Here is a 68,809-nt window from a genome sequence, read left to right on the forward strand (position 1 = left end):
TCTGGGTCCTGGGATCGAGTCCCATGATGGGCTCCACGCTCAGCACAGAGTTGGCTTGTCCCTCTCCCTCTCTGCCCCTCCTCCTGCATGCACACACTCTCTCTCTCAAATAAATAAAACCTTTTTTTTTAGACTTTATTTATTTATTTATTTGACAGACAGAGATCAAAAGCAGGCAGAGAGGCAGGCAGACAGAGAGAAGGGGGAAGCAGGCTTCCCGCTGAGCAGAGAACCCGATGTGGGGCTCGATCCCAGGACCCTGAGATCATGACCTGATCCGAAGGCAGAGGCTCAACCCACTGAGCCACTCAGGCGCCCCCAAAAATAAATAAAATCTTTAAAAAAATCCTAGAGCTCAGCAGGACAAACCCTCACAGGTGGGCCTAGAGGGGAGTAACCTTGAACCTCACTGTCCTGAACCCCAGCCCAGGGCCCTTCCCAATCGTACCCACAGGACTGGCTGCCTAGCCTGCGGCATCCACGGCAATATGAAAATACGAAAATTACCTTTATTCCAAAGTTGGGGAAACGGTGCCATTAAAGGCACCCACAGTATAAAGCTCTTTCCTTTCTCCAGATTACCTTCTCTGCGCCCTGTGCGTCCCACTGTGTCCTGTTGGACTTCACTCACAGAACACAAGTTCAAAGAGAAAGTGAAGAACGTTAAGACAGAGCCTAGAGAGCATTAAACCCAGCTTCGGTCCCTCCTGGGATGCCGGCCCTCTGATGAGCCCTGCTGGCCTCCCCCGTCCGCTGCAGGACCACGATGAACGCCGGCTCTTCTCCACCATACACAATGCCGGGGTCGGCATCTGTGTCCAGTCTGTTTGGTTGTGTTGTCGTACTTGTTCTTCTGGTGGCTGCTTGCTCCGACGAAGGACTAACAGAATTCTGGGCTCTGTTTGCCAGACCGGCTCAGAACGCAACCCCAGCACGGGAGTCTTTCCACAAGGACAAGTAAATCTGAGTTCTAAGGATGGCAAAGGAGAGAAGTTTCAAAACCAAGCTCTCCTTCCACGTCTTCTCAGGGGGCTGCCTACTGAGAGGGTGAGGGCCGACGAGGGGCAGTGCTGGCCAGAGGGGACAGCCATGGCGCTAGGGCAGCGGCCAAGGGCAGAGAGAGCATGCATGTGAGAAGCAAAGGGTCTCAGCATTGAATTTTGCCTCTCCCACCTACAAGCTCTGTGGCTTTGGGCAAGTTGATTCTGTCTCTGAACCTGTGTCCTCATCTGTAAAAAAGAGTCATTCATATCTCTCTCACATGCCATGTGGACTAAATGAGATCTCATATGTGACCAGACACAGCATGATGTGGGGCACATCAGTGGGCCCAAATAATTGTGAGTTCCCTTCCAGAAAGGGTTTTGGTGGGCTTGCCATATGAGACCCAGTTTGAAAACTGAGCTTCCTGGCAGCCATGCAAAAAGGGAAGTCAGATCGCTCAGGGCTCCGTGTAATGAGGAGCAGGAGGCTAGACAAAGAGCATGGGTTCTGATTTGTTGTGTGATCCTGGGTCTTTTCTTTCCTTCTCGGAACCTCATTTTTCCCCATCTTCAAAGTTAGGGGGTTGGACCTCATGACCTCTAGGGTCCTGACATGTCTGACAACCTAGGATTCTATTCCCATGTCCTTCACTAGAAGACAGGAGGTCGTGGGGAGGGACGCAACTGGTACTTGGTAAAACTGGCAGAGTCGATCTTCGTCCCGTCCCGCACGCACTGCCTGCCTCGAGGATCCAACCCTACTCAACCCACCGACTGCGTCACATCTGGTCTAAAAGCCCCTACACCAGCCCCAGCTGGAACCCCCAACAGAAGCATTTGCCTGCACCCTGGCCATCGGCCCAGACATCATCACCGCTGTTACAGATTTCAAAGGGCTTCTGTGACATTCATTCATTCATTCATTCATTCGACCATGAGACCATGGGCCACCTCTGCCCCTACCACTTCGGGTTGGGACCCCGAGAAGCACTCTCGGGTTTTAGTCACCATAACTGTTCACTGTGGCCGAGGGTGGCAGGGCAGAGGGACAGGTCGGCCAGAGCCCCTGCTGGACAGAGGCCACAGTGGGAGGCCAAGAGGGGACCCCTGGGAACCTCATGGGCCAGGGAAAGGTAGGCTCAGGGAGATATCACATAGGGGGCAGCTGCAGAGCCCAATCTGGAATGGGGCTCCTGACCCCCTGCCACCACCGGTCCCTCGGGTCACCTCCACTGGAAGCGGCCACTTAGAATGAGGGTCTGGAGGCCAGCACCTGCCCCTCAGACTTCTGGAGCCATCCCCACCAAGGAGAGCAGAGCCTCAGCTAACTGTCCTCCCTTCCCAGCTCCAGGACCTTTCCCTGCCTGTCTGAGTCCCTCTGTCCTCCCCTCCTCCTGAGCCTCCCAGTCAACCCCTGGTCGGGGTACAGGGTGGGTGGGGGGTGGGGTGGGTAAGGGTGAGTCCTCAGAGGTGGGACAAGTTCAGGGGCTGCTGCCCGGGTGGTGATGGATGGAGGGCAGGACCCCTGAGCCACAGCACGAGCCGCTGACAGGAGACTGGGGCCAGCAAAGGGGTGTGTGAAGATGGGGGGAGGCCTTTCCCCCGCAGACAGTGGGGAGCCCTGGGTGGGTTTGGAGCAGGGGAGTGAGTGACCGGAAGGACACAGTCAGGAAGCTGCGTGTGGCTGGAGAGGGGAGCCGGCAGGACAGAAGCTGGTTGGCCAGAGCAGGGGCGGCAGGGCAGCCCCAAGGGGGGTCTGGCCTCCGTGTAGCCTTGGAGCCTCCTTCGGGGTGAGGGGGGTGCTCTGGAGGACGCGGGCTGGGGCAGCAGGAACAGGAGGGGAGGTTTCGGGGCTCAGAAATGAGACAGGCAGGGCTGGGATGCTGCTGGAGGAGCCGCAGCGGGGGTGGGCAGCGGGACAGATTAATGACGGGGAAAGGCGAGGGGTGGAATGATGGCCGTCGCCTTGTGACAGGTGAGGGGAGGGAGGACACGGGCAATTGAGCACGGTGAGCAGCGAAGGTGGAAACCTACGGAGAGGATGGACAAGGCTGTTTATGGCCCAGCGCCTGCCGGAAAGGGGTGGGAGAGGAGGAGGCTGCGGATGACCTCGCTGGCTGCTCCGGGACAGCCAAGAACCCAGGCTCAGGGGAAAAGAAATCAGGCCTCGGCTCAGGTTCAGAAAGGCCTGGGCTGACTACATTGCTTCAGGAAGGAGGCAGCAGAAAGGGCCAGCTTCTGGAGGCCACAGCCTCCCTGAGGACGCCGGTGGCGCCCCGCACCCCACCCCCCCACCCTCCCCCACCCCCCGCTCTCTGACATGTCCTGTGCGACATGTTTCCCCTCTCCCGGGCTTGCTCGGTAAGGACAACAGGATAGTAAGAGCAGCCGCTGTTTCTCAAGGGTGAGGGCGTGCATTCCCTCTCTTCCCTCGGGGCTGGGTGGGCCTTGGTTGGAGACCTGGAGAATGGGTTTGCTGGAGGCAGAGCAGGGAAGGCAGGCTCCGGACACTCCCTCTGCTGTCGGGGCTGTCCCCACCGCCAGCCCTCTGCCCATCTCCCAGAGCTGGGTCTCAGACAGGCTGGGCAGGCCCTCTGGGACCTGATCCCATCTTTGGAATTATAGATGGGGAGACTGAGGCCCAGAAGGGAAGGGGAATCACCTGTGGTGTGTACTAACTTAGATGGCCAACAGAGGTAGGAACATGCCAGGCCTGAACGTTCACTTCTTGGCCTCAGCTCGTCTGTGAAATGGGAATGATAGTGGCTTCCTGCCTCTGGGGCCTGGGCCCCCGGAGTCGACCCATGCAGAGGGCCCCACACACAGTAGGTCAGGAATCGGCTGAGCCTTCTACTTGCGGAGATCATGCTCAGGGACGCAGCTGTGTGTGGGAGCGTGGTCTCACGCAGCACCGTGCCGACCCAGGATGAATTCCTGGCTCTGCCACTGCTGCTGAGTAACCTTGGAGGAGTGACTCGGTGTCTCTGAACCTCGGCCTGTTCTATAAACAGGGGAAGCCCCGGCTCCTACCACGCAGGGCTGCTGGGGGCCTGGGGGGAGGCCATGAATGTGGCATCAGGCCTCCAGATCCCCCATCACTAACCAGCCCCCCACCCTGGCAGCCGTTGTCCTCAAGCGCTTGCCAGCCTGTGTCCCTTTACCCCCAACCCTGTCAGGGTCCACACCTCGCCACTCCCCCATGGGGACAGCCTGGCCTGGAAGACACGGAGGCAACCTCTTCTGTCTGGCAGGGACGGGACTCCAGCTCACCTCACGCCCCCAACATAGAGTCCCAGTTTGGCTTCCAGCTCCTCCACGGAAGGGGGCCAGAGCTCAGTGAAAGGGTGTCTGGCAGCTGAGGGCCGGCACCAGCACCCCATCCTTCCATCCCCCACCACGCTGGACCCTGGAGCCTCTCCTGCCTCCTGGTAACTGTCCCCTGTCCCGGGCACCCAGGGCCGGCCACCAAGGCTGTGCTGCCTGCTCCTCCTGGCTCGGGTCCAAGGGAGGGGCCCCATTCCCCTTGGACGCTGTCTCTCCCATGGAGCCCAGGACCACTATGCTCATCAGGGGCCCCAAATTCTCCACCGCCTTATTCAGATAAGGTCCCCTGCATGTTTCCATGGCTCGTCCCAGAGAGAGCACAGGGGCTCCCTGGGGGGAGGAGGAAGAACCCAGGACGGCTAGATTAGGAGTGCAGCCATTCACCCTCTCCCAGGGCGAGGCACCTGTCCTTCCTTTTCCATCTCCAGCTGGGATTGGAAACCAGGCTGACTGGGCCCGTGCTCTGAACCACTCCACGGTCACTCTGGAAGAAAATCCAAGCAGAGGGATGGCATGTGCTTGGCATAGCCCTAGGAAAGAGGGCTCAGCTATCATCGGGCAGAATGTTCTTGGTCTCTGGAGCTGCTAGGGGACTTCCCCCGGATTTTACAGAGAAGAAACAGGGAGACGAGCAGTAACTTAGAAGGTTGTATCCTAGGGAGTGAAGAACCTGGGATCGGAGCCCTTGGGGGTCTGTCTCCAGAGCCCACGCCTTGTGCCCTCACAACAGGTCTCTGGGCAGGGGCTGGGGAGACATTTGCTAAGTGAGGAAATGAAGGAGGCCACTGATGGGCTTCTAGCCCGTGCGCCTGCTGCTGGCCGACTGTGCGTCTTTGGCCAACTGCGCCTGTCGAAGTGCAGCTGAGAATTCCTTTCCTGGCAGAGGCAGGGGCTTGGGAGCAACCCCCTTCTTGGGGCCCTTGACTCCTCATATCTGGTGAGTTGGCAACAGGGAGCGGGTGGAGATGGGTGGGAGGTTGGGCAGTGGGGGCAGGGGGAAGGCTGAGCTCCCCGAGCATCCCATTCCCAAGGGCTCAGTGGGGTCCTCCGGGCTAGAGGTGAAGGCAGAGGCTCAAACAACATCCGCAGAACCCCTCCACCCCCACCATGGGCTCCAGGCTCACAACCGCTCCACTTCTAGGCAGGAAGGAGTCTCTCTCAGCAGTTCCGGCAGAGTCCCCCTCCTTGGCCAGGCCTGCGTCACTTGCCCACCCTGAGCCCCCCCGCTATGGCCAGGTCTGGGGACCCCTCTGATGGCCAGGCATGAGTTGCAGAAGGAAGGAAGGAGGGAAGGAAGGAAGGAAGGAAGGGAAGAAGAAAGGAAGGGAGGGAGGAAGAAGGGGCATGAGTCTTAATTGGGGGGGGACAGCTTGAGGGGGGGGAGGGGTGGCTAATGGGGCTGAGAAAAAAGAAGGAGGACAGAAGCCTGTAACTAGGGATGGGAGAGGGAAGCCAGGCAGGAGGTCCACCCTCTTCCTCCTCAGCCAGATGGAAGCACAGAGCCTGGGTGTCCGGGGACAGGCGTTGCTGGGCTGTGTGACCCGAGGCAAGCCACACCATGTCCCTGAGGCTTGGCTATCTCATCTGTAAGGGGGGGGGGCAGTTGTGGCCCCAGCCTGGGCGGTGGGCGGGTTAGGAGGGCGGTGCCAGGATTCCGCAGCAGCTAATGGCAATTACTTTTATTCTCATCCTTCAAAGTTCCCCTTTCAGTCGCTGCCCACGGGCTGAATTTGGCTCACCACCGGACAGTTGGCCAAAGCCCTCTGTAGCCATGATGCCCAGAGCTCCCAGTCCCTGGGAGGCACTGGTAACACCGTTTTCCAGTTGAGAAAACGGGCTCCCAGCTGGTCAAAGCCCGAGTTCCTTCCACACAGCAGCTGTGGGTGGGTTTGGATAAAGATGGGGGAGGGAATAGCTCCTCGCCTCAGTTTCCCCTCCTGCCGCAAAAGAGACCAGAAGGATCTGATTCTTCCGTTCCTAGAGGAGTCCGCGCCGGATAAGCGGTTACAAGTCATTCTCACCTCGGCAACTATGTCTCCCTACACCAGCCCCGGGGGGCCTAAACTTCCCCGGGGGCCCTCCGCGGTTCTCGGGGTCCCTGTCCCACACCGCCGCCCCGTGGCGGCCTCGGGGACTGCAGGCGGCGGGCGTCCAGCCGCGCAGAGCACGAAAACCCCAACCCCGCGGGGAGCCCCGGCCACCCGCCCGGTAGGTGTCCGAGGATTGAGTCCTGCGCTGTCCTCTCTGCGCTCCCAAACCTTCTCACACCCGTCGCGCCTCCCTGCCCCCCAACACTCAGCTGGCGGCTGCACACGGTCTCAGGAGCTCCTGCACCACCGCGGGCAGAACTCATCGGCCGGTTCGACCGTGATGCTCAGAAAGTGAAGGCACTTCCAAGGTCACGCAGCCAGGAACGGGCGGGTGGGACGGAGGCGGGATTGGAGCCCAGGTGTGACTTTGTCCCCACATTTAGGAAGCCCAGCGCGCCTCCCACTATGGCCCTGGGGCCATCTGGATCAGACTCCCAGGCCCCGCTGTCCAATGACAGTAGCCAGGACCCTCCAAGGAGCCCTTGACTCGTGGCTTGTCCGAGTTGAGTCGGTTGTAAATGTAACACACGCATCTGATTCCAAGACTCAGTATGGATAAAAAGCATACAAAGGGCGCCTGGCTGGTTCAGTAGGTAGAGCAGTGGACTCTTGATCTTGGAGTCTTGAGTTCAAGACCTCCTTTGGGTGTAGGGCTTACTTTTAAAAATAAATAAAAAGCAAGGGTCTTGGAAAAGGTCTCATTCTTTTAAAAAATGAGAAATATCTCTAGTAATGCTTCGTTTTTATTTAATTTAATTTAATTTATTTATTTGACAGAGAGATCACAAGTAGCAGAGAGGCAAGGCAGAGAGAGAGGAGGAAGCAGGCTCCCCGCCAAGCAGAGAGCCGGACATGGGACTAGATCCCAGGACCCCCGGGACCATGACCCCAGCGGAAGGCTGAGGCCTTAACCCACTGAGCCACCCAGGTGCCCAATGCTTCGTTATTGATTACATGTTAAAAATGATGTTTTGGATGTATCCGTTTAAATAAAGTACATAATTAAAATATTTTAATTGATATGTTAAATATATAGTAAATATACTTTAATGTTATAGATTAAATATAGAATTTAAATATAGAATTAAAAGTTTCTGTAAGGAAAAGTTCACTTGTTTCTCTAATTTTTTACATAATTACTAGACGATGGAAATTGCCAAACGTGGTTGCTGTTTGAGGTCACGTATTTCTGCAGGATAGTTCTGGACTAGCTAGACAAAAAGTGCCCATTTCTGGGCCCAACCCTAGACCTCTGGCAGCCCTGCCTGAATTTTAACAAATCTCTTAAGGGATTCAGCAGACACTAAAGTCTGAGTTTAAACTCCAGGAATGTGTCTGATGTGAAACTGAGAAATATACCTCAGGAACAGGCATGGGGCCGGGCACAAAGTGGGCGCTCACTATGGATTTATGAGAATATTTGTTGAATTCTCATCGAATGCTCACAGTGAGTAAAGGAGATAAGACACCTTACCTGTAAAATCCCATCAAACAAAATATGTTTATATGAGAACAAATGACCTGATTTTTTTTTAAAGATTCTATTTGTTTATTTGACAGATCACAAGTAGGCAGAGAGAGAGGAGGAATCAGGCTCCCCCCCGAGCAGAGAGCCCGATATGGGGCTGGATCCCAGGACCCTAGGATCACGACCCAAGCCGAAGGCAGAGGCTTAACCCACTGAGCCACCCAAGCACCCCTCTTTTTTTTTTTTTTTTTGACAGACAGTAGGCAGAGAGGCAGGCGGGTTGGGGGGGAGGGGAAGCAGGCTCCCTGTGGAGCAGAGAGCCCCATGCTTGGCTTGATCCCAGGACCCTGAGATCATGACCAGAGCTGAAAGCAGAGACTTTAACCCACTGAGCCACCCAGGTGCCCAGATTGACCTGATTTCTTCAACAAATTACAAAATAACAAATAAATAAATAAATAAATAAATAAATAAAAGAAATAGAGTAGGAACCTCTAGACTGAGACTTAATTAACCAGTTACATGCTCTGATGGGCTTTATTTAGATCTTGACTCAAATAAACTGAAAAAAAAAAAGACATTTGATGATGTTAGGGAACTGTTACAGGATGGTAATGGGATTTGGGGGTTTAAGTTGTTTTCTTTTATAGATCCATCTTCAAATGTTTAGGGATTAATTTATATGTATACAGGATTTGCCTCAAAATAATATGGGATGGGCAAACTAAGGGGGTTAAATAGTTTGATTTGGTGAGTATCTAAGCAGGTTGATGGGTACATGGATGGTCATTTTATATGACTGTGTACTTCTGTATGTGTTGAAAAGTTTCTGTAATGTAAATACTTATAAAACAAAAGATCAAGTCATCTCTCACTGAGGGCAACTAGTAGTTTATCTGGAGGCAAATAAATCATCCTTCTTCGGAAAAAGACCAAAATCAAAAGACTTTTCATTGTATTCATAACAAAGGAGGCTTCAAGGCAAAAGCATTGTTAGAGACAAGGAAGGAATATATAACTCCAAGAAGATATAACAGGTCTAAACTCACACACCTGGTGACATAACCTCAAAACAAAGGAGAAATTAACAAGGAGAAATTGTACTAAACAAGGAGAAACTAACAAATCCATCATCACAATTACTGATTTTATCACCACTCTTTCAGTGACGGATATATCAAGAAGAGAACAGGATCACAAAGGATGTAGAAGATACAGATAAGACAGATATTTGATTATTATTAGTAATTAGGGAAATAAAAATTAAAGCCACACTGAGTTGGAATTTGACTTCCACTAGCTTGGCAAAAATTATAAAGTTCCACATTTGGCACAGATACAGCTCAGTGAGAACTCTCATCAGCTTCGGGTGGGAATAAAAATTGGTTCAATCTCCTCAGAAAAGAGCTTAACTTTGCCTCATAAAGTTGACCACATAACACACAGAATGACCTAGCATTCCTTATCCTAAATTTATTATTGAAGAATACATATATATGTGGTCGATTTGCAAGGAGAATCAGAGAAAGAGGGGGTTGCAGGTGCAGAGGGACACAGGGATGGGCCTCTGAGAAGTGTTGGCAATTTTTTATGGGCGTCTGTATTGTTCTTTAATTTGTTTCTGTTTTGCATGTATGCCTTACGATAAAAATGCTATGTCTATATATTTGTACATATGACGTCTGCATGTAAAAGGTATAAGAGGATGGAAAGGGACCTCAGACCATTCACAGTGGCTCTGCCTAGAGAATGTTACTGGGGGGGGAGAGGCAAGGAGGGAATTCATTTTATATTCATATATTTCTGGATTGTTTGACTGTTTTTACAGTAGGTAATTTTAAAGACCCAATGAAAGCAAACAAAGCAAAACAAAACCCAAATAACATTAACATCAGTTGGGAGAAAATGCCACAAGGGCATTTTAGGAGGTTGGTGGGATGGAAAGAGCCGCCACGGGCTGGTGAATCACGTGATTTCCCGAAGGCTCAGTTTTCTCATCTGTATAATGGGCTCCATGGGGTCTGGTCTCATGGGGTCTCTGGGTGAGATGGGATGGGTGGAGGCCCTGGCTCAGCCCTGGGTGCACAGTGGGTCTGTATAAGAAACACTCCTAAGCAGGGGCAGGAGTGTCTGGGAGTCTAGTGGAGGGGATGGAGAGCAGGACTGGAAACAGTCAGCTGAGAGGTGCAGAAGGCTCCTGGGGGAGGTGATGTGTGTGTGTGCCAGGCCCTGGGGAACCAGGAGAACACGGAGATGTGGTACAAGAATGGCATATCTGGTAGGAGGATGGGGGGTGAGGAGGAAGGGGCTTACGCAGACAGGTCTGGGGCTAGGGGAAGTGCTGCAGGATGAGCTGGGGAGGGGAGAAGCTTTCCTGAGGACCAGGCCAAAAGGAGGACAAGGGCTAAGGGAGGCTTCCTTTGGAACCAGAGAAATCATGCAAAAATATGCAAAAGACCATGCAAATGAGCCCGGCTGGTGGCTGGTGGGAAGAGGACCCAGCTGGTGATTTTGTTCCCAAAGTGTAGTCCAGGGCCACCTGTGACAGGATCACCTGGGGAATTCATCCTGTTCCCCTGCCACCCCCAGACCTACTGCTTCCATCCTCTGGGGCTGCAGCCCAGGAGGCCACATGTTCAAGGAGCTCCCCAGGTGATTATTTACTTCTGCGCTCATTTATTGAGTAGGCACATGGCAATGCATGATAATTATAACACATTAGAATATATGCACCTTGTAATGTATAATATAAACATTCAAACAGGAAAATAAGTCTCCCTCTTTTCTTATTCTCCTCCGCCCCCACACCCATTACCGTTCTTATTCTGTGTCCTTCTGGAAGCTACCCACACCCAGGACCGTTCCTGTGTGTCTTTCTAGATGCTACCCACCCCCACACCCAGTACCATTCCTCTGTGTCCTTCTGGAAGCTACCCAACCCAGTACTGTTCCTCTGTGTCCTTCTGGCAGCTACTCCCAGGGGATTCCCCCTGACCGTTCAGGTCCACTGCATCTTGGAGCCCCAGGGTGATGTCTCTGTGTCACCCACAGACCAAACTGTCACTCCTCTGTGTCTTTGTTCACTCCACTCACTCAAAATTCACCTGGAGCCTGCCAAATGCCAAGCCCATGCCAGGCGCAAGGGAGACCCCAGTCTGTCCCCAGAAGCTCACAGAAAGGGGAGTCATGTGCACAAGGCAGCACTGGCCCATGGTCAGCACCCAGCTGTGCAGTCAAGGCTCCATCCATTCCCATTACCCCCAGCACCTGGGCGGGAAGCCTGAGCTCTCCCCTGCAGTCACCCTCCCCCCCACTGCCCCACCCCCAGTCCATAGTGTCTCCCAGCCAAGTGCTCAGCTTCCTTCTGCTCGAGTTCCCTAAGGGTAGGCCTACCTCAGTGTCTCAGTTTGGGCTGCTGGAACAAGAATGCCACAGACTGGGCGGTTTCAACCTCAAATATTTATTTCTCACAGTTCCAGAGGCTGAGAATTCAAGATCAAGGCGCCGGCAGATTGGGGATCTGGTGAGGCCGGCTTCCTGGTTCTTAGATGGCCATCTTCTCACTGTGTCCTCGCACAGCAAAAGGGAAGAGGGAGCTCTCTGGGGTGTCCTTTATAAGGACTCTAATCCTGTTCATGAAGGTTCCAACCTCATGACCTAATCACCTTCCCAAGGCCCCCCCCTCCCATACCACCTCTGGGGTTAGGATTTCAACATACGGATTGGGGGTGGGGGGGACACAAACATCCAATTCATGATTCAGGTCAGCTCAGATAACATCGACAGCAGGAGAACAGGTGAACATCCCATAGAGCTGCTGACAAGACCGTGCTGGCTCTGTCTGGGATGCACAGAGGTCTCAGAAGAGCTCTTCAAATTGGGGACAAGTTGCTGGCGGAGAACCCTGGCTGTGGCCCCCATCCAACATGTTCAAGGTATCCTCCTCCCAGATCCTGGGTCCCTGCCTGGGCTGAGGGCTCCTCCCCAAACCTGCCCAGGAACCCCGGGAGCCAAGCCCTAGACCACCTCAGTTCATCCTCAAGCTGCATGCCCCCCAGTCTCTCCCTGAGTGAGAGGAGGCAGGAGAGGGTGAGGGGCAGCTGCCGGGCTCCCTCCCTCGGGTCCCACAGCCTTGCTGTGTTGGCGGCAGGCAATGCAGCCGTGGCCTGGACTGCTCCCCAGCTCGCTGCTCACCAACGCTCAGGGCCACCTGCTTAGGTGACACGGCGTCCCAGAAGCGTCCCGGGTTTCCCTATTATAACTGAACCCGTTCAGGGCACTTCTAGGGGTCGCAGGCTCAGGCCCGAGGGCTTCGGTCGGTCGGCCAGGCCGGTGTTCTCTCAGAGTGTGTCCCCCGCGGCCGCCCGAGGCTTCGCGCGGAGGGGTGCACACCCCCCACGCCGCCCTGCCAGACCGGGACCGGGAGGCACCGCCACCTCCCGGCTGCAGCGCCCGCAGTGGCCACACGGGGGCAGCAGGTGAGCGCCCTCCGCGCCGCCCGCCGCCTGAGTTCTAGACCCCCGGGGCATTGCCTGGAGGCGGAGGGGAGAAAAGCCTTAGGGAGACCGGGAGAGGAGAGGAGGACCTTGGGCCGGGGTCTGGCTTGTCTCTGAGCTGGGGCCTTGGGCAGGTCGCCTCATTCTGGGAACCTCGGTTTCCCCATCTATCAAATGGACTAGGCTGCCTGCAAGGGCCTTTTTTGACCGCGGTAATCCCCGAATGAGCTTGAGTAAGGAGTGGGAGAGACTTTTGAGCCTTGGTGTCCCTGCTCACAGAGTGGGGTCCCGCCCCAGTCTGACAGACACCTCTCATTCCTGGCGGGGTTGGGGGGGGAGAAGAGAAGCTGGGAGAAGGAGGTGAGTCCCCTGAGGTCACACCGACTCCAAGGCTAGCATGTGGAGAACCCCATGTGGATGGGGAACCTGAGCCCCAAAGGGGGAAGGGGCTTTCGGTGCTCTCGCACGAGGACAGGGCAGGGGGCGCCTCTGTCCCTGACCACTTCTCTTTCCCGGTGCCTCCGTGGACATTTAAGGACTTAGCGACATCACCCTCTAACCTTTATTTGGAAAATTACACAGAACAAGAGTTGGCAGTCCATTTTGCACCCAGAAGGAGAAGGGAGAGGCTCCAGAAGCCCCATGGGAGGTCCTGGACTCGGGGAACAGCCCCCCTCACGACCTCTGGGGTGTGGCCTGACCCTGCTGCCCAGGGCATGCCTCCCACCTGGTCCCCTTCCAACGCTCTCCTTGTGGGCAGCCTAACACAAGCCCCTTCCACCACCCTCAAGAGGGAGGACAAAGCTGGGGGTGGCCTTCGAAGCCCCTAAGCATGGCGTCTCTCAGCGGGAGATGGAGGAAGACACTAAGGTTCAGAGTAGCCCAGAGGCAAGCCAGGACTGGAACCTCCCTCTCTCCAGGCCCATCTGCACCCCTGAGCCGTCATCCCCTTCATAGCTCAGGGCAGGAAAGAAAGAAGAGGGGCTCTTTGCTGAGCCCCTACCACAAGCCTAGCCCTGACTTGAGGGCTTGCCTTACTGGGTGCCCCAATACTGTCACCTGCCCCACTGACAGATGAGGATGGCACCGTGGCCACTAGGAGTGAGCAGACCGGGATACGAACTGCAGGCAGCCTCGCTCCTGAGTCTAGGGTCTGCCCTACCTTCTGGGCGGGGGCCTGGCAGGCTGCTTCCCTCTGTGGGCTCAGGGCCTAGACAGCAGTAGGGGAGCAGGTTTCTAGAGTGGTCTGGGCAAGTCAGAATGCCTCCCCGTGCCTCAGTTTCCCCAGTCCCACCCACTGACAATGCAAAAAAAGTCCCAAAGAGTGCCTTCCAGCTAACTAGGGTAGCATGTTCCAGACAGGGCCAGTGTTGGGGGGGGGCATCAAAGACCTGGCTTCTAGAACCCCACTGGGAGGTGGGGGAGGACACAGCTGAGATATCCAAGGCCACCAGGTCCGGCATCAGGGACCACGGGGAGGGGTGCAGAGGATGATGGGCTGGTATCATCATGACAGCAGAGCTGCGGTCTCCCCCCGTCCCCCCACACCACCACCCCGTGCGCAGACCCAGGCCATGCCCACCCTCCAGACACCCTCCAGTCTGCTCTCTGACCCAGAGACTGACCTGCAAAGGGAAGTGTGTCAGCAGGAAGGCCAGGGATTCCTCCCCTTCTACTTCATCACCATCATCCTCCTGGACTCCCAAGTTCAAAGAATTTCCCTCCCCTGGCCCCAGGGGAAGGCCGTGGGAACTTTCAACTCACATGTATTTTATCACCATTTAAAAAAATTCTTTTCATTAAAAAAAAATAAACACATGAGCAGGATCGGGGCTGGCAGAGCAGGGGAAAGAGGGGTTCCCCGAAGTGGCAAAACAGGAGGGAGAGGGTGTCCCTAAGAGGCAAGGACACCAGAGTGGGAGCCCTGAGTGTGAATTGGGAAGGAAGTGGGGCCCTGGTGGGGACCGGCAGGCAGGGCATGGCCAGCTCACTCACAAATCCTTGGTCACAGTCATCCGGTGTCCCCACACCTCCCACCCCACCCGAGAGCCCCACTTCCCTGCACAGAGTCACACTGGGCAAAAGACTCCACGCTCCTGGGACCTCTTGGTCACTGTAACCCGGGGAGTCGTAGAGGCTTCCAGCCGCCTGTTCCAGCTGTCACACACACACCCCTGGCCTCTGGGAAGACACCCACCGCCAGTTCTGTCCTCTGCTAAAAAACTCCTGGGAACTTGTGGCCTGCAAGATATGACCCAGAGGCTTTGGTCTGACATTCAAGGCTCCTGGCCCCTGGCCCCAGCTGTGCTCTCCCATTCTTCCTCCAGGGTGGCTGGGTCCCACCACGCACAAGACCCTGAAATTGCCCTATGGGCACCCACTCCTCCTAGGAGCCCACGCTCTACCCTGTCCTTCCCTGCCTCCTTCGCTTTTATCCTCCCTTCCCCTAGGAATGCCCCTTTCCACGGTCCAAGCCTGATTTCCCCCTCTTCTGATTGTATCCTGGATCTTCCCCAAGGCCCTATGACCTTCCAGTGGGCAGGGCCAAGTCTCCACAAACTCTAGACTCCTTCTGGCACCAGCACACTGTAGGGGCTCAGGCAGAATCTGCTGAGAGGTTTGGCCACAGCAGGTTCCCTGTCTACCTCCCTGAAACCCAGCAGGGGCAGCAAGTGGGGCTGGTAGAGTTAAGTGTCTGGAGCCCTGGGATCCGGCCCTGTCCAGCTTTGCTGTGTGATCTCAGGCAAGTGTCTCCCTTCTCTGGGCTTTGGTTACAACCTTCTAGGAAACGTGGTCTCCTGAGCAGCCAGTCCCACGGAACAGGCTCTGTCGAAGGGTAGTGAAGGTGGGGCGGAGGGAGTCATCTGTGCCATGATCTGAGGTGGAGCCCAGATGGTAAGAAGGCCAAGGTCACCACGGCCACAGCAGAGCTTTCTGGGTGCTCACATGCACACCCATCCTAGAGCTATGCTTGGCACTTAGCTGGGGCTGCCCTGGGCTGCTGGAATGTTAGGGAGGGCCCAGAGCTCTGTCACTACCACCGGCCCCACCATGACCTTCCTCATCCCCACATCATCAACCCCATCCCCATATCCCTATCATCACCAAGAAGTTCAAAGAATTTCCTTCTCTGGAGGGCATCTCTGGGGAAGGCACCTCTGGCCAGAGACAAGCCAGTTCTCTGTACACATAGTAGGCTGGACAAAAAGACCTTCCTTGGTTTCTGGAAGGGGGTTGGAGGGAAGCCCCTGTGTCCCCGGCCTCCTCAGGGGATGCAAGGGAGAGAAGGGAGCCCACTTCACCGAGCCCGGCCGTCTCTCCGTAAGCTTCCAGGCAGCATTCTTGGCCTCTTACAGACGGGACAACTGAGAATCAGAGAGGTCAAGCTTGCACAGTTGTGAGTGCATGAGGTGAGGCTCAAATCCAAGGCCTCTGCCTTCTGTTTGCTCATTCCTATTTCTCTGGGCACATGGCAAAAAGCAAAGAATATGTTCCTCTGACAGGGGCCCCTTTCCTAGCCCCGAGTGTCTGCTCTCCCAGCCCAGACTCTCTGCTCTGTGAGGCCACTGGCGTGTGGTTAAGAGCTGGGCTCTGGAAGCTTCCTGCCCAGGTTCGAATCCAGCTCCGCCCCTCAGCAGCCATTTTGAGCTTGAGCTCTAGGTCCTAGGTTGGCAGCAGGGCCAAGGGGGTGTGGAGAGAAGGCTGTTCCAACAGAGCCAGGCACAGAGCGGGCCCTCAAGGAGCACTGGCTAGCCGAATTCTCATTTCCCCTCCAGGCAAACGTCTCCTCCTCCTTCCCTTCCTTCCTGACCACCCTCCTGGGCCCTGGGCCACCCCCAGAGCCTTTCTCATCCTGCAAGGGGAGAACCAGTAACCCCCTGCACCTCCTCCCTCCACAGTGTGCCCCTCCTGAGCGAGGCTGGCATGTCCTGCCGGGCCCTCCCTGCGTCCGGGGCCTGCCCAGGGCTAGCCGTGGCATGCCCTCAGGTCTGCTGACGATCGAATCGGTGAGTGTACACCCATTTCCTCCGCCCACTACTGCCGGCCACCTCCTCATCTCCCAGGACTTCGTAGAATCTTCCCTGACCTTCTGCTGCCCCGTCTCGCAGCTTAGGCCTCACACTCTGTGAATTTAAGATTCCCCCCGCCCCCCACAGCCCTCATCCCTCCACAAGGATTAGGCTTCAAGCCCAGGACGAGGCTTCTCCGGGGATCTCTCCACCACCTTGCATGCCTCCTGGCCTCCGGTCTGCTCTCCAGGAGCCTGAGGTCTTGACATCCCCTACCCACTGGCTGTGTGACATTGGGTAAGACCCTGACCCTCTCTGAGCCCTGGGGAAGTCAGCTGTAGAAGGGGAGGGGAACCGACCCCTCTCTGGATTTGCTCCAAGTTTCAGAGAGGGTGGGGAACTCTGTGCACTGGAGAGGCTGGTGCACTTTGGACAGCTATACTCATAGATGCCAGATGCTGGCCGTAATGGGAGTGGAGTGGTGGGGCATGTTGGGTTCTAACACGGCCCAACCCCCCCTCCCCTCTCTCAGAACTAAGCAGAACGTCCCAGCTAAGTGGGAGGGAGGTTTGTGCCCTGTGGCCTGGGAATCAGAAGGCCTGGGGCAGATTCATTCCTCTCCTGGCCCTCGCCCCTGCTCTGGGCCGAGACCTGTGCCAAACACCCGGACCGGTTGAATCCACAGTCTCTGCCCCATGAAAGCTGAGAGCCTTATGGGGAAACAGTTCTGGAAACCCTTCACTACCACCCAGTGTGAACCAGGAAGTCAGGCCAGGGAGGCATGCCTCCTGTGGAGGGCAGAGAGTGTGTGTGTTTGGCGGGGGGCCTCCTAGAGGGCTTCCTGGAGGAGGTGGCGCCAGGACCAGACTAGGTGGGAAGTTGCTGCTACACAGAGAGACCCTGAGAAGCAGGAGCCTCCACTGGCCCCCCTGCCACCACCACCCCCCACTCCCTAGTAAAGTCTAGAAAAGCTTCAGAAGGAGGCAAATTAAGTCTTGAAAGAAACTGCCATTAATTCAGTCAGAAAATAATCCTGTTAATTTAGTCAAAGAAACACTTAAGTGAATTTCTTTCCAAATCCATGCCTATTCAAAAAGCCAGCGAATCCAGTTGGCGGCTACACTTAAAGTAAACTCCCCAATAATCCAAGGAATGGGCCAGTGGAGTCCAGAGTCTGGTCTGGTAAATCTAGTCCAGAATCATCCCAGTCCTATGACTGCTCATTCAATCGACTTATCCTTTTTTTTTTTCTTTTCTTTTTAATAAAGTATAATTCGGGCAAACAATAGTACACTTGGGCAAATAACCAGAAAGTTCAGCATGAAGAACTCTGTCGTGCCTGCTGGCCAGCTGGGGGTGCATTGTGTGGTGACAAAGCCTACAGGAGGGTCTGGAACCATGAACTTGAACAGGACGTTGGCTCCCCGCTGCACCCCAGGCTCGTAAGCTCAGGAGTCATTCTCCAGTTCTGAGTTTTAGTGTCCACATCCAAAAAATGGGGAGCCTGCTGTGAGGTTTGTTATTTTGTTTTTTGGGTTTTTGTTTTTAAGATTTTGTTTATTTATTTGACAGAGAGAGAGAGAGAGAGAGAGAGAGAGACGGTGAGAGAGAGAACAGGAGCAGGGGCAGAGAGTGAGGGAGAAAGAAAAGCAGACTTCCCTCGGAGCAGGGAGCCCCACTTGGGGGTTCCATCCCGAGACCCTGGGATCATGACCTGAGCTGAAGGCAGAGGCCCAGCGCCTCAGCCGCCCAGGCGTCCCTGCTGTGAGGATTTTTTAAATCAGGAAACAAAGGGAGTGCCCTACCATAGGACACCCCGTCTCTCCTGCCCTCCTCCATCCCAGGCCTCGCAGGAGAGGAACCTATACAAATGGACCCTTAAACTTTTAATCTCATGTAACGTTTGGAATGGAAAATGTTTTCATGTGGATCAAAATCCAAACATTAACACAGGGGGTACAGTAAAAGTCTCCTGCCAGCGCCTCGCCCCCAGCCCCCCATTTCCTTTCCTGGAGGAGAGTCAGCACCTCCCCGGTTTCTTACACAGCCGGCCAGACATGGTATCGGCATGTAACAGAAACAGAAGAAAACACATGCACCATCTTTCTCCTCCCTGTCTATTTCCATAAAGAGACACTCACACGAGATGATACTTTGTGTACACCTTTCCCCTGGTACATAAAGATCTTCCTCATTTATATGGCTTCATTATGGTGTCTTGGATGAATGTTCTACGATTTATTTTCTCAGCCCTTTACCGATGGACAGAAGATATTTCCAAACACACACACACACACGCACACACGCACGCGCGCACGGATATGAATAACCCATTTCCCTCCTGCGCACTTATACCTGTAAGATAAATACCTGCGTTTGGAATTCTGAGGGCAAAGGAAATGTGCGGTTGTCAGTTTGGTGGATGTCGCCGCTGCCCTCCTTAGGGGATTTACTTACTCACTCTCCCACAAATGAAGGTGCCTGTTCCCCACAAGATGTGCTGTCAGTGTGTTCGCAAAATGTCGTAATTTTCCTCACCCGTCCGGTGCGCGTGGAATCTCGGTGTCATTTTATTTTGCATTTTTCTTCTTTTGAATGAGGCTGCAGGGGTGCCTGGGTGGCTCAGTCAGTCAAGCATCTGCCTTCTGCTCAGGTCCTGATCTCCAGGTCCTGGGATCAAGCCCTGCATTGGGCTTTTTGCTCAGCAGGGAGTCTGTTTCCCTCTCTCTCTCTCACCCTCTGCCCCTCCCCACTGCTCGTTCTCTCTCTCAAATAAATAAGTAATATCTTTTACATAAATGAATGAGGCTGCAGCTTTGACCTGAATTTCAGAGACCCTTGTATGTCCTTTTCTGGGAAGTCTGTTTGTATTCTTATTTTCTTATTGATTTCTAGATGTTCTTTGTGTATTCAGAAAAGCATGATTTGGAATTTTTTTCCCTTCTGGACCCTTCCAGAGATGTTCTGTGTATGTAAAACCAAATACATATATGGTACCATGGGCACTTCGAATTGTAGTTTGCTGGGGTACTTTTTGACTCAGTGGTCCAGGTATGCGAGGGGGGATCCCTCCAGTCAGCATATTGGAGCTGGAGATGAGCATGGAGATGGGCTGAACGTTCTCCTTTCTAGGGCAAGAGCTAATGATGCCCGGGGTCTATTTCCCTCCATTTTTCTTAGCCACTTGAGGGCAGGGACTGTACCTGGGTACAGCATCCAGGCCTCACTGCCCACTGAACACCCACCCCTGGACTCATAGTCCACTGTTCTCTGCACTCCTTCCTCTGCGTAAGTCTGCATAATGTGATGGGCATTAGAGTATAAATGTATAGAGTATAAACGCATAAAGTATGTGATGGGCCAAACCACACCCTCTCTCTTTCTCCTTCACAAGGGCAGACGTCCATGAGACTATGTCCATGGTGAGGAATGGAATCTTTGACCACAGCTCAAATCACATCTCAGGCCTTATTCATATGGTAGGCCCATTCCTCTGCCTGTACTCCCCATGGCAAACTCCTACACAGACTTGAAAGCCCAGCTCCTGTGATGCTTCCTCTGGGAAGACTTCCATGACTCCCATCTCTTTCTCTCTTAGGGTTCTGTTCACCTTGCTCGTGTCTATATTTAGCAGAGCAAGAACTGTGTTTTCCCACTTCTCTGTCATTTGGAACCTCCTGACATGAATTACCAAATGACTCATCAAAGAAAGGCAGGTTTCTTCGCCACTTGGGGCCTCAGTTTCCCCATTTGAAAAGGAAGAGCAAAATATAGAGCCAGCCAGAGAGTTGTTGAGAGGATTGAATGTGTCAGATCATGTAAAGTGTTTAGCAGAGTCGCCAGGAATAAGCAAGGGACCAAGAGGCAGAGGCCATTCATTGATCATTACTAACCCTGTGACCTTGGGCAAATCACTTCTCTTCTCTTAGCCTCAGTTTCTGTTTCTGCGAACTAAAGAGTGAAAGAGCAGACTGAGGCCATAATCATCAATGGATGCTAACATCCTTGGCTCAAATGTTCATGGTAACTTTGTAACAGACGATTTGATGAGGCTGACACCCAGAGTTGCCGATCAACCTTACCATCACTATAATGTGCAACAGGGGCGCCTGGGTGGCTCAGTGGGTTAAAGCCTCTGCCTTTGGCTCAGGTCATGATCTCAGGGTCCTGGGATGGAGCCCCACATCAGGTTCTCTGCTCAGCAGGGAGCCTGCTTCCCTTCCTCTCTCTCTGCCTGCCTCTCTGCCTACTTGTGATCTGTCAAATAAATAAATAAATAATCTTAAAAAAAATAAAAAAATAAAACGTGCAACAGCCTGACACACACTCATGGCAGCTCCTGCTCTGAAGCAGCAGGAAGAACATAGCATCGTCTGTGGAATAGTCTCAATAAAATCACTAGGGTCCAAGGGTGCCTTGGTGGCTCAGTGGGTTAAGCCTCTGCTTTCGGCTCAGGTCATGATCTCAGGGTCCTGGAATCAAGTCCCACATCGGGCTCTCTGCTCAGTGGAGAGCCTGCTTCCTCCTCTCTCTCTGTCTGCCTCTTTGCCTACTTATGATCTCTGTCTGTCAAATAAATAAATAAAATCTTTAAAAAAAAAATCACTGGGGTCCAGATCGAATCAAGCCTCCAGCCTCCAGTGTCTACATTTCAACTAGAAGCCTACGGGGAACTACGGGGGAGAGAGGAACATGTTAGAGACGCCACAGGGATGCGGTCAACCAACTCCAGTCTGCGGGAAACTCAAGCCTGGAATATTATTTGGCCGTAAAAAGGAATGAAGTACCAACATGTGCCACAGCATGGTTGAACCTTGAAAACATTATGCAAAGGAAAGCCAGACCCAACAGGTCACAGACTGTACGATCCCATATATATGAACTATTTCCAGTAGGCAAAAGACAAGAGGAGATGAGTGGTCCCCAAGGGCTAAGGGAGGGCAGGAGTGGGGAGTGACTGCAAGAGGGTATGGGGTTTCTTTTTCTGGTGATAAAAGTGTTACAGAATTAGGTGGTGGTAATGGTTGCAAACCTTCTGAATCTACAAAAAGCCACAAACTCTACACTTCAAAAGGGTTAATGTTGGGCTGCCTGTGTGGCTCAGTTGGTTAAGCCCCCAACTCTGTTTTCTTTTCTTTCTTTCTTTTTTTTTTTTTTTTTTTTTTGAGGGAGAGAGAGAGCATGTGCGGTGGGTGGGGTGGAGGAGCAGAGGGAAAGGGAAATGTGGATCCCCAGATGAGCAGGGAGCCTGACACAGGGCTCCATACCCAGACCCCAAGATCATGACCCGAGCCAAAGGCAGATACTTAACTGACTGAGCCACTCAGGTGCCCCAAGCCTCAGGTTATGACCTCAGGGTCATGGGATAGAGCCCTGTGTTAGGCACCACACTCAGCTGGGGGTCTGCTTGGGAATCTCTCTTTCCCTCTCCCTCTGCACGCCCCCCACATTTACTCTCTCTCTCTCTCTCTCTCTCTAGTAATAAATAAGTCTTTTTAGAAAAATGTTTAATTTTCTGGAATATAAATTATATCTCCTTGAAAGAGACAGAGACAGAGAAACATTTAAGAGATATATCAACCAGATAGACTAGGTGGGCCTTCTGTGGATGCTGATCCAAACCAACAGGAAAAAGACATTTTGACGACAAATTAAGGAAATTTGAACATGGATTGCCTATTAAATATTCTGATGAGAAAAATGGTATCAATGTTGCAGGATGTATTAATAGTGTGTGTGTGTGTGTGTGTGTGTGTGTGTTTGATTTACAAAGCCTTTATCATTGAGAGATAATTACTGAAGTATTTATAGGTAAAATAATATGACATCTGGAATTTTCTTTGATAAATATAGGTGGGAGACGGATGAAACAAGAATGGAGAAAGTTGATGTTTGTCAAAAATTAGTGATGGGTATATGGGTTCATTTTGCTATATTCCCTTTACTTTTTAGTATTCTTGAAAATACCTAGGGGTGGGTGCCTGGGTGGCTCAGTGGGTTAAGGCCTCTGCCTTCGGCTTGGGTCATGGTCTCAGGGTCCTGGGATCAAGCCCCACTTTGGGATCTCTGCTCGGCGGGGAGCCTGCTTCTCCGTCCCACCCCCCCGCCTGCCTCTCTGCCTACTTGTGTGATCTCTGTCTGTCAAATAGATAAATAAAATCTTAAAAAAAATTAAAATAAAATCAATAAAATAAAAACCTAGGGGTGCCTGGTGGGTTCTGTTGGAGCATGAGACTGTTTGATCTCAGGGTCATGAGTTTGAACATCCACACTGGGTGTAGAGATGACTTAAAAATAAATCAGTAAAGGGACGCCTGGGTGGCTCAGTTGGTTAAGTCACCGCCTTCAGCTCGTGTTGAGGTCCCAGAGTCCTGGGATCAAGTCCCATATCCGGCTACCCCTACTTTGCGGGTAGCTTGCTTCTGCCTCTCCCCGTGCTTGTGCTCTCTCTCTCTCTCCGTCAAATGAATAAATAAAATCTTTTTAAAAAATAAATAAATAAATAAATCAGTAAATAAGCTAATAAAATAAAATACAATAAAAGGTAAAGCAATAAAGGGATTGACTTGTTTTCTTTTTTATATTTTATCAATTGTCTCATTTTCTGTAAATTTTCTATAAATTCTATAAATATAGATCGCTTTTATAATCAGAAAAATATATTAAGGCTACAAAACTAACCAACAAGGTTGAGCTAGCTGACATCTCAACCTTGGAGCTTGGTCTCTGGGAAGCTCTCTTCCCTGGGTCCCACCGATGCCAAGCCAACCTCAAAGCCTTCCCGGCAGGAGGGAAGAGCTCACCCATGGGATGGAGGGCTTGCTGAAACTCTGTGGCTGCCTTGCACACTGCCCTTCCTCTTGAACCCAAGGGTGGACAAACCCTCTCCCTGGATCCCTTTAGCCTGGCTGAAGCTGGTGGCCGTTTTAGCCTAGTAGCTTAGTCAGGAGAGTGTTGAAAGAGAGAAAAGGTCTTTGACCCTTTGTGTTCATGTGACCTGGGAGAGGGAAACAGCCTCTCAGACTTGGTTTCCTCATCTGTAACCTGAGGAAAATAATAATTCCTACCTCAGGGCTATTGCAAGGATTACATGAAAGGAGCTTATCCAGATTATAGTAAGTGCTCAATTAATGAGAACAATTTTGTGAAATAAAGGAGCTTTATAGAAGTGATATAAGCCCATTAGGAGAAAATGCAGGAAAACAGAAGGATTAAAAAAAACAAGCTTCAGAGTCCCCCCACCCCAAAAAGAACCACAGTGAACATTCTTTCTTTCCAGGCTCTCTTTCCTGTGTATAAAGGTGTATTCTGCTTTTAAGTACGACTGTGATGCTACTGTCAACATACACTTACATCCTGCTTTTCTTCTTCTAATATTGTAACACATTTCCTCATATTATTACAAGCTGTTTGTAAACATGACTTTTAATGGTTGTGTAATATTCCATTGTGGTTGTGCTGCTCACCTCTGACCCGGGTGTTGGACACCTAGACTAATTCCAATTTTCACCATTGTAAAGAACGCCACAACCAAAGAAAAAAAAAAAAAGCCAGAAGAATGCCACAGCGAGCATGTATTCTGAATGATTTCCTTGGGTAGATTTCCAGGAGTGGCATCGCTGGGTCCAAGGGCGCGCATGTATTTAAAGCTTTTGGATAGGTGAAGCCTGACCGCCTTTTCGAAGAAGTGGTGCCCTTTCTTTTTGCCACGGCCAGAAGGCTGGCGTTTCCAAAACGGAACTTTGCCAAAAATAAGCGATCCCAGATGATATAAAGTAGATGAAAACAGTGTTCTGACTCCAGGCGTCAGATGCCAGATTACCTTTTCCCAACCCCCAAGGGCTGGAATCACATTTCTTGGTCACTCCCCGCCCCTCCCCCCTCCCCCATTCCTGGTTTCTTTAGTAGAAGGGGTCAGAGGAAGGGTCCTAGGGAACCAGAGAGTGGGGTACGAAAAGAAGAAAAGATTTGGGGAATCCGAGGCTCCCTCGGTCCCTTGGACGTCATTCTTTGCCGCAGGTGATTTGAACCCGGAATCTGCGGACCCAACAGTTCTTTGTAAACCGGGGGTGGAGGTGGAAAGGTGGGGTTAGGGGGCAGAGGGGATCCCAGCTCTTTCCAGGCTTCTCCAAGGGACCCTCGCCGGGGGAAGGGTAGTACCTCCCCTTCCAGCCCGCCCACCCCCGAGGGCGCACTTGGAGGCTCCCTTGGGCCCGCGCTGCTGCTGGCTGGGGGTCCGCCCACGGGGGCGTGTTGGGGGGAGGCATGCGGGTCGGGAGGAGTGTCCCCAGCGGCTCACCCGGCAAGCACGACAATCATGAGCGCCCGGGGGCCGGGAAGCCGGGGCGTGGCCGGGAAGCCGGGGGCGGGGCTGGGAGGGTGGCGTCACGGCCCCGCCCCCGGCCGGCTCCCTCCTTCCTGCGCGGGGCGCCCTGGCCGAGTCCTTCATCTGAAGGGACAGGTGTGCTCATCTCGCATCTCCGAGGCTGGCCCGCGAGTGTCAGGTGAGCCCCAGCAGCAGCTCCGGCGCGGGGGTTGGGAGGAGGGTCCGGGATGGGGGGGGTCCTCCGACGCGGAGGGGCAGCCTGGTCAAAGCAGGCTGCTCAGAGAGGCGGAGCTGGGCGTGGGTCTGTGGAGGTGCCGGTTGCTCCCCAAAACTCCTGCGATGTCTCTTGGTTATGGTCACGTTGTACCGAAAACGGAGGCTTTGGAGGGATTTGAAGAGGAAACAGCAGGCTTCCAAATATTTCAACCGCAAATCTATCATTTTTTGGTACATGATAGCTTTTCTTCGTTGTAAAAGTAATATGCATGGGTTGACAGTTTGGCAAATGGGGAAGAATAGGAAAGAAATCGCCCGTGGTACTAAGACACACGAAACAACTGCGAGTATTCCTGGTGTATTTTCTTTCCCAGTGTGGTCTCTGTGCATAATCATATTAATCTCATTTTATTATACTGTATTTACAATTTTTGTGTCTTGCTTTTCTCCTCTTAACATTGTGTCATAAGCATTTTCTCTGTTGTTATTAGTCAGCCATGTATGTGTAATCATTATTTTTAATGGCTGCATAATGTTACATTTGAGGGAGGGGCCGTAGTTGGGTGCCATTCTGAACACTTGGAGGAAGGATTTGAGGGGGAGACTGGGAGGTGTCATAGGAAAACATGGGCTCTGGGTCAGACAGGCCAAGACCTCCGCCTCCAACACGGGGCTTCAAGAGAGGTCTTTGTGTCAGTTTCCACATCAGGGAAACGGATCCATTCCCCAGAACGTTGTGAGGATTAAGTGAGCTAATTTATGTAGAACACCTCCCCTACTGCTCTCACGGTTCTGGCAGAAAAAGGGTCCATGTGTTTGTGAGTTTGGAGGAGGGATTTGGGCCAGCTGAAGCTGCTGAGGGAGTAGAGAAAGAGCTGGGGACAGGAGGACGGGCTTCCCAGAATTGAGATGTCTCTGGGTCCGGGGTAGACGGGCTCACACCCACATCGCTGTGGGAGCCAGGCCCAGACAGGTCCCTAAGGCAGGGCTGTGACCTCCAGGCCCCTAAAAGGGTTCAACACTTGGGATAAGCTTCTAGAAGGGCTTTGGAAGAGAGAGGATCGGAAGAAAAGTAGGGGGAGAGGGTGAAGGGGGAGCTTAGTAATCAAACTCTTGTACAGATAAGGAAACTGAGGTTCAGAGGACAGGGGGTTTACTCAGGATATGCACAGGGAGCAGTAACAGAGTAGGTTCAGACCCTCGGGGACCTAACTCCTGCAGGGATCTCTACAGCAGAGACTCCCTGATACTAGGGGAAGGAGGAGGTCAAGGCTGAGTCACCAGCTGCACTTGTACCAGGCTAAGGTTAGCTGAGAGAAAACAGATGTCTCTGTTTTTTGAGCCTCCATTTCCTCATCTGTGAAATGGGATAATAACTCCCCACCTACCTACTTCGTACCCACGGCCAAGCCTGCCCATCACCAGGTAGCCAGGGCCTGCTTCCATTCTTAGGGCCTGTTCATTCTCTGCTCATACACTCCTAAACCGTGGCCCCTTTGTCTTCATGGCCCCCTGGCCATCTTCGGGGTGGGGGTGGCGGTCTAGGTACCTGTTGGTGAGTGCCTGTGGCCCCATCTCAGTTAGGATAGGAAATTCCATATTCCCCTGAGCTTCTGCTTCTAGCATCTGAGAGATTTTGTTCTATGTTTCTAATTTGGCCTTCTTATAAGGGCTCCTACAGAACTCTATGGGCTGAATGAGAAAGGGTTTCCTGCCTGGGGGGAGTTCCTAAACGCTAAACTCATCTTGTAGTGAGGGTCCCTGTGACCCTCTGAGGCCACCTCTTTCTGCCTGGCCCGTCACACCGGGACAGTAATAAGGACGTCATAGCCTCCCCTAGCCATTTTAGCCATCTCTGACTTAATGCTGGTCCCGTATTCTGGGTCCTGGGCCTCCTACGGTAGATGCGGTCCCCGAAGGGCTCGGCCCACCACAATGGAGGCCAGGCCAGGCCAGGCCCGGCTCTACTCCCTGTCACTGAGGGGGTAATAAAATTCAGGTACCAGACTCTGGGCTGTCAGGCTTTCTGGGCAGTGTCTCTTTTTTAATCCGCCTGAGGTGGGTGCTGTGGCCACCCCCATTCTGACATGAGGGAACAGAAGTTCAGGAAAGTTCTATAAACTCGTCCAGGCACACAGCCCAAAAATCACTGACGCAGGATCTGAACTCAGCTTGCTGAAGTGGGGGGTCTCCTCCACTCCTACCTCTCAAGTGAGAGCTCCTTGCTGGGGTCCTCCAACGCTGATGTAAACTGCGGCGGCGTGCCCCTTCTGTGAGAATATTTTTGAGCGCGTATTTTGTATGCAAATGTATATATATTTGTTTAAAACTTGGGTATAGATGTTCTGCTGGGCTAACGCGTGTGTTATAAAACATACATTAAGATAGAACATTTAGAAAGCCAAGATTAAAAACTGGATAAGAATGCAAATTCTGATCTCTCTTCCCACACCCCAGTGGATCACTCCGTGAATTTCCTGGGGTGCCGGGATCTACTTTGGAAACAGCGACGATAGCGGCCACCAGAACCCCCTGGATGCTTTCAGAGTGGGTGAGTGGATTCGTGGTGTCCTGAAGAGCAGAGGGGGGGCCCGTGCAGTGGGGACCTGAGATGCATGGGCACGTTCCCGTTGGCATGCACAGAGGGAGACAAAGGTGGATTGGGGTGCAGGCTGTGAGGCAGGGTGAGGCCCCTGGGTGGGTCTGGGAAGGGTGAATTGGAGTCCTTCATAACCTTTGTGAACATTAGATCGTGTTCTGGTAAACTCTCCCAGCCTCAGGTTCCCACCTGTAAAACAGGTGGGGTGATCTCTGGTTCATGGGATTGCTGTAGAGAATTCAACAAAGCCCATGCAGGTGCCCCTTGCGGGGCCAATAAATGTGTGTTTGCTTGTTCTCTCCTTCTTCTTATCTTCTACTTGCAAAATGCCAAGCTGTTCTGAGCAAAGCCAGTGGATGAGTCCCCTAGTTGGCAGCTTGGGATTAAAGACCCTGTCCGCTTCCACCTTCCTCATCAGTCGTGGGGGATCCTGGGTGCCAATGGACTCATCGCCCCACAGGTGGGGGGGGCACCTTCAAATGTCTGCGGTTCCTCCCATAGCATTGGCTCGGGCTGTTCCTCTCCATCCTCCAAATCTACCCACCTTCTAGCCCCTCATCCTTCTGCCGCCCCCAATGGCAACTCCCCACTTTCCCAATGGAAGGGGCGTGGTGTGCAGTCTAGCAAGAAGGGGTCTCGGGGACTCATCTAGACACTGTATCTGTGTAGCACTTGGTCTCAAGTTAAGAACTCCCCGATGGTGCATTTCACAGGCCATCCTGGGTGGAGGGTGAGGGGGCAGCTTAGCACCCCCTTGGTGCCCCCGCTGATGCCAGGCCACGTGAACCTGGCCTGTGGTGCTCTCCATCTAGCAGGTTCTCTCTGCAATCCGGAGTCCATCTTTCTTTCTCGTGCTCACACAGCCGGTCCAGGCAGATTGTCAGCATGAGGCGAGCAGGGCTCAGCCTGGCTCTCTCAGGCCCAGTAAGGGGTGGGCATCAGGAAATGTTTGTGGACAGACGTGTGACACAGTGAGATGATGAGTCGCGCCAGCTATGCTGACTTGAGAAGTGTTGCTGTGGGAATTGGGATTATTAGCCGTGGCAATCATCGTAATTCCCGTGGCCCAGTTAATGAGTGGTTGTGTGTCCTGGAGATGAGATTCCTTGGATTCCCAGAGGATGGAAGGAGCGCGTTTTGGAGAGAATTGGCAGTGGCACAAACGGCAAGGTTGGGTCGCTCTGAGGGGCATCGAGGGGACAAGCCAAGCTGAAGGAAGGATGCAGGTGGGAGGTGGGCAGAGGTGAAGGCAGTGGCCCTTGGGCGATGCTGGGGTGCTCAGGTGTTTCCCTGAGCCTGTGCCTTTAGAGATGGGTGGTCTGAGAGTTGAGTCCCCAGTGAAGACCAGCAGCATAAGGGATACCCAGAGGGGTTTTCCCCAGTGGAGGGGAGAGGGCCAAGAACCCACCGTAAGCAGTGGATGGGGTAGGGAGGAACCACGGGATAAGTAAGGCCTGTGTCTGAGAGAAGGCTGTCAGGCACCATCTGGCCCAGGGATGGAAAGTGCCAGGCCCTTGCCTCCACCCCTACGACCACACACCCATGGCAGAATTTGCTCATTGCCCAAGTATTTATGGAGCACCCATTACGAATTGGACACTCACAGGAGCACCTATAAGAGGATTTCTCTCTCTTGGAGGTTATGTTCAAGGGCATTAAAAATAAACAAGTTGATGTGTTCAGCCCATAGTAAGTGCCATCAAGAAAATAAGGCAGGGTGATCTGGTAGAAAGAGGCAGAGGGGAAGGGGGGCTGCTTAAGATTGTGTGGTCAGGGCACCCGGTTGGTTCTTGATCTCAGGTTGTGAATTCAAGCCCCACGTTGGGCATGGAGCTTACCATTAAAAAAAAAAAAAAAAAAAAAAAAAAGATTGTGTGGTCAAAGGAGGCCTCTCTGAGGAGGTAACTCCTGAGCTGTGACTTGAACACAATCAAGCTGTTGAAGGCAGCCATTGACGTCTGCAGGGAGATAATTCTAGGCCGAAAGAATGGCATGTGCAAAGGCCCTGAGCTATGATGAAATGAAGGAAGAAATGAAAAAAGGTAGTTTGAGATGAGGCCTGAGAAGCAGGTAAGGGCCAGATTCATAGCAGGCCTGGGAAAGAACATGGATTTCCCTCTAAGGACAGGGGGAGCCTTTGGTGTATTTTCAGTAGTCAAGGGATGTGATCTCACAGGTAACAAACCGCTACAGTATCTACGTGAAAGATACATGTGTTGAGAGGTGGCTGGGCTCAGAATATAGCTGGGAGGTAGAGCTGATGGGATGTATACAATGTTTCAAACATGGGTGAGGGTAGCCAGGGGAGAAAACCCTTTCCCACTGATCCCAGATGTGGGTGACCTCAGGGTCTTTCTCAACAGGGAGCCCCAGATGTGAAGTATAAGAGGACCTTCCCCATCCAGTCTAGCCTTTAGTTTATAGATGGGGAGACTGAAGAAAGAGCCTTAGAGGTCTCCTTGTCCGGCCCCCCAGAGAGGGGCTGTGAATTCTCACAGTTCCCGCTGAAATTCACAGGCTGAGCTGGGACTCAAACGTGGGCTTCCTGGCCCCTGGTCCAGGCCTCTCGCTACCCCACCCTGCTGCGTCTCCAACGAACATGGAGGAGGGAGGAACCACTGCCTAGAGAATGACCAGGCGTGGCGATGTGGTGAGGTCACCAGGAGAAGTGTCTAAAGGCAGTGGAGACTGCAGAGGCCCGGGCCAAGGCGCTGATTGGAGACAGGGCACTGCCCTGTGAGCAGTCAGAGGTGGGTGGAACATCATGGAAGGGTCCGGGGGCAAGCTGCCAAGGGCTCGCTGGGTGAGAAAAATGCACCAGGGCAGCATTTTCAGGCTGGCAGGCTTGAGGAGGACGTCTGGGACAGAGCCTGTGGTGGGCCATCAACCCTCAGGGGTCTTGGGAGAGACACGAGTAGCCACCAAGAATAAGAAGCCTGAGAAACTTCCTGCAGGAGCATCCTAAAGCCAAGGCCAGAAGTGAAGACGGAGGGTGGGCCCGCTGCCTGGGTTTGCCCACCTCCACCCAGAAGGGGAAGGGGAAGGCAAGGAAAGAAGCCGCTGGAGCCCCAGCCTGAGGTGCTGGAAGTCCAAGGCAGGGGGCCCGGATTCCACTCCCTGCCGGCTCCTCAGAAACTTGTCATTTTCCTCTTCCTCAGGGCTGCTTTTGGGCTCAGTTGTTTTGGTGCACGATCCTCTGTACTATCCCCATTTGACAAATGAGGCTCAGAGAGTGTAAGGAACTTTCCTAGGGTCACACAGCTAAAAAGGAGCAAAGTCAGCATTGGAAGCTGGCTTCTCAGCCACGGTGGGCTCCTGTCTTGGGCTCCCTTGGTGACTCTGAGCAAGGCTCCCTGGGTCTCACTGTCCACTGTAAAATGATGGGGCCACATAAATGAGCCCCTCAGGCCCCTGTAGTTTTGGTGGGGGGGCCCCAAATTGTGCCTGTAGGATTGGGGCTCAGGAACCTGAAGGAGGGGCGGTGGATTCATTTTGGAACTGTGTTCTCCACTAGCCTGGGAGAAGTGGGTGGGGCACAGGCTCTGCCAGGCCACTTCCTCTCTACTTCCGCTGCTGAGCATGGATATGATGGTTGGATGAGTCGGTACAGGTAACGTGTCTTGTAGAGGGCCCGGCACACCATAGGTGCTCAATAAATGTAGCTCTTAATGTTTTGTCAGAGAGAGTGACCCCCAAACAGCAGCAACTCCCTGCCTTTGTGCAGCTTATAATCTGCTAGGGGGCTCACACGCACACACAGACACACACACGCACAGACACACACACACACTTCAAACAAGTACCATGTAGAACATGTTATTTAGAGAGAAATGACAGTAAAAAAAATGAAGCAGCAGGAATGGAGGGGTGGAGAGGAGAGGCAGTGCCCTAGTGGGGTTGGATCTTAAACCAGGAAGACCAGAAGGCCTCCCGGTGAAGGGGATAAGAGCCAAGGCCTCAGGGAGGTGAGCGAATGAGCCACGCGGCTCTCTGAGGGAAAAGCATCCCAGGCAGCAGGAACAGCAGGAACTGCCAGAGCTAAGGCCTGTCTAGAGACGTTTGAAGGACCATCCTGATGTTTAATAAACCCAGGGTGCCCAGGGGCAAGACTCAGCTGCAGATCCCCTTGGGAGGACCGAAAGCTTCCTCCCCATCTCTGATTTCTTCTGCACTATCATCATTAATTCGAGATCCCCAGCCCAGTGCTCCAGGGGCTGCGGGTGGGGGGTGGGAGGGCGGCGGGTAGGTTGTGTGCCAAGGAAATGAGTCCAAAGTGCCAGGTTGGAAGTCTGCCGGGGCGTCTCTCCTCCTGCAGAGCGGCTGGACTCCAGGGTGGGACCCAGGTGAGCTGGGACTCCACTAACGCCCATTGTTCCGGGCTGAGTGCATCTTCTGGGTGAGTGAGTGGGTGTGCAGGGAGCAGAACGGGGATGAACTCAGGCTGGCCACACCCTTGGGCCTTCCCTGTTGGGAGTTAAGCCCCAGGAAGAATAACTGGGAACCCAGAACGAAGAGAGAAGTCAGGCCCAGAGGTTGCTAGAACTCTGTAAGATTTCTTTCCCTTTGGAGTCACCTCCAGTCCTCTTCTGGTTTTCTCGTCTCTCAGTTTCTCCTTAGAGCTGAGCTGCAAAGCTTTTTAGAAATACCTCAGGGGCTGGTCTTCTAGGGGAGTAGGAGGGAGAACTCAGGCCCACAACACAGGTAATCAGGGGCAGGGTGGGGGGAGCATTCTTCCAAGGCAGACAGCGGGTAGCGACAGCAGGAGAGAGCCTGGGAGCAGGCCTTAGGGAACTAGTAGATGCCAGAGCTGAGTGGTGCTAGACCCTTCCTGGACAGGGAAGCCATCACTGGGCAGCCGGGCTTGGGTTGAGGGTGGGGTGATGAGGATAGAGGACACAGGGGTACATTCCATGCCTGCCTAGGCCTGGACACCTTGTCTGACTTTAGGAGAACTTGAAGCCACCCAGAGGGCTGGCATCCCTGGATGTTGGAAGCAGAGTGGCGGGATGCAGGGTTGGGGAGATCGGGATGAAAACAGATGACAGAGGGCAGGGCATTGGTGATGGCTGGCTTCTAGGACAGGGTCATACTTGGGTACCTCCAGGGGATAAAGGAAGTCATAACAATGGGTACAACAAGCTCACGGGAGGAACGAGGTAGGTGGCTGCTGCTCAGGCCAGCTGAGTGTGGCCACAGCCCGGTGTGAGTTCAGACCCAGTGTTGCCCGTTCTCCTGGGGCTTCAAGGGAAGTAGGGAACACGGACCTATAATATGAAATCAGCACATTTAAAACATTGGTTATCAATTAATAAAGCAGTATAAATAACAAAAAAAAAAACACCACGCAGGTCAAGCAAAGCCCACCACCTTGGCTGGTGACCCCGTGCTCTGGCAAAGGGGGCACTGAGGCCAGGTCCTGGCCCGGGCCAACTATCTGTCTTGTTGTGCTGTGTGGTCCTGGGCAAACCCCTCCCCTCTCTGGGCCGCAGTTTCCTGATCTGGAAGAGAAGAGGCGCCTGATCTGTGGGGTCCCACCAGTTTGGACAGGGTGTGACTAAGTCCCTCAGGCTCGAGGGAAGATGTGGTTATTAGGGAAGTGACTCTTCCCGGGAACCATGCTTCCTGGACTGGCTGCAGCGCGCTCTGGTATTTCGTGTTTCCACCATCACAACCATGTGTGTGGATGGACGTGTGTCATAATTTGGAGCTTTGCATGGCCCAGTGTCAATATCATCGTTTTAATAACTTTGCATTAGAACCTTTCATTGGCTACTCTGGAAGCTGGTGAGAAGCCGTAATTAATTCTCCCAGTGACCTGGGGAGCCAGGGGTCTCCTTCCTGATTTTGCAGAAAGCCAAGGCCAGAGTTGGCAGGTGCCTTAGCAAACCCTGCACTGCCAGGGACCCTGACTCCATGTTAGTTCCCTGGCAGTGTGCCAGGTTCCTCACTGAACCAGTGAGACCAGGATCAGGGTTTGTACCCATCGTAGTGTGGGCTGCTGGAAGAGCTGGGAGGGTCCCTTCTATGGGGTGAGGGACACGCGGGGTGGTGAGGGTAGCTGAGCCCTGGCTACCTCCCTGGGTCTTTTGTTAACTGGGCGCTCTCTGTCTCCTGCTGTCCTGTCCAATCATTGACCTTTGTTCTCTGTAGTACTCAGAGCCCCCAACTCCCCAAACATTCTTTTTTTGCTGTGGCCTTCGCAGGGGCCACTGCTTTGGTTTGAGAGGAGAGAGAACCGGGGGAAGAAGAGGCTTTGGGATCTAGAAAATCCCGGCTTTTTGTGCACCGCCTCCTCCCCACCCCCACCCAGCTTTTTCCACCTGTGCCCCAGACCTGATCAGGGTGTCGGTGGCCGTGTGTGTTCCCCGGCCCCACACGTAAGACCGCGTTCCTGCAACGCGCTCCTCTCCAGGCGTGGGGGAGGGATGGCTAAACCGTGTTTCCCGGCCGAGCGCTCCCCCCACCCCCAGCGTCCCCGAGAGCCGAGGCGAGGGCCCTTTAAATCCTCCGGGGCGGCGGCGGCGGGCCGGGGATGACATCAGCGGTCGGGCCCGGGGCTCAATGGGAGCCGGCGGGCGCGCGCCGGGCGGGAGCGCGCGAGCCGGCGGCGGGGGCGGGCGGGCAGGAGGGCCGGGAGGAGGGAGGCGGCGGCGGCGGCGGCTGCGAGAACCCAGAGCCAGAGCCCGAGCCCGAGCCCGAGCCCGGCCAGGGCCGAGCGGAGCGGAGCGCGGCGGCGGCGGCGGCGGCGGCGGCGGCGGCAGCGACAGCGGCGGCGGCGGCGGCTGGGCCGGGAGAGGCTGGCGCGCCGGGCGGCTCCGCGAATCCTCCGGCATCCGCCCCGGCGGGCCGCCCCCACCCACGGCAGCCCCCCGAGCAGCGGCCCGGCACCGGAGCCTTCCCGGCGGGGTAAATATTGGGGGGCCGCGAGCCCGCGGAGGGGCGCAAACCCGGGGGGAAACGGGGCTCCCTCCGCCTCTTTGTTTTTGTGCGAGAGGGAGGGGAGGGGAGGGCGGACACACGCGCGTTCACACTCGGGTACGGGGCGGGGGGTGCAGCCCGGGCGCCGCCCGCTCGGCCCGGCGAGGACAAAGGCGCGGCTGGGGACGAGGAGGAGGAGGGTGACTATTATTCTGCAGGCTTCGCCGGGGGAGCCCCCCCCCAAGTCCGGCCCGCCTCCCCCTCCCCCAGCTGGACCCTTTAAGGCCCCAGCAGGCCGAGAGGCCACCCCCGGGGCTGTAACTGGGGGACGCTGCGGGAAGGGGGGGGCGTCCAGGCCCGGGGCGCCGGGGGCACCCGAGACTGTTGATACTGTTGACTCGGGCTTCCCGGACAGACCCTGGGCTTGTGTGTGTTTCGCTGGACAATCAGCGGCGCCTCCCCCCTTCTGTCCTGGCTCGGGACCTGGGGGTCAGCGAGGCTGCTCCCGCACGGTGGATGGGGGCGCTCGGGGGCGCGTGGGGGGCCCCCCGACGTGCTGGGCTGTGTGGTCACCCAGCCACCGATTCTGTTTTCCTTTGTGGAGAGAAAGAAAGGGGTGGGGGTTATGTATCAGCTCGGATTCTCCCATTTCTGCCCGTGAGAAATCCGTGTTTTGCGAGTCTCTGTGGCACATGAAACTATGTTCGTGGCCGGGTTAGCTCTAGAGAGAGGATCCCCGAGCCCCTCTTCACGCCCAGACTCCAAGTGGGGTGAGCCCCCTCCCCAACTTTGCCCTGAGTTCTGCATATGTTCCTCTTGGCACAGCCTTCCGCAGGGAGAAGGATTCCGGGAGAAGGGAAGGGGATCCGGAGTGTCTGAAGTTGCGCCCAGCGGATGCCTCGGCTTGGGGCTCCTTTGCCTTCCTGTCTAGAATGTCCCTCCAATTTCTACTTTAATGGTCCAGTGACAAGGGCCCTGGCTGGGGGTGAGGGGGTGTCAGAGAGTAAGAAACCTGCCCATGCGCTCTGCTGTTTGGTAGTTTGTATAATTTGTTTAAAGCTGAAACTCCGGGTTTGCGTCTGCCCTTTTTTTTTTTTTTTTTTAACTTCGTTTATTCCAACCCCCCCACCCCCCATGGGAGAAGCGGCAAAGAACTGGGAAGCTTCTCCTTTTCCCGACTGGATCCTTTTTCCTCTCCTCTGGGAGGGTTTTTAGGGGATCGGGCTGGGACCGTGTAGACTCTCCCTGGGGGCCCGGCCCGCGGGGTCTGGGAGGCTAGCGCCCAGCAGTGGTTTCTGGCAGGGCTGGTTGTTTGCGCCCTCTCTTCTCCCCTTCTCTGCCCACAGCCCGGTGAGTTGGGGAGGGGCTGGGGGGGTCATGTGCAGTGTATTTATGTAAGGCACCCAGACGGAGGGCGCGGGTATTTATATAACCCGGCGTGGGTATTTATGTAATATAGGATGCGGGTATATTTATGTCCCTTTCCTAACCTGCGGCTTTCCCGGCTGCCATGTGTGGTCTCCGAATTGGCGTTGGCGGAAAACGGGGGGGGGGGGGGGCGGGGTTTTTGTTTGTCCCCCCCCCCCCCCCCCCCCCCCCCCCCCCCCCCCCCTAGCCCCCCCCCCCCCCACCGCCCCACTGTGGGGCCCCTGGTGTGTGTTGGCTTTTCTTTCTTCCTTTGGAGTGTACACACAGATCACTGTGTATGTGAAATGTGTGGCATGTGAGTTTTCTGCAAATGTGGAGTGCGTTCCACTGGCGGCCACCGGCCAGGCATGTGGGCAGAGGCCCTTGGTTGAGAGCCCAGAGTTTGGCTGGCCTGGGGTGGAGGCTGCTTCCTTGTGGTCCTCAGTGAAGGGCTCGTGGCCGCTCCGCTGGGAGTTAGGTCCTGGGGCGAGAAGTATCTCTTGGGCAGGAGCTGGTGGCTTCTTGTCTCTGCTGGGGGCAGAGAGCTCCAGCCTGGCCATCTGCGAATTAAATCTTTCCCATATCCCCTCCCAGGTGGGTCTGGCTTTGGGGATAGCCCTGGGCATGGGGAAGGGGCCCGGCCGCTGTGCCTCATGCAGCTCCTTCTCCATCGTCCTGCTTTGCTTCCCAGCCCTGGCAGGAAGTAAGTCCTGTTTGTGTCAGGTGGGGGCAGCGGGAACCCTGTCTGGGTCCCAGGTAAGGAGACTGCCACCAACTTGCTGCTGGGGAGCAGGGGCAGGTGACGCGGCCTCTCTAGGCCCGAGTTCCCTGTCTGTAGAGGGAGGCCTCTCCTCTAGACATTCTGAGATCTTAGGGGTCCCCCATCCTTCTCGCGTTCCATAGCCACCGTCCTCTATCCCCTAAGTGTAGAAACCGGCTCCCAGCCTTTGAGTTTCCCTTTCTGCGGGCCAGGACCTCAGAGGGCAGAGGTCTCTATCAGGGTGGCCCCTGATGTCGCATGAGCTTGGGCACCCAGGGTGGGGCACGGGTAGGAGAGGAGCCGCTCCGATCAGACCTCTCCGTCCACCCCAGAGCCTGGTGGCTAAAAACCTGGCCGTGGTCTCCTCAGTTGCTCTTTGGGGCTCTCTAAGGAGACCCTCCTTCTAGTCTTTTTTTTTTTTTTTTTAAAGATTTTATTTATTTGGGACACCTGGGTGGCTCAGTTGGTTGGGCAGCTGCCTTTGGCTCAGGTCATGATCCCAGCATCCTGGGATCGAGTCCCACATCGGGCTCCTTGCTCAGCAGGGAGCCTGCTTCTCCTGCCTCTGCCTGCCACTCTGTCTGCCTGTGCTCACTCTCTCTGACAAATAAATAAATAAAATCTTTAAAAAAAAAAAAAAAAGATTTTATTTATTTGACACAAGTAGGCGGAGAGGCAGGCAGAGAGAGAGAGAGAGAGGAGGAAGCAGGCTCCCCACTGAGCAGAGAGCTCGATACGGGGCTCGATCCCAGGACCCTGGGATCATGACCTGAGCCGAAGGCAGAGGCTTTAACCCACTGAGCCACCCAGGTGCCCCCTCCTTCTAGTCTTGAAGAGAGCCAGCCCCAAACTGTCCATTCAAGGAAAAAACATGTGGAGAGCTGTGTGTGAGGTGCTCGGTGTCGTGAGGTCGAGAGGGGGAGACGGCTGGCTGCTCTGAGGCCCCCTTTCCTGCCTGCCCTCTGAGCTGGAGAGGAGGCCTCTCTCTCAAGATGGCAACTTCTGGCCTCTGGAAAGACTGGGCCAGGCTGTGGAGGCTTGGTGCCCAATACTTGTGACCAGAAGCGTGGGGGCTTGGGGGTGGAAGCAGGGGACCCTGTCGTTTCTGAGTCTTAAAGGGGGTCAGGAACTCCTGTGGGACCCTCCATTCAACATGTGCTCCCATCCCGGAAGGTGAGAACTTGCTGCTGGTTGCCGTGGTGGCAGTCCCAGAGTGATCAGCTCCTGATTTCCACCCCCGCCACCCCCTTTGTCTTTGATTTTCCCTCTTAGGGTCTTGGCCCTCCCCTGAGAGGCTCCTATCGGAGCGTCCCCAAATGAATGTCCCCCAAGCAGATGCTTACTTGGCTCTTTCCTTTGGGGCATTAGCCCCTGACGCACGTCCTCAGCCTGCCTCCTGGCCCTCACAGGGGGACACTCTGGCCCACCTGACACCCGGGTGCCCTCCGGCGAAGCCAGGCCAGCTCTGTTCTTGTACAGTGGGAGGGCCTTTGGGGGGTGGGTGTGGTGGGGTCCAGCTGGCGAGGCTCCCTTCCCAGCTCCCCGCCTCCCTGACCCCTGTGTCTCTGCTCCCCTCTGCAGTGAGAGTGAGTCATGGAGCTGCGTGTGGGGAACAAGTACCGCCTTGGACGGAAGATCGGGAGTGGGTCCTTCGGAGACATCTACCTGGGTAAGTGTCCCTGACTTCAGCCTGGTGGCTCTGGGGCCCCTGGGACAGTGCCAGGGACAAGTAGGAGGAAACATGTCGGGACTTCAGGCTGTCCAGCTGGAACTTGGCTCCAGCCTCCAGGGGCACGTTTTTGGTCATTTTGTCCCCAGGGCCATGCCAGGTAGGGAGAGAAGCAGCAGGTTGGGGGTGAGGCTGACCAGGGGAGTGGGGTCACACAGTCAGGGGGGGCGGGGTTCCTGCTCGCTGTAGGCTGCACGCAGGAGGGTATTTTTAGCTCTGGTGTCCCGCTGCAGATGACCTGGGTCTCCAGCTGGGCGTGGGAAGGCCCCGGCTGTGGTAGCACCCCTGTTTCTTGCCTCCTGGGGGAAGGATGCTGGTAGACAGAAGAGGCCTGGACTATCGCTCAGCTCCCAGCTGGGCCCCCTCCCTCTGCTCTGGCCCCTGGAATTCAGCCCAGGCTGACTTCGGAATGACAGTGACGCAGGCTCTCCCAGTAACCTCTGGGTAGGGGTGGGGGTAGGGGTCTGGTCAGAGTTTTCAGGATCATTCTCTCCGGATGTGCTTCCTGTTGAAAGTCTGAGTTTGCGCTCCTGTTGTCATTTTAAACAACTTGCTGACCTCTCAACCCCGTTCCTCAGCCTGGCAGAGGAGAGGCTCCTGGCTTCGACTGCCACCTTCTCAGCTGCCCAAGCGCATGCGCGGTCGGGAGCCACGGCCCTGCCCCTGCAGTTGCTGGTCTGGAGGGGAGGGCCTGTGGTGGTAGTTGCGAGTGGGAATTGATAGTGCAGGGTGTCCAGCCCCTGGGGTTTGGCCTCATTCCTGTCTCTTGGCCGCTCTTTCCCTCCTTAGAAAAGCAAAGTAAATCATTTCTGTCCTGGGCAGAGAAAAACAACAACGCCGTGTGCTGTGCTTGCTGGTTCTGAACCCAGGAGGCAGGGGGCGGTCTCTTACCCAGTGGTCTGGGCCTCTGCTCTCTTGGGGTATGAACACTGCTTCTCCATGAGCTGCCCCCTGCCCCATCAGAGAGGACAGGGAGGGGACACTCACTGTCTGAGCACGTAGTTGGTGCTGGGCAGGCTCCTCTTTGATTGTGGTTGCCCCACACAGCAGCAGGGCGAGCTGGAGCCCTCCTGTTCTGCACACAGCCAGAAGCAGGTGCGGCGCGGTCGGGCTGGCCTCCCGCTGCTTCTCTTGCCCGCTAGAAAAGGCAGCCCTTGCACCCGTGTGAGTGCAAGAGTGTGACAGAACATGGGAGGGAGACATCAGACAGACCTGAATTCCAGACCTGGCTTTGTGCAGCCGTTGGGAAAGTCAGGTGGCTGCTCTGTGCCTCAGTGTCCCCATATGGAAAGTTCATGGGATGATGAGGCCTGACTGACCAAGGGCTAAAAGAGGGAGCAGTGGCTTTTGGCACAGATGCACATCTGCTCCCAGGAAACATCCAGTCCAGGGCCTTCTTCCCGTAGAAGGGAACAGAAGCCCTGAAAGGGGAGGGGCAGGCCAAGGTCATTTGGAAAGCGAGTCCTGGTCCATGTGGAGAAACCTCCCTGGGGGCAGGACTTCCTGTTTATCTAGTTCATTTTGAAAACCTGGTCTAGCTTTACTCCTCTTTGTATAGGCTCTGGAGTAAATTCTACCAGGGCTTGGGGGCTGGCCTTTCTTGCATTAGCTGTATGCCCTTGAATGGGTGATGACCTCCGCTGGTCTTGGCTTCCCCATTGGTAGAATGGGGTCAGAAGGCCTGCAAGGTGGTGAGCGGTAATGAGACCCCAGTGTGCACACCTGCGCGTGCTCTGCCCAGCTGTGGCACTCTTCTGTTGTGTCCTCCACCAGCCTGAGGTCTTTTTTGGGGATTTGCTACTGTCAGAGGATTTGGGTCCTCTTGGGCCTGAGTGGGGGTGGGGTGCCAGTTCTGCCTGGAGAGCAGTTCCCCTGTCCAGCCTCTGCTGGGTGCTCAGGTCCAGGGGACCCTGGCCTGATGCTGTGTCCTGCCTCCTCCTTCCTGGGCTCCTGTTGCGCTCTTGCGGGGACAGTGGTGATTGTAGGGCCTCCCCGGCTGGCCTCGCTGGCTCCCTTTGTTCAAAGCCCTGGCCACATTCTTGTCACTGGTGCCAGTGCCAGGGCCCGACTCCAGATGGCCTCTGCAGGTGGGGCTGGGCGCGGCCTCCAGGCCCTGCTTTCCAGGATCAGCCACAGGCGAGTACTGGGTGGATGTGGCTGCAAGGCCTGCGGCCTCTCATGCGGGTCTCGGAGCAGCTGCACAGGGTCCAGAAGTGGCCGAGACTGTGTCCCCTCTACCACCACTGGCCGTGTGCCCTCAAGAGCTCCCTGTGCTTTACTCGTGGTGTCTGTTCCTCAGTTCTAATCGGCGGGGCATCGGTCTCCCCAGTGTCCTGTCCTGTGTGTCCGTGTTGGTATCTGAATGAGCCCTGATGTGAGCTTGGTCACCCCCTCTACCTACCCAGGGCTTCCCCAGGCCCCCGATCCTAGGGCTGGCCAGCTCCAGGCCCTTCTCTATGTCCACCTGTGTTTTCCAGACTGGCCCATCCCCCCATGGGGCCACTGTTCCTAATTGCTGGGTCACCTCTGCTGTCCCTGCCCCTGTTCCGGCATTTCCCACTTAGAGTTCTCCTTTGCTGCCCCCATAGAGGGTGAGTTGAGCTTGTCTGGGCAGGGCTGCCTCCGCTGGTCTGGGCCTCAGTGTGTCTATCGGTGGAATGAATGAGATGCCAGACAGTTGGGAGAGAGGAAAAAGCAGGGACTTTGGGGACTCACATTCAAAGCCCAACTCTGCCCCAACAAGTCCTGTGACCTTGGGCCAGTTACTTAACCTTTCTGAGCCTCTAGCAGTGAGAATTCAGGGAGACCAGAGAAAAGGCTGGTAGTTTCCAGACAGATCGGAAGCAGCTGAGGGGCCCCGCCGTGGTGGGAACCTGGGGGGGGGCCGCCCACTGTGGGCGTTTTCCAACACTCTCCAGGGACCCAGAAGCTTCACCTGAGAGCGAGCTCCCTGTCCTGGGGAAGTTAGTGTGGTGTTTGATCTCTTGGCCTTAAGTGTTTCAGTTTCTGTATGTGTCAGCTAGAGATACAAACAGTAGTCCTTGCAGGATGGCGGGGGAGTTGGGGCTGGGGGGGGGGAGGGTAAAGGGCTCCTCCCACGTGCCCCTCCCCATCTCGGGGAAGGGTGTTCTCCGCAGCACCTCTCTTCCCTGCATCCATCTGCTGAATCACAGTCCTGGGGGCCCTACTTTCAGAGTGTCTTGGTCTCTGCCCCCTTCCGGGGCTGGGGTCACCATCAGCTCTCATCTGGGTTTCCCTTGCCCCTCATGTCCTCTCCAGTCCTTTCTAACATGCCAGTGGGTCTGAACAGGGGTGGGGGTGGGGGGCGGATTTGTCCCCCAGGTCTGGGGACGTTTCTGATCGTTGGAATTGAGGGAAGAGGGTGTGCTGCGGACAGCTGGTGTTAGGGACGCTGCAGGCCATCCTACAATGCACAGCACAGGTCCCACGAGAAAGAATTGCGGGGCCCCAGACGTCAGTAGGGCGGAGGCTGTGAGTCCCTCTAATAAGGCATCCGTGCCTGGCCCGTGAAGTCTCAGGCTCAAGGCCAAGATCACTTGGCATTTGAGACCCTTCTGATCACCTCTTCCACAGTCTCCTGCAGCTGCCTCAAGCTCAAGTTGCAGCGAACCACTCAGCTCACTGTACCCCACTCCCAGCGGACCTTTGCATGTGCTGTGACCTCTGTCTGGCACAGTCCCGCGCACGCCTCCTGGAGCCTGTGCCGCCTTTCCTCCCACTGGCCTGTCTGTGGTTAGGGCACTGGGCTCATGTCTGAGGCCCAGGGGGCCGTACTTAACAAGTCCAACTTCTGCTGAACACTTACTTTTTTTTTTTTTTAAAAATTTTTTTTTTTTAATTTTGTGTGTGTGTGTGTGTGTGTGGGAGGGGGTGTGTGTGTGTGAGCGAGAGAGAGAGAGAGAGAGAGAGAGAGAGCGCGCGCACGCACTTGTGCATGCGCACAAGTGGGCAGAGTGGCAGGCAGAGACAGAGAGAAGCAGGCTCCCTGCCAAGCAAGGAGCCCGAGGCGGGACTTGATCCCAGCACCCTGGGATCATGACCTGAGCCAAAGGCAGTGGCTTAACAGACTGAGCCACCAGGCGCCCTTGGGCCAGGCACTCTTAGAAGCCTGTTGATACCTCAGAACGCCTCCCATGCCACGCCCTCCCTGCCTTCCAGAAACATGCGGGACCCTCCCCAGTGATGCCTTGCTGATGTGCCAGAAGTGGTTTACAGTTTGCAAAGTACTTTTTCTCCAGCTGCTCCCTGGATTTGTTGATCTGTTTTCTTATTAATTTTATTTTATGGGGTTCACAAATGAAAACACACAAAACCAAAAACCAAAACGCAAAAACATGCCGAGTGATCCTCGCTCTCTGTCTGCTTCTCTGCCTACTTGTGATCTCTGTCAAATAAATAAATTAAAAAAAAAAACAAACAAAAAAACATGCCGAGTGAAAGAAGCCAGTCACAAGGGATCACATGTTGTATGATTCCATTTAAAAGAAACGTCCAGAACAGGCAAACCCACAGATACAGAAAGTAGATGAGTGGTGGCCTGGAGCTGGGGTTTGGGGGAGATGCAGAGCGAAAACTGAAGGGGCCTGGGCTTTGGAGATGGTGAAAATGTTCTGAAGTTGATTGGAGTGTGAATCGCACAGCCTTGCGAGTACACTAAAAACCACTGAATTGTACACTTTAAAGAAATAATTGTGTAGTACATGAATTATATCCCAAAAGAGGTGTCAGGAAAGATGGCAGCCCATAATCTCGAATCCAGTAAAATGTTGTCCCCTCCTGGGCTAGGGGTCAGCGCAGCCCTGCCCGTCCCTCACTGGTTTTTCCTGCTCCTTTCCAGTGTTTTCTTATGTAGATACAACCAAACAGATCCGTATTATTTCCCCCATCTTTTTATTTTTTTAAACTGGAGAGAGCATAGAATACATACTGTTCTGTACTTTGCTTTTTCACTTCCTGTATCTTTGAGAGATCTTTCCACTTCTGCACAGAGAGAGCTTCCTCATTCTTTTTCCATTGTATTCCGTGTTATTGATGGGCCATTCTTCATTTAACCAGGCCCCGGAATGACGGCCATCTGGGCTGTGTCCAAGTTCTGCTGTTGCAAACACCCCACAGCGGACCGCCTCATCCAGGCCCTTTCTGTACTCACTAGGGTGTTGAGTGCACCCCCAAACTGGGAGCCGGCTTATTCATTTAACACATGGGCTCCTCGAGCCATGGTCCCCACTGCCCCACAGCCCCACGCAGGACAGTGCAGGCGTCTCACCGCAGGACTTCCGCCAGGCACTGGTGGGGGAGCTCTTTGGGGACCATTTGCGTTACTCTCACAAGGAGGTTGAGCATCTCACCATTTTTACATTAATGATTTCTTTTTCTTGAAGCATCTCTGTAGGTCCTTTACCCTGTTTCCTTTGAGCCTTTGGTCTTTTTCCTACTGGGGCGTAGGAGCTGGTTAGCATGTTAGTGCCATCATCCCCTTGCCACTGGTAAGTTACAGGGATAGTTCATAGGACTTTGTTGCCGGTGTTTTGTTTGTTTTTTTTTTTAAAGATTTTATTTATTTGACAGACAGAGATCACAAGTAGGCAGAGAGAGAGGAAGGGAAGCAGGCTCCCTGCTGAGCAGAGAGGCTGATGCGGGCTCCCCGGAGATCATGACCCCAGCTGAAGGCAGAGGCTTAACCCACTGAGCCACCCAGGCGCCCCTGTTGCTGGTGTTTTTGCCACGAAGAAGGGATTCCCATTTTGGATGGGATGGAGCCATTTTTTTTTTCTTTTTTCTAAATGGCCTTTGGGTTTTAAATCAGGGATAAAAAGCTTTGCCTATCCCAAAGTTGTAAGGCAATTCTCCCTTCTCGTCTCAGGTCTCATTGTTTTCTTTTTATTAAGTGTGAGTAGATACAAAAGAAGACATACAGCAAGTATGCATGCTGTCAGGCACCCTTCCTCCCCTTCCCCTCAGACGAGGACGTGCCTGTCACCATGTAGGCCCCTGCCGCCCCATGGTGTCCCCTCCTCTCCTTTCCCCTCAGAGGGAACCACCTTCTCCCCATTAAAATTGTTCCCTTGTGTTAAAGAGTTTTGTTACGTTTGTATCCCTAGACCTAACCCCGTTCAGCATTGTATCTTTTCAACTGTGCCTGCCTTCTCCTGTCTCTTCCTCTCCTTCAACAGAGGTAAAATTTGCATAACACAATTAACTGTTTTTAAAATACACAATTCAGTGGCATTTGGTACATTCCCAGTATTGTGCAACCACCATTCCTATCTAGTTCCTGCAAACATTTTCTTTTTCTTTTTTTTTTAAGATTTTATTTATTCATCTGAGAGAGAATGAGGGAGAGCATGAGAGGGGGGAGGGTCAGAAGGAGAAGCAGACTCTGCTGAGCAGAGATGTGGGACTGGATCCCGGGACTCCAGGATCATGACCTGAGCCGAAGGCAGTCGCTTAACCAACTGAGCCACCCAGGCACCCTCCCGCAAACATTTTCATCACCCCAAAAGAAAACCCCATACCCGTTAGATAGGCACACCCTCTTTCCCCCTTCCCACCCCTGGCAATCACCAGTCTACTTCCGGGCTCTGCCGATTTACCTATTCTGGGCAGTTCCTATAATGGAATCCTACATCTGTGCTTTGGTGTCTGGCTCGTTCACATAGCACGTTTGCAGGGTTCATGGACACTGTAGCATGTAACAGTCCTTCATTCCTTCCTGTGGCTGAATAACGTCCCGCTGCATGCAGAGAAGCATTCAGTTTGTCCACACCGCCCGTCGCTGGGCACTGGCTTGTCTCCACCTTGGGTTCTCGTGGATGGTGCGGCTCCTCGCTCTCTCGGACAACGCGTTAAGATGCTGGGAGCCGAGAGACGCCTGGGTGGCTCAGTTGGTTAAGCGTCTGTTCTCCGCTTGAGTCAGGATCCCGGGGTCCTGGGACTGAGCCCCACAGTAGGCTCCTTGTTAGCGGAGAGGCTGCTTCTCCCTCTGCCTGCTGCTTTCCTGCTCGTGAGTGCGCTTTCTCTCTCTGACAAATAAATAAATCAAATCTTTTTTTTTTTTTAAAGATTTTATTTATTTATTTGTCAGAGCGAGAGAGGGAGAGAGAGCGAGCACAGGCAGACAGAATGGCAGGCAGAGGCAGAGGGAGAAGCAGGCTCCCTGCCAAGCAAGGAGTCTGATGTGGGACTCGATCCCAGGACGCTGGGATCATGACCTGGGCCGAAGGCAGCTGCTCAACCAACTGAGCCACCCAGGCGTCCCAAATAAATCAAATCTTTAAAAAAAAAAAAAAAAAAAAAAAAATGCTGGGAGCCACGCACCAGCTGCCCGGAGCCAGTATCCGTTCCTTTGCCCTGCCCTGTGGCCTTTTCTCTGGCTGCATGGCAACTTGGCCATTCTGATGTCGGACTTCTGGGTGGTTGGGAGTCATGACATTCTTGTCCTGGAGCTCCCATGATTCTGAAGGACAGACACTCGGGAGTGGGCTTGCTTGGGAAAGGGTTTGTGTGTATTCAACTCTACTGGGTAAATGCCAGCCTGGTTTTCAAAGTGACTGTGCAGGGGTGCCTGGCAGCTCAGTGCCTGGTAGCGTGCGACTCTTGATCTTGGGGTTGTGAGTTCGAGCCCCATGTCGGGTGTAGAGCTGACTTAACAACAACAAAAAGGCAAAGCGGCTGTGCTCACTTATACCCCACCTTTTTCTTTTTTCCACACAAACTTTGGCTTCACTCGGGATTTCTGGTGTGTGTGGGGTGAACTATGGTGTCTTTTCTCAGATGGCCAGCCAGTGGTTCTGGGGCTGCTCATGGCAGAGCCTCATCTTGTCCCCTGACTTGAGATGCAGGCTTTCTCTTATCCTACAGTCTTCTGGGCTGCTGTCCTCCCCTGGCTCTTCTGCTCTGTGTGTGTGTGCTAAGGCTCCACGGTTTCAGTCACCCCGCTGCAGTGACACCTGGCCTCTGTCCCTCAGTCTGGCCCCTGGCCTCTAACTCAGCCCACTCAGTATTAGAGCTGGGGAAACTGAGGCAAGGCACAGTTTGGGTTTGGGTCTTTCTTGGGACTTCTTGAGACAGAAGCTTGCCCCACTCCCTTCTCTCCTCCTTAGCCCTGACATCCCACTGACCTCACTCCTCTCCAGCTCAGGGGCTCCCACTCTCCAGGGTAAAATTCCTCTCACGTGATCTGTGAGCCGTCTGCAGCCCATCTCGCCTCCCTTTGCATCTGACATTCTGGCTGCACTAGCCTGTGGCTCTGTGACGTGTCCGCAGTTCCTCCCGGCCTTCCCCTCGCACATGCTGCTCTTCCCACCCTCCCCTCCCGCCCCAACTGGCCCAGGGGTCTGCTCTGTGCCCACAGTCCCTCCGCTTCCCTTGGATTCAGTGCTGGGCCCTCTGCCTCTTTTCTGCCATCCCCCAAGGGGTGCTGAGCTGCTCAGGCACAGACGTCCGACTTGGCCCTGACTTGAGGCCAGCTGCCTGGCCGAGCGTGACCCAGGTCCCCTGTGCCCTACTCCGCCCCTGGCAGGTGCCAATATTGCCTCTGGTGAAGAAGTTGCCATCAAGCTTGAGTGTGTGAAAACGAAGCACCCGCAGCTGCACATCGAGAGCAAGTTCTACAAGATGATGCAGGGAGGAGGTGAGGGCTGGGCGGGGCCTGGGGGCGGGGCCTGAGGCGCTCTGGCGGCGTGTGTGTATATGTGCGCGTGCGTGCAGGGGGTGGTCCCACCCTGACAGCCGTTCTCTGGCCCTCAGTGGGAATCCCATCCATCAAGTGGTGCGGAGCGGAGGGAGACTACAATGTGATGGTCATGGAGCTGCTAGGGCCCAGCCTCGAGGACCTCTTCAACTTCTGCTCCCGCAAGTTCAGCCTCAAGACGGTGCTGCTCCTGGCGGACCAGATGGTGAGTCCCTCCATCAGTCCTCCCCAGCCAGGGACTGTGGGCCCTGCTGGGCTTGTGGCTTCCCTTCCAGCCTCTGTTTCCCCACCGGGCACAGGGTACCAGCCCTGCCTTCTGCCTCTGAAGGATGCCACAGCAGGAGGTAGTGACAGGGACATAGGACAGCCTTGGTGCCTGGACCAGGACCAGGGGACCTTGACCACTGACTGTAGAATTGTGGGGTGGGAGGCGTGAAATGCAGATCTCTAGGCCTCCTGGGTTGGGATCCTGGAATAGGACCTAGGACTCTGCCCTGGGATGATTTTTTTTTTTTAATTTTTAAAGATTTTATTTTTTATTTGATAGAGATCACAAGTGGGCAGAGAGGCAGGCAGAGAGAGGGGGAAGCAGGTTCCCCGCTGAGCAGGGAGCCCGATGAGGGCTTGATCCCAGGACCCTGAGATCATGACCTGAGCTGAAAGCAGAGGCTCAACCCACTGAGCCACCCAGGCGTCCCTGGGATGATTCTGAAGCTAGCGATCACACAGACCTGGCTTGCACCCCGCTGTGCTGACTCTGGGTGATCACTAAGCCTCTGTGAGTGTCCGTCGTCTCAGATGAGAGTCTCCCCTTTGCTGGGCTGTTGCGGGATCAAGAGGGACACCACGCAGTGCCTGGACCAGAGCAGTTGCATGCCTACTGATAAGCAGTTCTTCGATCCTAGCACCCTTTATAAACTCAGGGCAGAAAACCTTTTTAAAAAGAGAAAAACAGGGGCACCTGGGTGGCTCAGTGGGTTAAGCCGCTGCCTTCGGCTCGGGTCATGATCCCAGGTCCTGGGTTCGAGCCCCACATCGGGCTTTCTGCTCAGCGGGGAGCCTGCTTCCTCCTCTCTCTCTGCCTGCCTCTCTGCTTACTTGTGATTTCTCTCTGTCAAATAAATAAAAAAAATATTAAAAAAAAAAAAAAAGAGAGAGAGAGAGAAAAACATAGGATTTGGGATCCGGAATGACACATGGACAGGGCTCCCATTAGGCAGGCTCTGGGTCTGCGGCTGGCCCACTGGAAGTCTGCAGACCCCTGCAGTTTCAGGCTAAATGTGCGTGTGCGGGGGAGCGTTGTCAGATTCCCTCAGGATTGGACACAGTAGGTAATACTCAGCCAAGCCAGATGAGTCTGTTTGTTCTCAGAAGCCTGAGACCGACCCAGAGAAGGAACGGACTTGCCAGAGAACGTACCGTGTGCTTATATGTTAATTTAAGTTTCTGACATAGTGGTGAAAGACAGGGTCTGTGTGTCTGCTTGACTTTGGTGTCCTTGGCAAGCTAGGGCACAGAGCCTGTCTTTGGTCCTCCATCTCTGTCACCCCAGCTGAGTTGAGGCTTCACTGGTGCTCCTCCCTCTCCTCCCTTCCCCCACAATCTGATTGCTAGAACAACCTTCGACACTCCTCTCTAACTTCGGCTCCTCTAGTCCGATGTGGGCGTACAGCTGGGCAGCAGAGGCTTCCTTGCGGGCCCAGATGCCTTTCCAGGCTTTGTTTCTAGATCTTACCATTAGCTTTCCTACCTTGCTCTTTCCCCTCTCTGTCTCATAGTAACCTTGGTGAACTCCTCTTTCACAATTCCTGTCTGTGTCACTTCCTCCAGGAAGCTGTCTCTGACCTGCCCCCTTGAAATCATCTCACACAGCTGCAGAGACAGATCTTTCTCTCCTACCCAAGGCAGGGATCACAGATGTGTGTTTTCTGTCCCTACCGCCCCAGCCCTCAGGCCCCACTGCAGGGCCTGGCCCCGACTGCTCGGTAGAAGCACACCCCCAGACCGCTCGCTGAATGCCTTGCTGTCCCCTCCCCCAGATCAGCCGCATCGAGTACATCCACTCCAAGAACTTCATACACCGGGACGTCAAACCTGACAACTTCCTCATGGGGTTGGGGAAGAAGGGCAACCTGGTGTACATCATCGACTTCGGCCTGGCCAAGAAGTACCGGGACGCCCGCACGCACCAGCACATCCCCTACCGGGAAAACAAGAACTTGACTGGCACTGCCCGCTACGCCTCCATCAACACCCACCTGGGCATCGGTGAGTGCATGAGGCCTGTGGACTAGCGGGCCGGGGCCCTGGCTCTCTGCGGCTGGAGGTATTCCCCCCATTGTTGCCACAAAGTCAGGTTTTCCCCTTCAGGACAGCTGTGGCATGGCCACCACCTTAAGATGCCTGACTTCAGCCCTATAGCAACCCGAGCGGGTGTTCGCTTTCCATTGTGTGGGAGACACGGGCTCACGGGTGCTTGAGGTACTGAGTTGGATTTGACCCTGGCCCTGTCTGAGGCTGCACTTGTGCCCTGTCCCCAGAGGGGGCTGGCAAGGAGGCCCTGGGCTGCCTGCTCTCTAGCTGCTGAATGCGGAGGTGCCTGAGCTGGAGAAACTAGGCCCTGATTGAGTAGGAAAAGCTGGGCCCCACATCTTTTTCTGTAGAAGGGTGACTGTAACCTGTGTCTCTGCCGGAGTCACAGCTAGCTGGTGGGCCAGGCGGTGGGGTGAGGGGTGTGGGCGGTGCCCCTCAGTTGAGGAGCATGTCCTGGAGGAGGGGGGCCTGGTCCCTGTTGGCCAGGAGCCCCCGCGGACCCCGCCCCTCACCCTGTCCTTGATTCCGTGCAGAGCAAAGCCGCCGCGACGACCTGGAGAGTCTGGGCTACGTGCTCATGTACTTCAACCTGGGCTCCTTGCCCTGGCAGGGCCTCAAAGCGGCCACCAAGCGCCAGAAGTACGAGCGCATCAGTGAGAAGAAGATGTCGACGCCCATCGAGGTCCTCTGCAAAGGCTACCCCTGTGAGTAGCCCCGTGGGGACGGCGGCTGACCGGGGAACCCTTCAAGGCCTCCCTGAGGGGAAGACAGGGCCACCCAGCCCACACTGGACCCCCGCTGCCCCAGCGTCAGAGCGTTGGTCACAGGCTGGCTGTCACTGCTCGGGCCCCCCCTTCCGCCTCATCTCATGAGGGCTTCGAGTAAGAAAAGCTCATTCTTCCTCGCCCTGTGAGGCCCCTTCACCACCCATGCAGAGGCCCTTTCTGATACATGGGCTCACCACACGTGTGGGGGTTCCCCCCATCAAGCAGTTCTCTGGGACACTGTTGGGTGCCCTCTAGCTTGACTCCATTTGACACGGTCTGCCTTGAGACAGTGGGAGATCCCATAGTTTGGGGCTCCGTCCCATGAGAGCCCCCCACCAGCCCGAGGTTGGTCACAAGTCCAGCTTTCTACCTGTGCTCTGACCGGCCGGCTTCGAGTTTGAGGTTCCCACATTCTCCCCTCCCCCAGCAGGGATGAATTTGCTAGAGCAGCTCACAGTACTCAGGGAAACTTCCTCTGTGTGGCACCTTACGAAAGGCCACGATAAAAAATGTAGATGAACGGCCAGATGAAAAGATAACAGAGCGTGAGGGCTGCAAGGGGCCTGAGCACAGGGACTTCTGTCCCCGTGGAGTTGGGGCGTGTCACCCTCCTGTATGGGGATGTGTTCACCAACCTGGAAGCTGTCCAAACCCCATGCTGTTGGGATGTTTATGGAGGCTTCCTCGTGTAGACATAAGTGAGTACTAATTCTGTTTCCAGGCCCTCTCCCTTCTAAAGAAGTGTTTGGGGATGGACGCTGGAAATTCTAAACTTCTAAGTATGGTCTTAGGCTTGGTCTTTCTGGTGACCAGCTCCCACCCATCCAGGAGCCATTAGGAGGCCACCCAGAGTCGCCTCATTGGAACAAAAGATGCGCCCAGTTCTGTTAGCATTTAAGGGTTTATGAGGGTTTGAGGAACTCCCGTGCCAGGGACGGGCCAGAGGCCAGTGTGCATTTTCTGTTCATCCCGGGGGCTGCCCCGGCCCTGCTTTCCGGAGGAGGAGGTGGAGGTTTGCCTCCTGTGTCTTCAGTCATGTTGGGAGCTCCCCCTGGGCCCTTGACTGTCCTTTGGATTTTATGACAGCTCTTGACCTGCCATCTGCATGCCTGCTCCCCAGAGTGATTGGCAAGAGCAGGTAGAGCTGTGGCCTGTGGCCCTGGGGTGCCCTTGCTGCGAGGGGGCGCGCGTTCCTAACTCCCGGCCCTTCTTGTCGAGTCTTCAAGGCTCTGCTCCCCGGCATGCAAGGGTTTTAGCGCCATAAGGAGGACCATTGTTCTGTTCTGTTGTCCTCTTGTCCCCTCTGAGACTGAGAGCCTTTGGAGGGACAGCGGGTGGGGAAGATGATGCGGGCTGCGGGGGTGGGGACCCCGGGAGCCTGGGCCTCACGGCAGCCTTTTCTGTGCCCTCTGCCAGCCGAGTTCTCCACATACCTCAACTTCTGCCGCTCCCTGCGGTTCGACGACAAGCCCGACTACTCATACCTGCGCCAGCTCTTCCGCAACCTCTTCCACCGGCAGGGCTTCTCCTACGACTACGTCTTCGACTGGAACATGCTCAAATTCGTGAGTCACCTGGAGGCCAAGGCGGGCTTGGGGGACTGGACGGGGAAGGCCCCGACTCCTAAGGCCAAAGTGACCCTGTGGCGGGTGGGGCTCCCGAAAAGTGGGGGCTCTGAGCTGGACAGGGCACGCGACCTCGCTGGGCTCCCGGAGTCCCCGCGGTCCTCCCACTCTAGCCTCATCTGTGCTGAGTGTGTGTGCCGCCGCGGGCAGTGGGGCCCAGGCAGGGCACCGCCTCCCACCGGGCCCAAGAGGACCTGGCCAGGCCTTGAGTCCCTCCTAGGTGCCTTCGGCAGGGCGTGGATGGCGCTGGCGGGCCCTCCGGCTGTCCTGATTGTCGCCTACACCACCCTGCTCTTGCTATCCTGCACGCCCCAGGCAGCTGCCTTCACCATGGCCCCTCTGGCCAGCCTGGACCCATTCATTGTGGTTTCTTTCTTCCTGGTCATGGGACCCTGGGTCTTGCTAGGCGGTTGCTCTGTCTCCCTCTTTTAAGGGTTTTGGGGGTCGGGGGCGGTGGGGAGAAGCGTCAGCCCGTCAGCAGTGCCCAGAGCTCCGGAATCTGTGAAATCGTGTGTCTTGTTTCACATCTCTTCTGGAAAAGGGGGCTTCCTCGAGCCAGGCTCAGCCCCGTGACAACGAAGCCATTGCGCTGCCCTGTCCCTGTCCCTGTCCCTGTGCCGGGCCCACGTACTCACCCTCATACTGGTAAGGACCCTCAGAGGCCCGGCCTTTCCAAGATTTACCGCTTGGCTGGGCGAGCACAAGAGGCTGAGCCTCTGCTGTGCTCTCTGTCCCTTCCAGGTGCCCGGCGCCCCTGGGCACCCAGGGCCCTCCAGATAGGCCCGTGGAGGAGGTGGAGGAGCTGCCCCCCCAAAACTACTGGCCTGTGGTCTGGACTCCGGGGCCCCAGTTCTGACGTCACCAGATGTGTCTGAGCCCATCGGGGCCAGGCCTGAGGAGGTGTCCCTTGGCATGGTGGGGTGCAGTGGAGAGGGAATGGTGAAGGCCCTGCCGTGAGATTCTTGGGGATCAATCAGCTGCCTCATGAACGGAGCCTGAAGAAGGGATGATGTTCACTGCCCTGGAGGGCCTGGTGGGAATGGGCACCAAGAATGGCTTCAGCAAGACCCTGACGGTGGCCTCTGTATTGAACCTGAACTCATTAAGCGCCCCCACCTGTTCTGCACCTCATGCTGGTGTGCTACTCCTTTCGTGGCGGACGCCAGATGCCCAGGACCTGAGGGCAGCTTCTCCTGGATGCAGGGCTCAGCACCTGGGCTCGCGGCCCTCTTCTCTCTGGGGCTTGGGCGGGGACTTGGTACTGTACCCTAAGGAGTCTGACAGAGATTGGGCAGAGAGCCACAGTCCCACAGGCCAGGGGACTCGAGGGGTGGGGGTGGGCGATGGGCAGTGGGGCACCTTCTGGCCCAGACCTCCTAGCTGGGAGTGTGGCCGAGGGCCAGGGGCCGGCTCTTCTCGCCCAAAGGGTGTTCATTGCTCAAGGTATCTGGACGCTGGGCACTGCCCCCATCTGTGTGGAAAGTCATCCCTGGGTCGGCTTCAGGGATGGGCTTGGCCCTTCCTCGCAGTGTAGCTCCGAGAACGGGTTTTATGTTGTCTTGGGGCTTGCGCCATGCAATATGGTAGCTGGTGGCTACGTGTGGCTAATTTTTAATTAATTAAAATTAACCAAAACTGAAAACGTAGCTCTTCAGTCGAATTTGCTGCGTTTCAAGTTGTTTGTAGCCGCACGGGGCTGGTGAGTGGCTATCAGATCCAACAAGGCAGACGTGAACATTTCTGTCATCACAGAAAGTTCTGTGGGGCAGTGCTGCTCTAGATGGCTCCTTACAGAACCTCTCATGGGACCATCCAGCTGACAAGATCTCCTCTCAAGCCTGGCCAGGAGCACCCTCCCCACCCACTGCTGGCACTTCGACCCCTCCCCGGGGTCCCCTTCGAGGCAGGCTCTGGAGTCAGGAGCCAAACAGAGGTGCCAACAGCCTTATTCTGCACCAGTCTCTGACTTGAGGGCCCGGACTGGATCGCTGGGTGCCTTTGAGCCTATCACCCCACGGTGAACTCCACCATCTCCAGCTGCCCGTTGGCGGAAGCATCTGCAGACACGTGGTGCGGACCTTCCATGCCTTCGTCCCAAGGCCAGGCCCCCGATGCACTTACCAGCACCTACCTACAGACCAGACACCATGCTGGGCACCCAAGGCTACGGACTCCTGGGGGAAGGATCCCACCCCTGACTGCGAGCGGCTCTCCCTGAAGTAGCCACCCCGTTCAGCATCAGGGCCCCGGGACCTCTGGCTCCCTGGAGCCTGGGACGTTGCGGTCAGCACACGGAGGCACCGTTTTCCGAGGTCCAACCAGCAAGCCCGGAGGATACTCAGTGTAGCCAAGGACAGGGGTCTGCACTGCAGGGCTGGATGATTGTGTGACTTTGGTGTTGACTTTTTGTGTTTCCTGTGGGCGAATAAAAGCCAAGAAACCTCCCCGGTGTGCATTTCTTGAGGCGTCACTGGTTGGATGGAAACGTGGAAAGTAGCTCCTCCTGCTTTGGGGCTAGCCTTGACCTGAGCCTGCTGGGGTCAGGGTGTAGCCCTCTGCGCAGTCGCTCACCCCTGGCCTGTACCCCTCTGAGTGGACCCCTTGGCTTCACCAGCCTCAGTTGGCCCAGGCCAGGGATGGGCTTGTCCCCCACCCGGCCCGTGGTTTCCTGAATGGGGCTGCAGCTCTTACACAGGCCTGCTCTGTTTCTGGGGCTCAGGTGCTCTCTGCCGTCCTGTCGCTGATGGGAGCCCGGGGTCTGGGGTGGGGCTGGGTGGAGACTGGAGTCAGGAGCTAGAGCCTCAGGGGTTCCAGGCCTGCCCTATCAGGCTTGTGGGTGGGAGGACTGGGGATGTATGTCCCTCCTAAGCTCTTTGGGGGTGCAGAGTAGGATCGGGGGGCAGAGGCCTGGATTTAAACCCTGGCTCTGCCCTAAGCTGTGTGAGCCCAAACAGGTCATGAGGGCTCCTTGGGCCTCGATTCCTCACTAGGGTTCAGGGATCATTCTGCTCCCCAGCCCCCATCTCTTGGAGTTACTTAAAGGCAAGGGCCGCCCCCAGCCCTCGTTTCCCAAGGATAGCAGGGCCTTCCTGGCCAGGTGCCCGGGAGAGACACAGGGTTGCAGGAGCCTGTGCCCCGTGGCCCATGAACAGGCCCCCCTACTCAGCCTGCAGCTCTCTCCTCCACAGATGCGGCCCCCCTCATGCCAGCCCCCTGCCCTTCCCTGTGGACGACCCCAGGACCAACTAGGTAATGCGGCCAGACGCCGCTCCCATGCCATGCTCCTCTCTCTGAGGCTGTCTCCTTTCCTCCTGCACTGGGGTGGCAGCAGCCGGAGGGCAGGCCCTGGGGGCTCCCGGAACCCTTCCGCCCCATCCTGCCTGTTGGGCCTCTTTTTCCTCCCATGGGGGCACCTAGCCCATTCTTTCTCGAGCTCCCCCTGAGCTCCTGTCTTGTCCCAGGGCCAGCGGCATCCGTGTGAGTCCCAGGGCCTCCCCGACAGCACCTGCCGGAAGTCATTGCCGGCTCCAGGGATGGGGCAAGAACAACCTTTGATGGGGTCCCCTGGCTGGCTCCCTGGTTCAGACGCTGGCCCTGCTTTTAGCTAGCCTTGTTCCTCATTCTCTGGGTCTCTGAACACCTGTCCTGCTTGTTTGGAAACTTGGAGGGGCTGAGGGCTTTGGAACACAGCAGGGACCTGGGTTGGGAGGGCCAAGGAGTGCCCTTAGTCCTCTGGGGCATTAGCCCTCCCAACTCTGCCTCAGCCCAGGGCAGAGTGACCTCGGCCCGTTCCTCTGACCCAGCTTCCTCCTCCCTCCGGGCGGTCGTGTGGCTTTGTTTCTCTGTACTGTGTGTTTGGGAGTCATTTCCAGGTCTTCCGCCTGGTGGGGAGGAGGTTGGACCAGAGGGTTTCCGAGCTGCCTCTTCCCCAGGGGCCCACCCGGCCTCTTCCCCGTACTCTGCCCCGTGGGAGGGCTGGACCTCACAGGCCTGACCGGGTCTCTTCTCTTCCCCGCAGGGCGCAGCCCGGAACCCCGAGGACGTGGACCGGGAGCGGCGAGAGCACGAGCGCGAGGAGAGGATGGGACAGCTCCGTGGCTCGGCGACCCGGGCCCTACCCCCTGGCCCGCCCACAGGGGCTGCTGCCAACCGGCTCCGCAGTGCCGCAGAGCCTGTGGCTTCCACCCCGGCCTCCCGCATCCAGCAAGCTGGTGAGCGGGGTGGGGGGCCCCTTGCACAGTGGGCTGGGCCCAAGGGGGGCCGGAGCGACGGGGGCCTGGACACTGATGGGGGGCCTCCCCCTGCCTCTCCCTACCTCTCCTCCTCTAGGCAATACTTCTCCCAGAGCGATCTCACGAGTCGACAGAGAGAGGAAGGTGAGCATGAGGCTACACAGGGGGGCGCCTGCCAACGTCTCCTCCTCCGACCTCACTGGGCGGCAAGAGGTCTCCCGGATTTCAGCCTCACAGGTGAGCTGCCCTGGCTGCCGGCCTCCTCTGCCTCGCCACTGGGCCCGAGGGCCATGGCCGGGCCCGGTGGGCCACAGGGAGCTCATGGAGGAGGGGTCGTGGTCCTAGCCATCAGGAAGTTCCCCTCAGGTCCCTGTCAGCACAGGGTGGAGGGATGGGCAGATTCTGCTGGTGGCCTCACTTGGGACCATGTTTGGACTCAGAAAGTTGGGAAGGGGGAGTCTAGTTGCCCAGGGATCTCCTGCAGAGGTGGCAGGAGACCTGCCTTGGTCCTTTTGCTTGTGGTGGGTGAGCCCCAGGATGGGCCATGAGCTGGGAGTCTGGTGGTCCCAACGTGATGTCCATGTGGCCCGGAGTAGCTGCTTTGTCTCTGAAGCAGCTATGTCCTAGGGTCATTGAGGTCACACTCCCCTTCCCTTGGTTCCAGGGGCAGTGGGGGTGGGCAGGGAGCTCCACAGTGGGGAGAGACTTGCCACACTGCGGTCAGCAGCAGCTTATCCCCTCCCCGCCTCTGTGTCTCTCCTCCCAAAGACAAGCGTGCCATTTGACCATCTCGGAAAGTGAGGAAGAGCCACCATCGGACCAGTATTTGCTTAGGTGAGTCAGTATCTGCGGCAGATGGAGCCCAGCCAGGTCTAGAAACACCCGTGGCCTCAGGGGGGAGTGGCAGGGCCTCTCCCCCCCCCCCCCACCCCATCAACAGCCCTTGAGAGAATTTACCTCAGAGCTACTTGGCTCAGCCCAGCCCACACCAGCTAATTTCAGCTGGAAAAAGCCTCCCTCTGCCCTCAGGCCAGTCCTCCATTCTCTGTCCCTCTGTTCGCTGTCCCTGCCCCCCTTCCAGTAGTCTGCAGAGGAGTTAGTTCTTAGCTGAGACAGCCCTGGGGGCTGACGGTTGTCCCCAGGCCTTTAGTCCTACCTTAGCCCTTGGGCTGTTAAACATGTCATTCCCATAAAGCACTTAGAACAGGGTCATGTACTTGGGGGTTTATCTGATGTAAAACGTGGCCCTTGGTGGCCTCCCAGAGCCCTTTGGCCAGTGTGAATCGCCGTGGGACGCCCATGGCCACATGTGGGCCTGAGGAGCTGGAAGCAGGTTTCCTCTGGAGCCTGACTTGGGGAAGCGCAGGGGGCAGAGGGGAGGTTCTGGGAGGGGAGGGCTGTAGGGGAAAACGTCTGAGCTCCCTGGGGAATAGGTATGTGGCAGGGGGCTTCGCCAGTGTGGCCTCACACCAGGACGCCCTGAGCATGAGGTGATTTGCAGAAATTCATTCCACGGCTAGAGCTGGGACGTGAAACAGGGCTTGCCTTCGCCACTTCTCAGGTCCGGGAACCAGTCCTTCCGTGGCAGGGTGGGGTGGGCACGTGGCTGCTCACCAAGAGGACAGAGGAGGAGGGAGAGAGGTCTTGTTCTTCCCATGAAAATGGAGCACCCACTGTGTCCCTGGAGAGGGACGGGCTCAAAGCCTCGGGACAGGAGCATGGGGACTCAGGTTGTCTGGCGGATGGTGGCCAGAGGCAGACGTGCACCTGATCTGTCTTCTCTCCCCCTTCCAGTGTCTTCACTGTATTTTCTTTTAAAAACAACAACAACAAAAAGATGGGGAAAAAAACCACTCAAAAGAACAAAAAGAAAAAAAACCCAGCATAAAACCGACGATGGATTTTCTTTTATTTTTCTTTTTTTCTTTTTCTTTTTTTCCTTTTTTTTTTTTTTTTTTCTGCCATTGGCAAGAAGATGGGATGCCTTCAGCACAGAGGATTCTTGTCCCTACGCGTTTCCCATTGTCCACAACCTTCAGGCAGCCGAATGCTCCCCCGACATGGGGCTCCACACGCCAGGCGCCATGGCCGCGCCCCAGCCAGCGCAGACACCGGGCCGAGAGGGGCTATTTGCATGTTGGAGATGCCGCTGGTCCTCGTGTGCCATCAAGAGGTGGCCTGAGGAGCCGGGGGGAATGGTGTGGTTGGTCGGGGTAGATCCCACTGGGTGCTCTTGAGTCTTGGGACCCCAGGAAACAGGCACAGCTCCTACTGCCCCGAAATGACTGTGGCCGAATTTCTGGGTTGGGGTTTTCAGTGTCCCCTGAACGTCTGGGTCTCTTTGCCTCTCCAAGAAGACTCTGAGGAATGGGTGGCGAGGTGGTGGGGGGCTGGGATTCCTTGTTTGTGTGTGTCTGTCTGTCTTTGTAGCTCCCAGGACAGCAGGTGCCCTGCCCCACCTGCCAGGCGGACTTTTGGTTCTCGCCCTCCTAACAAGGACACAGGGGTAGGCGGTGACTTTCCGTGGCCCCCAAGAAGGGCACAGAGGGTCCTTGTCACTGCCAATCCCTGAGACTGTCAGCAGCCTGTGGCAGCCCCATCCCCTTTCCGTGGTCTTAGGGCAGATCTGTGACTACTTCCAGAAAGCATCCGGCTCCTGGGTTATGAATTAATTCTCTGGGCAGGCCACACTCACCTGGCGCCCCACCCTCCCTCCCCACGTTCTGCCTCTCTCTCCAGGAGGAGCCTGGGGTCAGGGCTGGGCACCGGATTCATCCACCCCTCCTAGTTAACACCCATTTTTACTTTATTTTTATTTGTTTTCTCTGTGTGTGTATTTCCTAATTTATTTACCTCTTTTTCCCCTTTTTTTCTTTTCCTTTTTTTTTTTTTTTTTTAATTAAAGAGCAAAGCTTTTTATTACTTTGTAATTTAAAAAACTGAAAAAAAAATACTGAAGAACTTTGGGGGGAATTTTGTACTTTTTTCCTGTGTAAATATTGGACTTTTTTGAGCTTTATTGTGGTTGTTAATTTGAAGTAATAAAGTAGAAAAGGATAAAGTGAAACAGATAGCCCTTGGTTCACATTTTTGCTCTGGGGGCTTCTCCCCAAGCAGGCCTGGGAGCAGGTGTGGCCGCTGGGGATGACTAGGCCAGTGATGGGTACCTCCCTGGGGTTACTTTACACGAGTGTTTCAAAAACTGCAGCCATGCCAGCTGGGGCCTCATTCAAGTGCAGATTGGTGTGGAGACTGAGTCTGCATCCTCCCAAGGTCCAGGGGATCCCGCAGGCCCAGGACCACACTGCATAGGAAGGTTCAAAGCGCTCTTCACAACATGATCTTATGCACACGAGAATTCTGAGTTCGGTCCTATTAATCTCCCTCCCTTCAGAGGGGTAAACAAGGCACAAGTAAAATGACTTGCCCGAGGTCCCACAGCCAGCTCTCTGGCAGCAGAACCAGGATTCGAACCCTGCCGATTCCGCGCTCACAGTGCCTCCTGCCCGGCCTTGAAAAAGGAGCGGCCCTCAGCCTTTGTCTCTGCAGCGTAAGGAAGAATTTATCAGTTTACCTTTATCCAACACAGTTTACTTTCCAACTTCTCATTAACCCAAGAGCCACTGTTTGCCACCATCACCCGTAAGAGAGCAAAGCCACCTGACTCATCTGTCAACCTGGAGAGAGGGCGAGGTCTCTGAGAGGTTCTCCAGGGGGCATATTGGAAGTCCTGGGCGTAGCTCAAACCCCCAGAATGCAGGGCTGTTCCGTGCTGGCATTTAAAGACCCAGGGACCCCCATGGCCTGCCTCAGGCCTGGGGGAGGGTCTCCTGCTGGCCCTCCACATAAGTCTGTATTCACAACCATCAAGGAACACCAGAAGGCCCGGAAGTCTGGGCAATGCACCAGAGCCGACCACAGGAAAGCCTGTCTGGGAGAGTTAGTGACCCCCCCCCAGCTCTCCTTGCCCTCCCCTCCCCTTGCCTCCCCTTTAGGCAATGTATCTGACGTCAAACAGTGAGTGTGGCCTTACCAACGACAGGCCCCTAGGGAAAATACAAGGGAAGCAAATCTTTGAAAATCTTTATATATAATCTTTTGCAGGGAAGACCTTAATACCTAGTAACACTAATGTGTTGTTTGCTGTTTTAAAATTCCAATTTTAGTAATACTACTAAATGTATACCTATGGAGTAAATTTGTGTTTTTACAATTTGGGGGGATTTTATTGTCTTTAGAATGTACCTCACTTAGGGGGTGCTGTCAGAGGCCAGTGCCCAGAAGTACCTTGAAATTATTATTTTCTCTGTGTGGTTATTGTATTGATTTTGATAATGAGTTAGTGCTCTCCCCTCCTCCCCAGCCCCTTGTTTTCATTTTACTTTTTGGAGATATCACGTATATGACAGTCAAGCTATTTAAAAAGTTATAATCAGAGAATCACTCCTGTTCCTGGCCCCTCCCCCGCCCCTGCCCCCCCCCCCCCCCCCCCACACCTACCATCTTCACTGGTTTCTGGTTCATTCTTCCTGTTTCTTATTGGGCAAACTAATGTATATGGGAGTGGGTGGTGGCTGACAGTCTCTGAGGAAATGACATTTAGCTGAGGCCAGAAGTGACCAAGATGTGTCAACCATGCAAACAGTTTATTTTTATTAAGTATGCCAAATAATCGCCCAGAAATTTTGCCCAGACTGGAGGGGGCAAACGTGCCACTTGGTGAATCATTTTCATTCATGCAACAAACAGTGACTGGGCTCGTGCCGGTGCCTGGGATGCCAGGTGCTGGGTCAAGGCGGTGGGAGAGGTGGGGCAGGGAGGCCAGGGCTGGAGTCCAGAGGGCCAGCTTGGCTCCTCTGTGACCTTGGGTGTTGTCTGGGTCCTGGTTTTCTCTGTAAAATGGGGGTAATAATACCTGCTTCCAAGGGTGATGGGATTAAGTAAGACCACAGAGCAATGTAAGGGCTGAGGTCACTGAGGGCTTTCCATGCCACACCTTGCTCCCAACCCTCTGCTCAGAGCGATCCTATAAGGTTGGTATATTATGATGCCCGTTTTATAGACGAGGACATTGAGGCACAGAGAAACCTGCCTGGCTTCATGGCCAATGCCTTTAACCTTCGCTATAGCCAGGCACTTCATAGATGGTCAGTAACAGTAACTATACATTTCAAACAAGAGGAGTGATCTTGGCTTCCAGAGGCTCACAGCCTAGTCTGGGGAAAGAGACAGACTAGCAAATCATTCATCCCAGTCCAAAATCCGGTGTAAGATGTTCAGTGTGAACTAGAAACAACGCAGAGGGTGGGAATGTATTTGGTGTCACCAAGGAAGGTGTCTGAAATATTTGACCTGAGCCTTGAAATGTGAATAGCACTTTGCCAGGGGACAGGCTGGAGGAAAGTCATTCCTAGCTGAGAAAATAGTATGTGCAAAGGCCCACAGGTATGCACTAGCTTGATACTCTAAGAATTAAATTCCACCAGAACCACCGACAAGGCTAGAAAGCAGGGGGCAGGGAGGCGCATACCGAATTCCGAAGCAAGGGAAGGCGGCCAGAGCGGGAGGGGCAGAGCTGGGGGCGGAGCATCAGGAAGGAGGGCGTGGCCAGCAGACTGGAAAGGACAAGAGGCAGGGATGAGGCTGCCAAGAAAAGAGGTTCTGGCTGACCATTGCGCCCTAGCTTTTTAAAAATGCAGGAACAGGGGCGCCTGGGTGGCTCAGTGGGTTAAGCCGCTGCCTTCAGCTCAGGTCATGATCCCAGGTCCTGGGTTTGAGCCCCGCATCGGGCTTTCTGCTCAGTGGGGAGCCTGCTTCCTCCTCTCTCTCTGCCTGCCTCTCTGCCTACTTGTGATTTCTCTCTGTCAAATAAATAAATAAAATCTTTTAAAAAAAATGCAGGAACGTCTGGGTGGCTCAGTCGGTTATGCCGCTGCCTTCGGCTCAGGTCATGATCCCAGGATCTTGGGATCTAGTCCCGCATGGGGCTTCTTGCTCAGCAGGGAGCCTGCTTCTCTCTGGCTTGTGCGCTTTCTCTCTCTCTGACAAATAAATAAATACAATCTTTAAAAAAAATTGTAATATAATTTAGGAAAATGCACATATATTAAGCGTACAGCTTGGTTGCTCATCACCACCTGATGAAGAGGTAGGGACTGGAGATACTCCAGCAAGCTCCCTCAAGCCCCTTCCCACCCAGTATCCCCCCCCAACGCCCCCCCATACATACACTGGACACCACTCTTCTAGATTCTCTCAGCAGGTGACCTTCTGACACCGGGAGACAAGAGTCAGAGCAGCGGCGGGAGGAGGCAGTGCACCCAGGAGCCTGACAGGAAGAGGAAGGCCTGGGCCCTCTCTACTAGGGTGGGCAGGTGGGAGGAAGTGGTTTTGAGGGTCCAAGTGGTGTGCAAGCATTTGGAGGCTAAAGAAGCCTTGAGGAGGGGGCCCGGTGACTGGTGACTGGCCGCAGCTGGTTGGGAGGAGCGGGGAGGGGAGGAGACACCGGGAGAACCTGGTCTGGGACAAAAGGAGGGGCAGGGCTTCCAGCTCACTCCCCCTCAAAGGGCACAAGCCCCTTGTGTCCCTGAGCAGCTGGCGCCTGGCCAGTGGCATCCCGGCCCCATTCCTACCTGCAGTCAGCAGGCCCCCCAACCCAGGGCCTTCCAGGGGGAATGGACCCTGGACCCCTGCAGCCTGCTCCATGGGGGGCCATCCCAGCAGAGCTTCAGTGAAAGGAAAAGCCTTCTACTCGACCATCCCCTCACCCTCTGCCGCTCCCCCACCCATGCTCTAGTTGGGAAACAGCTCAGGGCATAGTTAGAGCTCAGAACTCCAAGCCCTGCATCACATCCTCCTTCCCGGAGCCTGCCACACTGGGCGCCCACACGCGTTCCAAGCTCCGGCCTCACACAGTGATGGGGGCACCTACGACGCCGGCTCAAGCCACACTTCTCTGGGTCCTGTTGACCATGGGGGGAGAAGGCATCTATCTGGTGTGCTGGGTCCACGTTGCTATGGTGACAGCAGTCCCCTCCCCTCCTCCTCCCTGCCACCTCTTTTACCCTAGCCTCTCACCAACAGCATCTTTCCGCCTCCCGACTGTGTGAGGTCACGTTCCACAGCCTGCTGAGGGCCGGGAAGCTGCCCAGCAGGGCTTGCCTTCCCCCAGGCTGGGCTGCCCCATCCACACACCGCCCCCCACCGCCAAGAGGCTGGGGGTTGGGGGGTGGGTGCGGGGCAGCCCAGACAGCTGCAGGGGTGAGCAGTGCCTTGGGCCCAGCCCTGGGGCTCAGGGAGGCTGCCCAGGGACCCCTGCAGCCTGGGAGAACGGCATTGCAGGTAATTACACAACCTGAGGCTTTTCATCCCAGCATCTTCAAAGCCCCTATGATTAAGGTGTGGCCCCTTTGAAGTTGTCCCATCCGGGGCTATCCACTCACTATAGCTCCGACCTGGCCCAGCCAGACCTCTTGCTTCCTCCTCTCCTCCCTCTCATTAAAGCCTCTCTGAGAAAACCCTGAACCCCACTTCCCTAGCTCCCTGCCTGCCCCCTGTACCACCACCCTGTGCGAAGGACCTCCCTTTCCCCACAACAGCACTCGGGGTTAGCTGGCTGCAACCTGGGATTTTTTAGGGAATCTGAAACATGTTCCTAGGAACTCCAAGGAAATTGGTAGTAAATCCTTCTCTTTGGCCTGTTTTCACTTGCTTGTTTGTTCGTTTGGGCTAGATAAATTAGAACTGGGACTTGGCCTCCCCTACATTAGAGGGACAGGTGTGTGTGTGCTTATGTGCGCGTGACTGAGAGACGGAAAAAGAAGCTTCCCTCCTGAGTCTCCAACTCAGGGTTTTTTCAAAGCAACCTGGAAATCATCCCCAGCCACATCCCGGGTTCATACACATACCCCCCAGGTGGCATCTCCAAGAAATGGCCTTGTTCTGCTTATGGCCATAGATGCCACACTGCCCTCCCCCCCAACCAAGGTCACCATTACAAGAGAGGCTGCGTGAATTCAGAAGTATTTTCTTTTGCTGCCTGATTTTCCTTGTCCCTGTGGGTGCTGGTATGGGTCCTGGGTTCCTGTCATAAACATCTCATCTGCCAAATGACAGTCACCGCTGCTTGCTGAGATAATAAAGAGCTTAGTACTTTGTCTACATGAAGTAAATGCTCAGTAAACAATAGCTGTGCTCCAGGTAATTATGAGCGAGGACACAGTACCAGCCCGTGTGTCGGTTTCTGGGAATGTAAAGATGATTAAGACCTAGTCCTTTTTTGTCCTCCATTTATGGGAGCAGTATTCTGACTTCCAGAAATTTCCTATGCATTTTAAATGATACACATTCATGCATGCATAACCCCCCCCCCCCGGGAAGGGGGAATACACAGACACATATATATTTGCATAAATGAGACATCCAGTACTTAGATATTCAACCCCACCCCCACCCCACTTAATGACAGGTCCACGGGAACTGATGTTTTATCAGGGACCCGAAAGGAGGGGCGGAATGGAAACGGGGTGGGGGTGGAGTGACTAGCATGTTCCCCGCGATGTGAATGGCGGCACCAACGCCCTGACGCCGGTCCAAAGGTGGCTGGCTGCTGGAAATGGAATCGCTGATGGTGTTTGAAACAGGTTTGCTTAATCAAAATCCGCCCATTTGAGCCCACTTATGTTTTCAGCTCCAAACAAGAATTTCAGAAAGGGCCTTATGCTTGTATTTGAAAATAACCCACAACGAGGGCTCTCAACGTGCCTGGCCCTGGGCTAACAGCCTTCCATGTGTTAAGCTCATTTCATCCTCACATCAGCCCCGAAAGGAAGGTACCGTTATTACCCCCATTTTACAGATGAAGAAGCCGAAGCTCGAAGAAACTAAGTGATTTGCCCAAAGCCTCACAGCCTGTCCGTGGTGGAGTGAGAGATTTGAACTTAGTGCTTTGGCCACGGCCCCGGCTAAAGGTCTCAGAAGAGCCACCCGCTCCTGATGGTTCTGCCCTAGTTCCCTTCCTGTCTGCTGTTGAAGTCACACTTCAGCCCCTGTCCTTTCTGGGTGGCCTTGGGACAGCCACTTCCACGTTCTGAGCTGCTGAACATCTGAGGGTTTTTCCTTCCCGGCACTCTCTCCTGGTTCTTCTGGACATTGCATTTTCCTTAAAAGGCTCACCCCGCTTCCCTGTCGATATTTTTGGTTCAGAAGGGGCTGACTCCACCCCCTGGCTCCAGGGGAGGGCCCTGATCTAGGCCTGGCCAATTGGAGCACTGCATTTCCTGGCCACAATGATTGGCTCAGAGATGGGAACGTGACCCGGACGGGCCAATCAGAGGCAGTCCTGAAACAAAACTTTTGAGAATTCTTGAGAAAGAGGTACTCTGCCATTGTCGCTAGGAGGCAAGACCACCTGAGAATGAGGTCAAGCACAGGCGCGCGTGCGCGGACACACAAATACACACACGCCCGCACGCCCGCACGCCCGCACGCCCGCACGCCCGCACGCCCGAGAGCCACAGTGTCCCAATGACCGTGTGGGAGGCCTCAAATCCAGCTCTGCTGTTCACTTCTACCTGAGCCCATAAATTCATTTTCTTTGTTTAACTTGAATTGGGCTTGAATCTGTTTACAACCAAAAAGGTCTCATTCAGGTAAAAAGTTAGCTGGGTCTCAAGCGGTCACGTTCCGTAGACCCAAGCGCAGTCATCAGCCGTGTGCACTGTACTGTGCTGACATTTTCGTGTATATTTCTCAGGCCTGTCCTACAGGTGTGTTGTTCTTACTTTCCACCTACTTAACTGATGGGGAAACTGAGACAAAGACGTATGCCTAAGGTACAGTGCTAGGAAGTAATGGAGCTGGGTCTGTGCTCTGCCTGCCCCCACCATGCTGTCTCTCCAGGGTTCCAAGCCAGGTCTCCCATGACATCCTTGGGGACAAGTAGGAGACATAGAGGCTGCAGGTAAATGGATCCGGAGTGCTCTGAGCTCTGGGCCACTCATCAGCTTGCACTGCTGAGGTCTTGGCTCTTCCCTCCGCTCTCCCCTACCAAGTGCTAGGAGTGGATTTTGGATGCAATTAATAACCCAACCTAGTCTCTACCGCAATTAATAACCCAACCTAGTCTCTACCTTTAAGAGGTTCTCAGTCTGATGGGGGAGACAGATGCATTCAAATGACTTTATGATGCAGTGAGAAGATAGAAGGGAACAATAAATAATTTCTTTAAATAACCTTTTTTCTTCTTTTGAAAATTATGACATGCTTTTTGCTGACAAATTTTGGGAAACACAGAGCAGCAAGGTGGTGGGGGAGGGGGAAGGTAACGAAACCAAGATGCATAATCCTGCCACTTAGAAGTGTTGTTGACACTGTTGACATTTTGTCATACTTCCTTCCAATCTTTCTTCTAACTTTTTTTTTTTAACAGAGCTCAGACCAGGTTGTCATGCAAATTTATTACTTCCTTTTTACTCAGTATTGTTCCTGCTCATTTCCCCATTTGTTATCAGAAATGTATAAAGAGGCTATTTTAATAGCTATACAATAGACTACTGTAGGGGCGCCTGGGTGGCTCAGTGGGTTAAGCCTCTGCCTTCAGCTCAGGTCATGATTCCTGGGGTCCTGGGATGGGGCCCCCATTGGGCTCCCTGCTCAGCAGGGAACCTGCTTCCCCAACCCCCAACCCCCGCCTCTGCCTGCCTACTTGTGACTTCTCTCTTGTCAAATGAATAAATAAAATCTTTTTTTTTAAAAATAGGCTATTGTATGGCTATACCAGAATTTACTTAACTCTTCTCCAATGACTTTCAGATTATTTCCAACTTTTTGTTAAGGAGAAACTAATTCAAACATCATGGGGAAAATGGGGGAGGTGGGGATCAGGAAGATAGATGACCTCTGATTTGGTCTTTGAGGAAAGAGTAGCTATTTGCTGGAGGTGAAGAAAGGCATTCCGCCTTCTGGAGCCACTGGTGGGCTGGGGAACAGTTATAATTATCTAGAGGTAAGGGGACCTGAATAGGGCAGTGGACCCAAGTGGGGACGGACTGATATGAGCAGCATCTTTGAGCCTTGATGGGTGGGGAATTGCATGGAGCAGAGAGGGGACAAAGAGGATCCATGTTGATCTGCATTTTGGAAAGCCTGGGGGGAAGAGGATGAGGAAAGGCAGGGAGCAAACAACCAAGTCTCCTAGTGCCCCCTGCTGACCTGCCATGTCACTCAGGCCAGGTGACTTTCTGTCTTGAAGCCCTTTTTGGCAATCCAAGCCTAAAAATACCCACTGCTTGTCTCTTTCCCCTCCAGCCTAGGGTCTCTGTAAGTTGAGATCTAAGAGTTAGTACCCTTGATGAGCAGGGGCTGAAAATGTGAACTTGGGTGTGGTTTGGCCTGAACACTCGGTAGATGTTGGATTGTGTCTGTTTTGTAAACTTTCCATGCTAAGCATAAAAAATAGTGAAGCTGGGATAAGGACTTTGCCCAGAGAGCTGGAAAGTTGTAAACAGATGATCCTAATGCAACTGGCAGGCTTGTTCTGTGTGTTGGGATTGCCCTGAGGATTTCTTGTCTGAGTCTGGGAAAGAAGTTTTCCACAGGACTCTTTCTAGAAGATATTCATAATGTGATAAATACTCCGAGTGTGTTCTCTGTGCCAGCCCCCGTATTAAGTACTGGGCTTACGTCAGGAAACAGAATAAACATCTTTGTCCTCATAGGGCTTGTGTTCTACTGATGGAAGACAGAAAAACAGGCAAACTATGTATTATGGTAGAGATTAAGTGATACAGGGGGAAAATAGAGCATGGGAAGAGGGGACTCGGGAGTGCATGTGAGGGGCTTGGCAATTTTACTAAGGGTGGCCAGGGAAGGCCTCACTGAGTGAGAATATTTGAACAAATCCTTGAAGAACATGAGGGAGGGATCATTGAGGTATCCAAGGGAACAGTGATCCTAGCAAATGGAACAGCCAGTGCAAAGGATTTGAGGCAGAGGGTGCTTGGCTTGTTCTAGGAACAGCAAGAGGTCAGGGTAGAGGGAAAGGAGAGGTGGGGATGAGGTCAGACACGCCTGGGTGTGTAGAATGCCAAATCAAGCAAGACTTAGGTTTTTGTTGTTGTTGTTTTGTTTTGTTTTTTAAAGATTTTATTTTATTTTTAAAAATATTTTATTTATTTAGTTGACAGAGAGAGATCACAAGTAGGTAGAGAGGCAGGCAGAGAGAGAGAAGAGGAAGCAGGCTCCCTGCTGAGCAGAGAGCCCGATGCAGGACTCGATTCCAGGACCCTGAGATCATGACCCGAGCAGAAGACAGAGGATTAACCCACTGAGCCACCCAGGTGCCCTAAAGATTTTTATTTTTATTTATTTGCCAGAGAGAGAGAGAGAGAGAGAGAGAGAGAGAGAGAGCACGCGCACACACACACAAGCTGGAGGAGGGGCAGGCAGAGGGAGAAGCAGACTCCCAGCTGAGTGAGGAGCCCAATGTGTGACTCCATCCTAGAACCCTGGGATCATGATCTGAGCCGAAGGCAGATGCTTAACCCACTGAGCCACCCAGGTGCCCCAATAAATAAATTGTTTTCTTTAAAAATTTTTAAAATAAAAGACTTTCTGTGGCTCCAATCCTGACATAGCCCGGGGCAAGTTTGGAAAAAGGAAATGGGTTAGGCGAACAGTTGTGATACTCTTGGTCAGTATAACAGATTACCATAGACCGGGTGGTTTATCAACAACAGAAATTTATTTCTCACAGTTCTGGAGGTTGTAAGTCTGAGATCAGGTTGCCTGACAGCGTGATTGGGATCTACAAGAAGCCTCTCCTGGGTTACAGA

General features: G+C 54.6%; 1 protein-coding gene across 8 annotated transcripts; it reads left to right on the plus strand.

Annotated features, from left to right (window-relative positions):
• The first annotated feature begins 24,781 nt into the window (after positions 1–24,781).
• LOC111157515 (casein kinase I) lies at positions 24,782–58,812 on the plus strand. Of its 8 annotated transcripts, none has more exons than XM_022518992.1 (12): positions 24,782–24,875; positions 27,371–27,464; positions 38,179–38,266; positions 46,869–46,979; positions 47,096–47,244; positions 49,079–49,307; positions 49,886–50,056; positions 51,536–51,684; positions 55,763–55,955; positions 56,074–56,213; positions 56,745–56,810; positions 57,771–57,814. In XM_022518992.1, the coding sequence occupies exons 3-11, from the start codon at positions 38,191–38,193 to the stop codon at positions 56,775–56,777; spliced, it is 1,251 nt and encodes a 416-aa protein (XP_022374700.1). In that variant the 5' UTR covers positions 24,782–24,875; positions 27,371–27,464; positions 38,179–38,190; the 3' UTR covers positions 56,778–56,810; positions 57,771–57,814. The 8 variants fall into 8 exon arrangements, with proteins under 8 accessions (XP_022374700.1, XP_022374696.1, XP_022374695.1 ...); XM_022518988.1 differs by lacking the exons at positions 24,782–24,875; positions 27,371–27,464; positions 57,771–57,814 and adding exons at positions 34,304–34,418; positions 54,933–54,993; positions 57,952–58,812; XM_022518987.1 differs by lacking the exons at positions 24,782–24,875; positions 27,371–27,464 and adding exons at positions 34,304–34,418; positions 54,933–54,993 and having other exon boundaries at positions 57,771–57,800.
• Positions 58,813–68,809: the final 9,997 nt, after the last annotated feature.

Source organism: Enhydra lutris, unplaced genomic scaffold (assembly GCF_002288905.1).
Source record: "Enhydra lutris kenyoni isolate GAN:26980312 unplaced genomic scaffold, ASM228890v2 scaffoldscaffold55, whole genome shotgun sequence".
Lineage (NCBI taxonomy): Eukaryota > Metazoa > Chordata > Mammalia > Carnivora > Mustelidae > Enhydra > Enhydra lutris.

Excerpts from the sequence above, each read along its gene's own strand:
- LOC111157515 (XM_022518985.1), top strand. The coding sequence starts at position 38,191 with ATGGAGCTGCGTGTGGGGAACAAGTACCGCCTTGGACGGAAGATCGGG. Across the intron at positions 46,980-47,095 it reads CAAGATGATGCAGGGAGGAG|TGGGAATCCCATCCATCAAG; the intron begins GTGAGGGCTGGG and ends TCTGGCCCTCAG. Across the intron at positions 49,308-49,885 it reads CAACACCCACCTGGGCATCG|AGCAAAGCCGCCGCGACGAC; the intron begins GTGAGTGCATGA and ends GATTCCGTGCAG.